Raw genomic sequence first — 72,089 nt, 5'->3', positions numbered from 1 at the left:
ATACCCTACTTCTGGTGGGCGCTGACCTAGAGGAAATGTGAAGTTAGAATGGATGTTACTCTCCTGTACAGTTCTTCTCACACATTGGCCACAAACCTCCCACCCTGGCCCAGACATACATACACACACCATCCTCACATGCTGGTCTGTCCCACACCTCCCTCTTCCATCCACAAAAGTCCACACAATCATGTGCCATCCACCATGCTCACAGTGTACTCACCTGTTTGTATGGAGGACCGTACAGTTGTGTGTACTGGGGGAGGACCCCATCCACCAGTTTCTCCAACTCCTCCGAATTGAAGGCAGGGGCCCTTTCCCCAGACGCTGTAGCCATTGTCGCTTCCAGACACAGGTCACAGAAGCACTTACTGTGTAGGTCCTCTCCTGTAAAAGGTCAGGTATCAAGTGAGGGAACTGATAGAAAATAACGGTCACGTCCACGGCGGTGCGTACCGTCATCGCTGGCGTACATCATCATTGGCTCCTGGAACCCATAGGGCCCTAATGATAACCAAGGCTGAATTGCGCTGGGTCTTCGACCGCCTACGTGACGGTGTACAATGCCAGCGCAGTTACCTCATTTCCCCTTGTCCCACCTTACAGGTCAGGCAGCCGCCATTTCAGGGGGCCACATGGCATGCCAAATAACTGCGTCACACATATTTAGGCCGGGAATACGGACAAAGGCACATACAGAAAATGTCATGTTTTTGCTAAACAGCCTTGTGATACCTAAGTGTTGTATGCCCCTCTGCTCACCGTTCTCCTCCATAGGGCACGTCCGCTGGGGCAGGTGATGAGATGGCGGCATCCTCTGGTGTACAGACCCCTGGTGGACCTGTCGACAATGGAAGAGAGACACATCATTATCACTTAGAGACTTGATCGTGCAACAATCCAGGAACTGTGTGCCCAGTTGGAGCCTGACCTGATGTCAGCTATCCGCCATCCCACAGGAATACCCCCCTAGTGCAGGTCCTGTCTGTACTCCATTTCCTGGCCAGGGGGGTCTTTTCAAACAACAGTAGCCATGGCATTAGGGATGTCTCAGCCCATATTCTCTAACATGTTGTCCTGAGTGTTGTCTGCCCTGCTGAAACACATGCGCAGCTACATCGTTTTCTCTCAAGTGGAGGATTTGCCCACAGTGAAAGGTGACTTCTATGCCCTGGGACATATCCCCAACATCATTGGTGCCATTGATGGTACACATGTGGTATTTGTCCCCCCCCCCCCCCAACAGGAATGAACAGGTGTACAGAAACCGGAAAAGCTACCATTCTATGAAGGTGCAGATGGTGTGTTTGGCAGACCAGTACATCTCCCATGTGAATGCCAACTATCCTGGCTCAGTGCATGACGCTTACACTTTGAGGAATAGCAGCATCCCTTATGTGATGGGGCAACTCCAGAGGCACCGTGTGTGGCTAATAGGTGAGCCTAAAGTCCCCACAGTTTCTTTTGCTGTCTGGGTGTGGGAGATTCCCTAATGTTTGGAGTATGTCTAACAGTTGTCCCTCGATATTTGCAGGGGACTCTGGTTACCCCAACCTGTCATGGCTACTGACCCCAGTGAGGAATCCCAGGACAAGGGCAGAGGAATGCTACAATGAGGCACATGGGCAAACTAGGCGGATAATCGAGCGCACCTTCAGCCTCCTGATGGCCAGATTACGGTGCCTCCATCTGACAGGTGGCTCCCTATACTACTCACCGAAGAAGGTGTGCTAGATCATCGTGGCCTGCTGTATGTTGCACAACCTGGCTTTCGATGGCAGGTGCCTTTTCTGCAGGAGGATAGGCCTGATGGTGGTCTTGTGGCAGCTGTGGAGCCTGTGGACAGTGAAGAAGAGGAGGCAAAAGAAGATGTAGACAACCGAAACATCATCATCATGCAATACTTCCAGTGAGACACAGGTAAGAAGATGGAACTGCTTCCCACATCTCATACTATTGTAGGACCTAGCAGAAGTCTGCCTTTTTACCTCTGTGTATGGACCTTGACCTGTCACTTTGGCTTTCCATTTCACAGATCTGGGTCCCAATTTGTGCCCTCTGCTATGTTTACTCCTGGCCTACAGCTGTGTAACATTGGTATACAAGTACATTGACATTGCTATATTCCAGAGATTTTGCAATTACACATTCGTGAAAGCACAGACTGACTCCAGATTCTTTGGTGATTCAAGGGTGTTTATTTTGTGCTCATAAGTGGAGGGGGTTGTGAAATGGGCTGGGGTGATGGTGGAGGAATGTCCATGTCAGAGTCCAGTTTCTTGGTCTCACAGGTGCATTGTCCAATGGGGCATAGGAAGTGGAGCAATGGCAGTTTAAGGTGGACAGGGTGACAAAGTGGGACAGAAGGGTGACATTCAGGAGGGTCTTATTTCCTGGCGGGGGTCTTGGCAATGTTCTCTGTCTTGTTCCTGGATCTCAGGGACCGTTTGTGGGGTGGTTCTCCTTCTGCAGGGGGTGGGGTGCTAGTGGCCTGTTGGACCTGTGGCGGTGCCTCCTGTCCACTAGCACTGGCAGAGGTGGAGGGCTGTTCATCATCCAGGCTAGTGTCAGACGCCCGTTGGTGTCCCACTGTTTCCTTCATGGTGTTGATAAGGTCTGCCAGCACCCCTGCAATCGTGACCAGGGTGGTGTTAATGGACTTCAAGTCTTCCCTGATCCCCAGGTAGTGTTCCTCCTGCAGCCACTGGGTCTCCTGAAACATGGCCAGTACAGTGCCCATGGTCTCCTGGGAATGGTGGTAAACTCCCATGTTAGAGAGTGCCTCGTGGAGTGTCGGTTCCCTGGGCCTGTCCTCCCCCTGTCGCACAGCAGCCCTCCCAGCTTCCCTGTTATCCTGTGCCTCTGTCCCCTGAACCGTGTGCCACTGCCACTGGCCCCAGGTCCCTGATTTTATTGGGTTGGTGGGTTTGCCTGGGTTCCCTGTAGTGGTGGACACACTGCTGATTGACGTGTCCTGGGGACAGAGGGGTGGGCCCGCTGGGTGGGTGCTGTGGTGCTGTTTCTTGAGGGGGGAGGTTCAGTGGTGGTTTGGGACTGTGTCAGGGGAACCGAATGTCCCCCGGTCCCTCATGGGCAGTGCTGGTCATCTTGATCCAGGCATGCAGAGCTGCTGTCATCACTGTGGGCCTCTTCTTTGGGGGGGACTGGATATGTCTGGCACCTCCTGTCCGGTGACGTTGAGTAGGGGTCCTGTTGGGGTGTAAATGCATAGTTTTAGTATCTGTGTGTGCCATCTTGTGCATTGGGTGAGGTAGTCTCTACACCTATGCTTGCATCATTGTGTTAGCCCTTTTGTGATAGTTGGTTTGGGGTCTATGTGGGTATCTGTTCTGTACATGCTTTGGTGATGGTGGTCCATGCATAGGTGTTGAATGCAGGGCCTAGGTATTGAGATGTGTGGGTTGTGACAGTGGGACATATGTGAGATGATGTAGTGATGGGAGCGAGGGTAGGGGTGGGGGTATGTGATGGCATGCAGGTGGGGTGTGGAGGATATGGTAGTAAAGATTTGACTTACTGGAGTCCAGTCGTCCTGCTACTCCTGCGAGGCCCTCAGGATGCAGTATTGCCAAGACTTGCTCCTCCCATGTTGTTAGTTGTGGGGAGGAGGTGGGGGTCCACCGCCAGTCCTCTGTACAGCAATCTGGTGTCTTGAAACCACGGAACGCACCTTCCCCCGTAGGTCGTTCCACCTCTTCCTGATTCATCCCGTGTTCTTGGATGCTGTCCCACTGCGTTGACCCTGTCGACGATTCTCCGCCATAGCTCCATCTTCCTCGCAATGGAGGTGTGCTGCACCTGTGATCCGAAAAGCTGTGGCTCTACCCTGATGATTTCCTCCACCATGACCCTGAGCTCCTCCTCTGAAAACCTGGGGTGTCTTTGAGGTGCCATGATGTGGTGTGGATGATGTGTGAGGTGCTGTCTGTTGTGATGTGTGGGGGGATGTGTTTGTGTGTGTTGTTTGAGGTGCGTGGATGTTGTATAAATTATGGTGTTGTGTGTCTGTGGATGATGGTGTTGTGTTTGCTAATCTCTCTCTCTGGCCTTCTTCCAATGTTTACATTGTAAGGGGTTGTGGGTAATGTGGGTGTGTGTTTTATAGTGGTATGTGTATGTGCATCAGGTGTGTGCATTTTGAATTGTCCAATGTAGTTGTGTTTTGTAAGTGTGTGTGTATTTTGAGCGTGGCAGTGTGTACCGCCAATGGATTACCGCGGTTGAATGACCGCCGCGTTGATTCGTGGGTCGTGATAGTGTGGGTGTATTCTTGTTGGCGTGATGGTGTGGGTTTTGGTATCGCCAGTTTATCACTGACCTTTGGTGTGGCGGACTTGTGTGGGTGTATGGTGCCTGTATTGTGGCGGATTCCGAGACGTGGGTCGTAATACCTGGAGCGGAATTCCGCCGCCACAACGATATGTTGGCAGTCTTCAGCACGGCGGAAAGCAGGATTTTCTGCCAGGGTTGTAATGAGGGCCTAAATCCTAACTATTACTAACTAGTGGTGACCTCCACTGGGTTATATATATATATATATATAATATATATATATATATATTTTTTTTTACTCCTCATACACTTACCACTCACCCAGATGTCAGTACAGGAGTCCAGGCTAGCAATAATTCGACCAAGTAAGTCTGGTAGGCATCCTAATGTTCAAGAACTTGAGAAAGGTTTGCCCTCATCTACAGATAAGGGAAATTATACGCTGCCACCAGTGCTCTATAATTATTTCTGAGACACACAATAGTCTTGTGCCAGAGGGACATGCACAGTAGTACTGTGTCCTACAAAGGCACAGTTGATGTACCCGTCCAGATCACAGTGCTGTGCTCTGGGTTTCAGTGTGTGGGTACTATTGTTGTATACACTGGGCAAAATCAGTATTCCAGTGAAAAAACACAATTGAATTTACTCAGGGTGAGGAGCACGTCTGTCACAGATGAATAAACATTCTATTCCCAACAGACACCTCTCTCAGATCTAACTACCTGCACCATATGCAGTCATTGCACAGAAAATTACATTTTTTGGAAGGAAATAGACCAATGGTTCTCAACCTTCTTTACTACCAACCACGTGAGTGCCTTGTGATCCATCTGGACCACAAAATAAGATACCCTGAAACTGACCCCAGGATGCTTGTTTCTGTCCAGGGAGGACCTGGCCTGGCATTTCAGGCTGGACTGGGTCAAACGCTGATTGGCATATGGCTAGGTCCAACCTGGTAAGGCATGGCATGCAAAAAAATGATGGCTCAATCCCAGATCTGTGACTGGTTGTGAATGTTTGATTTGTTCAACATTCTGTCCATCATCTGTTCTTTTTTATTTTGTCATCCCAAGTGGGAAGAGTATGCCCAGACGTGGGTCCTGTGCTCGCTATACTAGCGTGGCTGATGAGGGGTCATACCTAGAAAACTGGGCCCAGGGTGCTTGTTTGCTGTCCTTTGAGGACCTGGCCTGCAGTACGGGTTATACTGTTCCCATGGGGAGCAGGGTCAAGACTAATGTGCTTGTGGCTGGGTCCAAACTGGAAAGGCATGGCATGCAAAAAATGATGGATTAAATCCAGATCTGTGACTGGGGGTAAATGTTTCATTTTTTCAACTTTCCACCCATCATCTGTTATTTTTGTATTTGTCACCCTAAGTGGTTAGGGTATGCCTAGACATTGGTCCCATGCTCCCTATGCCACTGGATTCAAGGTAGCCTGGTTTATGAGGGGTGATACTCTGAAACTCGTTCCCAGGTGCTTGTTTCCAGTACAGGTAGGAGCTGGTCTGGCAGTTTAGGCTGGACGGTTACCATGGGGAGTCAGGTCAAGACTGATTTGCATATGGCTGGGTCCTAACTGGAAAGGCATGGTGTACAAAAAAATGATGGATTAAATCCAAATCTGTGACTGGGGATAAATGTTTGATTTGTTCAACATGCCGTCCCTCATCTCTTCTTTTTGCAACAGTGTTCACCAAGGCACTTGCTCCTGTTGTACCATATTTCCAAATATGTTGTATTACTATTTTCCAGTATCTTGATGAACAGTTGAGCTGCACTTCCTCTTTTCTTAAGACTCATCAGAATCTGGAGATGGCAACAACGGTTCTAGGCCAATTGGGCTTTTTATTCAATCTCTAGCAGTCCTGTCTTTACCTAATCCAAGAGAAGATCTTCATCAGGACTTTTTCCAGCCTTTCTTTTTCCTTTATTTGCCTACCCCTTTTTCTTATTCTGCCTTCCCCTCTATTTTTCCTGTTCCTCCATTTTCCTTTCCTTTCCTTTCCTTTCAGGCCCATTCTTCCTATCTCACCCTCGTCCTCTTTCTCTACTTTTGTTCCTGGCAAGCTAGCCTCAACTTCTCCCTCATTGAAAATCCCTCACATTCTCTTCTTCATCAGCCTTAGATTTTTAAAAGGCTCAATCTGATAGAGACTTCTAACTGCAGATTCCTTATTTTTGAATTCCCTGGCGTCAGCTTTGAATCCGGAATCTTTTTGCTAAGCAATACCCTGCTTGTGCCGTTGGGTGGTGTCGCTTGGTTCCACGTGCATCATCTGGCTCTACGTGGCTTTGTCGGTGTTGGGGCTGTCTATGACATCACAGTCATCTATATAGATGCCACCTCGGCGCGCATTTATCAGTTCTTTTCCTTCCACACCAGTCATGCGCAGATCCAGGATGAAGCTACCCTTTGCCTTTTTTGGCAAGCCTTTTTTTGACGTTTTGTTGAGGATTTTTGTCATCTGTGCGAGGGATATGTCCTCTAGGAAGATGGGGTTCAAGTTGTGCGGCGCCTGCCATCGTTCTATGTCGGTGATGGACCCCCATGAGGTATGTCTCTGGTGCCTCGACAGCGACCACAGCTCAAACTAGTTTTCCAACTGCCGGGCCATGACCCCAAAAGCTTTGAGGGAGTGCTCCCTAAAGCTCATGGCGGCCTGGCAGTCTACTTCGGTTGACGTGACTCCTCGGAGGTCACGCTCCCACTCGAGGAGGAGATCACGTCCCATTCGAGGTCCTCGGGCACGAGGCACAAATAGAAGAAGAAGAATTCCAAGCGGTCTTCGACATCGTCACACCCATTGGCCGACGAGACGTCTCGGGAGCCGTTGCCAGGGCGACTCCACGTCTCCGCCCCTTTCTGGAAGCCAGAGCGAACCCCACTCAATTAAAGGAATGTTACAAGGCTATGCGCCTTGTTTTTGAGCGGGCGGCCCCATCGGGTGGGTCTTCGGGCCCTGCGGGGTCAGCAGGGGCCCCATCGCATTCTACGCCAGCGGTTTCGGCCTCAGTGTCGTTGGGGATCCCAGGATCCGATAGCGGATCCAGACCTATGCCGAGTTCTCACAGTCCGCCTCCTCCGGCGCCGAGCCCGACATCGACGCTCCCTCCACCACCGGCGGCCACTGGTGGTGGTAGCCCCATCCTGACTCCTGATGAACCAGAGCCGGAACAACATCGTACGATGCTGATTCTGACTTCGACGGTGCCGATTAGGCCCAGATTATTGCCTGAGGCTTATTTCGAACAGCCAGGCACAGGTGAGGAGGGGGGAGGGGTCTGAGGACCCTTTAGGATTTAGGTTGGAGCATGAACATGACTGGTATGAGGATCTAGGGGAAGCCAGTGGACTGGATACGTCTCCAGATGCTGGCATGCTCTCACCTCCTGCTGTGGCTACGGAGTAGGGGGCATCCTATGCCATGGTGGTGCGTAGGGTAGCTGAGGTCTTGGACCTAGACGTGCCTATGGTGCCAGTCAGGACTAATCTCCTGACAGAGGTCCTTCAGCCAGGGTTTGCTACATCAGAGCAGATGTTACCCTTCAATGAAGCCCTCACAGATCTCCTTCTGGTAACCTGGTCCAAACCCAGCACAGGGGCTCCTGTAAATAGGGCAATCGGCCAACACTATCGACCAGCTCCAAGTGGCCCTAGTTTCCTCACCCAACACCCTACCACGGAGAGCTTGGTGGTCCAACCCTTCACGTCCCGTGGTGCCTTCCCTTCCGTTCCCCCAGATAGGCAATCCAAGAGGCTGGACCAACTTGGGAAGAAGATGTTTTCTTCCTCCAGCCTGGCATTGAGGTCGGTGAACACCTCTTGCCTACTGGGCCATTTTTCCCATACTTTATGAGATACAGTGGCACAAATGCTGTCCCAGGTCCCGGAGGGCGTACGGGACACTCTCCTCCAGGCTGTCAAAGATGAGAGAGATGCAGCCAAGTTTACCATCAGGTGTGGGTTGGAAACGACCGACTCGCTGGGCAGGGCTATTTTTTCGACTGTGGCCCTCCGACGCCACGCCTGGCTGCGTACTACTGGCTTTTCAGGGGATGTCCAGTTGAACTTGATGGGCATGCCTTTCAATGGCACATGCCTTTTTAGTGAAAAAGCAGACTGTGCTTGAGAAATTCAAGGATTCTCGAGCTACGGCCAGATCCTTGGGTCTCTCAGCGCCTGTTCGCCAGCAGTCTGTCTATCGCCCCTTTTGAAGCTTCAGGAGGGGTGCTGCGGTACCATGCCAACAACAGGTTAGCCACCGTCCTCCGACATCACAGCATCCAGTGCGAGGACGCAGTCGTGGTACCTTCAGACCCAGAGGGTCTAGCCAGAGGTCCGCTACCACCCAGCCCCCTTCATCCGCAACACCCAAGCTCTGCTAGTATGGTTCTGCAAGACCATGTCCGTTCAGTTGGAGGGAGGATTCAATTTCATCTCCCTCACTGGCAAACCATAACATCGGACAAATGAGTCTTGCAGATCATACAGAAGGGCTATTCCCTCCCCTTCCAGTCTTTCCCTACCTCTACCCCTCCAGTAAAAGAACGGCTGATGGAGGATCATTTGATCTTACTCGACAAGGAAGTTACGGCTCTCTTGCCCAAGGGAGCCATAGAAAGGGTCCAGATTTCAGAAGTAGGTAGTGGTGGTTATTCCCGCTACTTTCTGATTCCCAAAAGGAACAAGGGTCTTCGCCCTATTTCGGATTTAAGGGACGTCAATCTGATCCTCAAGAAGGAGAAATTCAAGATCCCCACTCTAGCTCAGGGTTTGACTGCCTAGACCAAGGAGATTTGATGGTAGCAAGACTTGCAGGATGCATATTTTCACATCCCAGTCCTGCCTGCCCACAGGCATTACTTGGGGTTTAAGGTGGGCCACAAGCACTTTCAGTTTACCATGCTCCCCTTCGGTCTCACCAGTGCCCCTTGGGTGTTCACCACAGTGATGGCAGTAGTGGCAGCTCATCTGCGCAGGTTAGGGATTTCAGTTGTCCCCTACCTCGACGACTGGCTGTTGAAGGCTCCTACACCCCAAGGCTCTCATCACCCACCTTCAGACTACGGGGGACCTCCTGCATTCGCAGGAGTTCACTATATCCGTGCCGAAGTCACTATATCCGTGCCGAAGTCACACCTGAATTCCTATCAGAAGCTCTCTTTCATAAGAGCTGTTCTGGACACAGTGCAGTTTCAGGCCTATCCTCCCGAGAAGCGAGTCCAGGATATTCAGGTTATGATACCGATGTTTCGGCCTCTTTCCTGGATTTCGGTGAGACAGACTCTGAGGCTGTTAGGACTCATGACTTCCTGCATCCTGTTAGTCAAACATGCCAGATGGTATATGAAGGCTCTGCAGTGGGACCTGAAGTTCCAGTGGGCACAGCATCAGGGAAATCTTACCGACACGGTTCAGACCTCAGAGGGAACTGCAAAAGACTTGCAGTAGTGGTTAGTAAACAGCGATTGGGTCAAAGGCAGACTTCTCTCCCTTCCCCAACCAGATCTCACAGTAGTGACAGATGCGTCACTTCCTGAATGGGGCGGCCACCTGGGAGAGGTGGAGATCAGGGGCCTCTGGTCTCCGGCAGAGTCCGGGCTTCGTATCAACTTATTGGAGCTCCGGACAATCCGGCTAGCATTGAAAGCATTTATTCCTGTTGTGAAAGGGAAGTGAGTGCAGGTGTTCATGGACAACACCACCGAAATGTGGTACTGCAACAAGGAGGGCAGTGTGGGGTCATGGGCCCTTTGTCAAGAGTCTCTGCATCTCTGGACTTGGCTGGAACAGCAGGGTATAACCCTGGTGGTTCAACACCTGGCAGGTTCTCTGAACGCCAGGGCGGACGGACTCAGCCGCCGATGCCTAGCGGATCACAAATGGTATCTCCATCCGGAGGTGGTGCAAGGTGTCAATGATTATGGTACGCTCCTACCTGGTGAGAAGAGCAACACCGAAGATGTTGTGGAGATGATAGGGACCCACCTCCTAACTCCCCACCTAGTCCTCAGGCTTATATGTGAGCTCCCGAGTGATAGGTAAGATTCAGGTAGGAGGGCCTTCCAGGAAGATGTCCTCTCAGCTCAATTCCGATCGACGACCTTTTAGAGGAAATGATAAATAGGGGATTTAGCTGTAGGTCTAGTTTAAGAACTATTCACCCTAGTACCACTCCCAGCCCTTATCACTCTAAACTCTCCCTAAAACCCTACAAAGATGTATGTACCTGCGTACGATTGAAAGGCCCCAGTGTGGATACCTTCGCGGTTAATTCTCACCGGCAAGAGGTGTGTTGGAGGTTGAGATCATGGATGACATCTAAAACAATATTAAATAAAATATTTCAATTGCCAACTCACAAATCATACATGACTTCACATGTTTTACTACTTTTTTGGTACATTAAATCATATTACGTGCTCATACATACAGCTTCCTGGGTGTCTTTTTTATAACTGCAAGAAGTTGAATTCACTTCTGTAAACTTGTTTCTTGGTTTTCTCTGAAGTTATGCAAAACTTAACTTGGATAGAAAAAGTACAGCGACATGAAACAATTCAACAAGAAATTCATAAAAGGCAAAAATTTCTATAAATTCTTCTTTTTTGCACAAGTGGTTAAGGAACTGTTCGAACTCCTCCTTGAGACTTAGGGGGTCATTCTGACCCTGGCGGTCAGTGTTAAAGCGGCGGCCAACCCGCCAACAGGCTGGCGGTCCAAAAAATGGAATTCTGACCCTGGCGGGAACCGCCAACGCAGGCCGCCACTTTAACACTCCGCCCGCCACAGCGGGACAGACAAACAGCTCGGCAGTCACCGCCAACAGCCAGGCGGCAGACAATGTACCGCCCACCCTATCACAACTCACCAATCCGCCACCTTTTCCGGGGCGGGAGCCCCGCCGATAAAAACACGGCGGAAACAGACTACGAACGGGAAAACGCTCACCTATACACACTCCACGAGGAAGGAGGACAGCATGGAGCCCGAATTACACATCCTACCGGCTATTGTCTACCTGCTCATCTACCACGAGTACGAACGCCGGCGCAGACGACAACGGTGAGTACTGCACCTACGACACAGGGGAGGGGGGAGGAGGAAAGCTTACGGGCACACACATATGCGACCCCCCCCCCAACTATCTACACACCAATGCAGAGCACCAAGTCACAGTGACACCACCCAAACCCCCCGTAATAATGCAAAGACATAATTAAAGTGAGAAACAACATTTATGTATATAAGAGGTTCTTTGAAGTCATGGTAAAATAGCAATATGAATAGTAAAAAAACAAGTAAGAAAATAACGAAACCGATAAACATAGGCAATAAGTCCTGCACAGTCACCTAAATTTCCACTGTCCGTGGGCCAAAGTGGATCAACACATGGGCAAAGCCCACACAGGAGACCTGAGTCCGTTGGAGAGAACACTGCTGGGGCATCAGATGACAAAACTACAGGCACCTCAGGGGGAAGGGAAGGGGGGGCACCTCAGCCACATGAGTCCACGACGCCAGATCCACGAAGGGTCCACCATGCCCACTGTGCCATCCTGGGGAGTGCAAAGCCACAGTCTCACAAGTCTCTACAGTGGGTGGGTTGCCCACCGTGCCATCCTGGGGAGTGCAAAGCCACAGTCTCACAAGTCTCTACAGTGGGTGGGTTGTCCACCGTGCCATCCTGGGGAGTGCAAAGCCACAGTCTCACAAGTCTCTACAGTGGGTGGGTTGCCCACCGTGCCATCCTGGGGAGTGCAAAGCCACAGTCTCACAAGTCTCTACAGTGGGTGGATTGCCCACAGTTACATCCTGGGGAGTGCAAAGCCACAGTCCATCAGGTGGATTACAGAGACCACTGGTCATGGAGGAGGCATGGTGGGCAGAGTGCGTCGTGAAGGCCTGCCCGACACAGAACCGGGACTGCCAATGGGCCAGCAGTGCTTGACAGGAAGGGCCCAGCGGAGTGGTGCTTGAGACGGCGGGGCCCAGCGGAGCGGTGCTTGACAGGAAGGGCCCAGCGGAGCGGTGCTTGAGACGGCGGGGCCCAGCGGAGCGGTGCTTGACAGGAAGGGCCCAGCGGAGCGGTGCTTGACAGGAAGGGCCCAGCGGAGCGGTGCTTGAGACGGCGGGGCCCAGCGGAGCGGTGCTTGACAGGAAGGGCCCAGCGGAGCGGTGCTTGAGACGGCGGGGCCCAGAGGAGCGGAGCGGTGCTTGACAGGAAGGGCCCAGCGGAGCGGTGCTTGAGACGGCGGGGCCCAGCGCAGCGGTGCTTGACAGGAAGGGCCCAGCAGAGCGGTGCTTGAGACGGCGGGCCCTCTTCAGCGGTTCTTTCTGCACGGCGGGGCCCTCTTCAGCGGTGTCTTTCTGCACGGCGGGGCCCTCTTCAGCGGTGTCTTTCTGCACGGCGGGGCCCTCTTCAGCGGTGTCTTTCTGCACGGCGGGGCCCTCTTCAGCGGTGTCTTTCTGCACGGCGGGGCCCTCTTCAGCAGTGTCTTTCTGCACGGCGGGGCCCTCTTCAGCGGTGCCTCTCTGCACGGCGGGGCCCTCTTCAGCGGTGCCTCTCTGCACGGCGGGGCCCTCTTCAGCGGTGTCTTTCTGCACGGCGGGGCCCTCTTCAGCGGTGTCTTTCTGCACGGCGGGGCCCTCTTCAGCGGTGCCTCTCTGCACGGCGGGGCCCTCTTCAGCGGTGTCTTTCTGCACGGTGGGGCCCTCTTCAGCGGTGTCTTTCTGCACGGCGGGGCCCTCTTCAGCGGTGTCTTTCTGCACGGCGGGGCCCTCTTCAGCGGTGCTTGTCCAGTCATTCAAGGGAGCCAGACCTGGCCAGGACTCTCTGCTTAGTCGCCCTCTGACCGTGCAGTTGCTGGACCCTTCTGTGACGGAGTCCTGGGCCCGTGGGTGTCCTCCCTCACACCCGGGATGGGGCTTGTGGGGCCCTCCTGGTCCGCGCCCCTGCTGGCTGACTTCTCCGCCCTGCTGCCCTTGCCCTCCTTCGATGAGGCTCTCTGGCCCTTGCCTCCCCTGGATGTTGTGGCAGGTGAGGGCCCAGGACTTTGCTCGTTGGGGGCAGCCGTGTCAGTCTTCTTGCGGCGGCCCCTGATATTACGGGTCCTCTTCCCAGGGGGGGGGGCTGGCTGTTCCCTTGCTGCTGGCCGATGTATCTGTGCTGGGAAAGGGTGGACTCCAAAACCCCTGCACAATGGGGACACTTGAAGCAGGGCTGGTGGTGGCTGAGGTGCTCTTGGGACTCTTAGCAGATGGAGGGGGTGGGTCAGGTGGGGCAAAGAGGTTAAGTTTGGAGAGGTAAAGTTTTTTAGGACCAATGTAAAGGGTAGGTGTAGTGGGTATGGGAGTGGGAGTGGAGGAAGAGGATGTGGTTGTAGGAGAGTCAGGTGTGCTGTCTTTGGGTGCAGGTGCTTGTGACGTAGGCTGTCGTGAGGTGGTTGGCTGTTGGGTGGGTGGCTGCCTGCGTTTGTGTGTCTTGGAAGAGGGGGTGACAGACACAGTGGGAGAGGACACAGGGGACGTGTAAATGGCAGTGGGGGTGGTGACTGCACGTGTGCGGACTGTACTGGAGGGTGTGCTGGTGATGGAAGTACTGGCTGATGGTGGTGTGCATGCAGGTGTGAGTGGAGACGTCACAGGGAGGGAGGAGGGAGACAAGGAGGTGGGGGACACAGGGGTGGTAGTGACTGTTGGCATGTATTCATCTGGGTGTTGCTTGGGTGAATGCTTGTGTGATCTGTGGTGCTTATGTCTGGATGAGCTGCCCTTGGGTGTTGAGGTGTGTGCAGGCTGGTCTGATGGTGTGGATGGGATAGGCTGAGGAACAGGAGACAGAGACAGTGTGGAGGCAGATAGAAGAGGGAGGCTGGAAACAGGGACAATGGCTGCCGTCAGTGCTGAGGCCAGAGCATTGAACGATCGTTGATGGGCAGCCTGACCCGAATGAATGCCCTCCAGGTATGCATTGCTCCGATGCACCTCCCTCTCTACCCCCTGGATGGCATTCAAAAGGGTAGACTGCCCAACAATGATGGTCTGTAGGAGGTCAATGACCTCCACACTGAGGGCAGCAGGGGTAACAGGGGCAGGGCCTGAGGTGCCTGGGGCGAAGGAGATGCCCGCCTTCTTGGGCGAGCGGGCACGGAGTGAAGGCTGAGGGGCTGCTGGGAGGGCGGAGCTGGTGTGCTGGGTGGCGGCTGTACCTGTAGAGGCGGGGGGCCCGGATGTTGCCGCCACCGCTAGGGAGCTCCCTTCTGAGGACGTGTCGGTGTCGCTGTCACCACGGGTCCCCGTTGTGGTGCTCCCCTCGCCCTCCGTATCACTGGTGACCTCGGTGTCTGTAGCATGGCCCACCGGGGCCTTGTGAGTTGCAGCTCCCTCGTGCTCCGATGCCAATTCTCCTCTGCCTGATGATGCTAATGCACACATGCACAAGAAGACAAAGAAAAAGGGTGGGGGGAGAAATAAAAACAGGTTGAGTGCATGCATTGTCAACACCGTTGGCGGAGAGGACAGACACAGGAGTCTCATGCACTACGCCGCGCAATCGGGGTACACTACTCAGTACTTGTGACTAGGCCAACAGGTCTATGGACAACATATGCGCACATGGGTGATGCAGGACCATGGATTGCTGTACTTGGCACCCTACAGAGGTGGGGGGCGGGGGCACAGGGCCATGCCTAAAGGAGGGGACTACACTACAGAAAGCGCCCTGGCCTAATGTCACCCACAGCCCTCCTCCCCCACCCAGGCACCTCCACTGCGCGTAAAGATAGCAGTATATGCTGGTACTCACCCCCTTGTGTCTGCTGTGATGCCCTCACGCGCCCATCCAATTCGGGGTAGGCCACCGCCAGGATCCGGGACATCAGGGGGGTCAAGGTACGACTGGCACCCCTCCTACGTTGGGAGGCCATCCCCAGCAGTGACTCGGCGGTCTTCCTGGTCCCGCGGCGGATGTCCTCCCACCTCTTTCGGCAGTGGGTGCCCCATCTTGTGTGGACCCCCAGGGCCCGGACTTCCTTGGCGATGGCACGCCAAATGTCGACTTTCTGATGGGCGCTGACCTATTTGACATGTACAGGGTGGGAAAGGAAATGTCAACATTTTTCTGCATGTTAGATGTGATTACCCCCCCCCCCCAACCCTGCCATGTGGCACATGCTCTCATCTGTCGTGCCTTGCACTCCTCATTCGCTCCCCACCCCACCATCTTACATCCACCATACACAACCCAGGCATAGCCCATTCAACGTGCACCCAGTGTACTTACCTGTTGGTCTGGAGGACCGTAGAGTAGCGCATACTGGGGTAGGACCCCATCCACAAGTTTCTCCAACTCTTCTGAAGTGAAGGCAGGGGCCCTTTCCCCAGTCGCAGCAGCCATTGTCTCTTCCAGACCGAGGTCACAGCAGCACTTGCAGTATAGGTCCTCTCCTGTGGATGATCAGGTCTCGAGTGATTAAGCAGATAGAAAATGGCGGTCACGCCCGCGGCGGTGCGTACTGCGGCGGTGCGTACCGCCGGCGCACATCGTCATTGGCTCCTGAGACCCATAGGGTTCAATGTTTACCAATGCTGCTTTGCGCCGCGGTCTTCGACCGCCACGGTGAGCCACGCCAGCGCAGTGACCTCACATCCCACTGTCACACTTCACAGGTCAGGCAGCCGCCATTTCAAGGGCCCACATGGCCTGATTTCTACTGCGTCACACAGGCCTAGGCCTTGCATTGCCACTCATACAAGCCATTCAATGCATAGCGAATCGTGTAATGTGCAAGCTGTGGGAACGAACCTGAGGGTTGCTTGACTCTGTGCTCCATGTTGTCCTTCCTAGGCACCGTCCGCTGGGACTTGCGAGGAGAAGGATGAATCCTCCTGTGTACCGACCGCTGGTGGACCTGTCGACAATGGAAGAACGACATATTATACTTCGATACCGACTTGACAGAGCCACTATACATGAACTGTGTGCCCAGCTGGAGCCAGACCTGATGTCCCCCATCCGCCAACCCACAGGGATTCCCCCTCTGGTGCAGGTGCTGTCAGTAATCCATTTTTTGGTAAGTGGGTCTTTTCAGACAACAGTGGCCATGTCATCAGGGATGTCTCAGCCTATGTTTTCTAAGGTTTTGTCCAGAGTGTTGTCTGCCCTGATGAAATACATGCGGAGATACATTGTTTTCCCTGAGGAGGGTGATTTGGCCACTGTGAAGGGTGATTTCTATGCCCTTGGACATATCCCCAACATCATTGGTGCCATTGATGGGACCCATGTGGCTTTAGTACCCCCAAAAGACAATGAGCAGGTGTACAGAAATAGAAAAAGTTACCATTCGATGAATGTCCAGGTGGTCTGTTTGGCTGACCAGTACATCTCCCATCTAAATGCCAAGTTCCCTGGGTCAGTGCATGACGCGTATGTCATGGGAAATAGCAGCATCCCTTATGTGATGGAACAGCTACAGAGACACCGTGTGTGGCTAATAGGTGACTCTGGTTTCCCCAACTTGCCTTGGCTATTGACCCCAGTGAGGAATCCCCGGACCAGGGCAGAGGAACGGTACAATGAGGCCCATGGGCGAACTAGGAGGATTATAGAACGGACCCTCTGGGTCCTGAAGGCCAGGTTTAGGTGCCTGCATATGACAGGGGGATCCCTCATGTACTCACCAAAGAAGGTGTGTCATATCATCGTGGCCTGCTGTATGCTTCACAACCTGGCTTTGCGACGCCAGGTGCCTTTCCTGCAGGAGGATGGTCCAGATGGTGGTGTTGTAGCAGCTGTGGAGCCTGTGGAGAGTGAAGAGGAGGAAGACGACGGGGACGACACGGACAACAGGGACACAGTTATACAACAGTATTTTCAGTAGCACCCAGGTAAGAATCACCCATGCCATTTTACATTTACTTCTGGCCTCCTGCATCTCTACTTTCTGTGTTTCCCCCCAGTTACTTTTCACTGATTTTTGACTTTCCCTTCCCTTTTCAGAGCTGTATGACCCACAGCGTGACTTCTGCTTTGTTTGCCCATGGACTAATGCTTATTGACACTGGTATGTTGTCATCACAATGTAAATGAACATTATTGCACCGTTATGTGTAATACATTTGTAAAGAATACAAGCAGACTCCTGACATTTGAAGTGCAATTGGTGATTTATTTTTAGTGCTGGGTATAGGTCCGTGATAGTAAAACGGTGATGGGTGGGGGTGGAGTAATGTCCATGGCAGAGTCCAGTTCTCAGTAGCACAGGTGCAATGTCCATATGCCTGTGGAAGGATGGAGCAGGGGCAGTTCAAGGTTGGACAGGGTGACAATGTGGGACAGTGGGATGACATCAGGGGGTATCTTAGGCTGGCGGGGGTCTTGGCATCCTACTCTGTCTTCTTGTGTGGTCTCAGGTTCCGCTTGCGGGGTGGTTGATCTTCAGCAGGAGGTGGGGTTCTGGTGGCCTGTCGGGGTGTGGGGGCCTCCTGTCCACTTTCGCCGGCGGAGGTGGTAGGCTGTTCGTCGTCCGGGCTGGTGACAGGGGCCCTTTGGGGTGCCACATGGTCCCGCAATGTGGTGACTATCTGGTTGAGGGCCAGGACGATGGTCCCCATTGCGGTCCCGATGTGCCGGAGTTCGTCTCTGAACCCCATGTACCGTTCCTCCTGCTGTGCCTGGATCTCCTGGAACCTGGCCAGTACCGTCGCCATCGTCTCCTGGGAGCGGTGGTATGCTCCCATGATGGTGGTGAGGGCCTCTTGGAGAGTGGGTTCCCTGGGCCGGTCAACCCCCTCTGGCACAGCAGCCCTCCCAGTTGCCCTGTTTCCCCGGGCCTCTGTCCCCTGGACTGTGTGCCCACTACCACTGCCCCCAGGTCCCTGTTGTTGTTGGGGTGGTGGGTCAGCCTGGGTGCCCTGTAGTGGCGGACACACCGCTGATTGACGCGTCCTGAAGACAGTGGCATGGGCCCGCTGGGTGGGAGCTGTGCTGGTATTCCCAGAGGGGGTTGGGTCTGCTGCGGCCTGTGTCTGTGTGTGGGGAACCGACTGTCCAGAGGTCCCCGATGGTCCGGGCTGGTCATCAGGTTCCAGGTCGACAGAGCTGCTGTCATCACTGGGGGCCTGTTCTGGGGGTGGGATGGCCAAATCTGGACCCTCCTGGCCGGTGTGTTGGCGTTCGGGCCCTGCAGGGGTAAAAGAGTATGATTATAGCTTCTGTGTGTGCCATGGCGTGCGATTTGTGGGTGCCCTTGTCCCCCAGTGCTGGCATTCCCTTGTGGGAGGAGTTGTGAGGGTGGTTTGGGGGGGGTTGGGTATGTGCAGTGGCCATGCTTGGGTGATGGGTGTCCATGGTTTGTGTTGGCATTCAGGGATTGGTGTTGTGTTGGGTGGGTTGTGCTGGTGAGACATTGGCAGGGTGGAAGTGTGCTGGGGAGTTGGGGGTGAGGGTGGGGGTGCGGGTTGGCATGCTGGTGGTTGGGGGGGTGAAGTATTTGGGATTAGACTTACCAGAGTCCATTCCTCCGCCTACTCCAGCGAGGCCCGCAGGATGCAGGATGTTCAAGACCTCTTGCTCCCATGATGTGAATTCGGGTGGAGTGGGTGGGGGTCCGCCGCCAGTCTTCTGCACAGCAATGTTGTGTCTTGACACCATCGACCGCACCTCCCCCCGTAGGTCGTTCCACCGCTTTCGGATGTCTTCCCGGTTTCTGGGATGCTGTCCCACAGCGTTGACCCTGTCGACGATCCTTTGTCATAGCTCCGCCTTCCTGGCTATTGTGGTGTGCTGCACCTGTGTGCCGAATAGCTGGGGCTCTACCCTGATTATTTCCTCCACCATTACCCTGAGTTCTTGGTCCGAGAACCTGGGGTGTCTTTGGGGTGCCATGGGGTGGTGTGGGGTGGTGTTTGTGGTGATGAGTGTGGTGTGTGTGGTGGTGTGTGGTGTTTTGTGCGTGGATGTGGTGTGGGTGATGATGTTGTGTTCCTCTGTGTGTTGGGGTTTGCAATAGCTGTGCTCTCTCTCTCTCTCTCTCTCTCTCTCTCTCCTTCTCTCCGAATTTCTAGTAGTGGGGGTTTGTGGGTGATGTGGGTGTGTGTTTTATAGTTGATTGGATGTGTGGGTGTGGTGTGTGTATGTGTATCAGGTGTGTGTATTTCGAATTGTCCAATGTGGCTGTGTTTTGTAAAGGTGTGTGTATTTTGACCGCGGCGGTGTGTACCGCCAATGGAATACCGCGGTTGAAAGACCGCCGCGTGGATTCGTGGGTCGTAATGGCATGGGCGTGTTCGTGTTGGCGTGACGGTGGAGGTTTGGTCATCTCCAGTTTATCACTGACCGCTGATGAGGCGGCCTTCCGTGGATGTCGGGTTTTTGGCGGTTTGGAAGTTGTGGGTCAGAATGACCGTGGTGGTTTGCCGCGGCGGTAGAATGGCGGACTTCTGACCGGCGGTAAGAGCCTTTTACCGCCGAGGTCAGAATGACCCCCTTAATCTTACTTAAGGTCTGTTATCAGCATTCGATCTCTTTTAGTTCTTGTGCCTTTGCTAATTAAATGTCTTGTCCTAGTAACGTAATGCTGCGCAGCGCTGCATCTTTTTTGTATTACCTTTTAAGCTTTTCTTCTTTCCTTTCAGGCATGTTTCTTTCCCTGGGTAAAGGTCAGCTGAAGTCTGGAAGGCTTCATCTGGTAAGTAAAGTTTTCAGCTCCGATGATTTATGATTAAATTCAAATGCTTCAATGAGGAGAGAAAACCCTTCAAGAAGGAACACAAAGCAAGATTTGTTGACTGGGGTGGGTTGGTCTCTTGCTGCAGTGTGATGAGTCATACACGTGGCTCATGAGGCAGCTGTCTTTGGAGAAAAATCATCAAGCACGTTGTTTATTGTCACGTGCTACTGCAATGAAAGTCTGTACACTGCCTTGACTTCCCTTTTAGTCAAAAAATGCACATATATCCTAATGCAAACACGGAGGCAAGTAGTGTAACCAAATGCAAATATGTAATCACCATATATTTTTCCTAAAGTGTACTGATGTCATAATATCCAACCACAATTTGATGTGAATGTTTTACAGGTTTACTTATTTGCACACAATTATGGACTAGTTTTGGCATGATCCTTTGACACAAGGACTCTTTCAGCAGTTGGGAGAGCCTTGGTTAGATCTGTTTGCCTCCGCAAAGAACGCGCAATGTCAGAACTATTGCACGTTGGAGTTTCCAAGGCGGCAATCGCACGGCAAAGCTTTTTGTTGCCAGTGGAATTCAGGCCTCCCATACGCATTTCCGCACATACCACTTCTGTGCAGAGTTCTCAAGAAGATCAAGAATGACCGGGCCCAAGTCAGCTAGGTGGCACCGGATTCGGCACGGAGAGTCTGCTATCCTAAGCTACTAAAAATGAGCATCAATCCTCCGATCAGGCTGCCCCTTCAAGACGATCTTCTGTCGCATCAGCAGGGGAGGGTTCTCCACCTGAACCTGTCAACTCTGCGCCTTCATGCGTGGAGATTGAGCGGCGGCAGTTGATGGCTTTTGACCTTCCTCACAAAGTCAGTATAGCTATTTTGGCAGCCAGGTGTCCCTCCACTAAAACGGTATACACCGGCCATTGGAAACGCTTTGTATATTATTGTAAAGAAAAGTCTATTGACCCTCTTTTTGCTTCTTTCTGACATTCTTCTTTTCATTCTGTCCCTAGCCCAGCAGGGTTCTTCCTTAGGGACTCTAAAGAGCTATCTTTCTGCCTTATTGGCATTTCTTTGGCTGCCTTCCTTGTTCAAATCTCCCATTGTTAATAGATTCCTCAAAGGACTTGTACATATGTTTTCCCTTACCCCCTCTGTTATGCCTCAATGGGACTTAAATCTTGTCCTCACATTTCTCATGTGTGCTCCCTTCGAGCCTTAACACAACTGTCCACTCCGGCTGCTCACCATCAAAACAGCCTTCTTAGTGTCAATAACAACTGCCAGGAGAGTGAGTGAGCTGCAAGCCCTGTCATCAAGACCACCATATCTCACTATCCATCCAGATAAAGTGGTTCTAAGACCTCGTGCCTCTTTCCTCCCCAAGGTGGTGACCCCATTCAATCTGGGTCAGAACATCACCCTGCCCACCTTATTTGCTCCACCGCATTCCTCTAAGGAAGAGGAGCGACTCCATCGACTGGACCCAAGGAAAGCGTTGTCGTTTTACCTTGACCCCACAAGAGAGTTCCGGGCGGATGACCAACTTTTTGTGGGGTATGTTGGAGCAGAGAAGGGTTGGGCAGTGCAGAAGTGAACCATTTCGCGCTAGCCCGTTCTCTGCATTAGGATATGCTACGCATTGCCCAGGAAGCAGCCTCCTCAGGACTTGCGGGCTCATTCTACCAGAGGCAAAGCTGCTACCACTTCGCTAGCTCGAGGCTTACCAGTCCTGGAGATCTGTCAGGTGGCAATGTGAGAGTCCTTGCACACATTTGCGAAACATTACTACCTGGACAGTCAGGTACGAAGGGACGGGTAGTTTGCCCGTTCAGTCCTGCAGGTCTTTCTAGTGTAAGGAATGGTATCCGCAGCTCGCCGCCAGGAGGTTATGGCTTGGTTATCTATTCAAAGGTAAGAAATCTTTGGTAACGCATTATCTGGTAGAGCCTCTATCTAGCTGCAGATTCCTTACACCCACACATGCCTGCGGATATGACTAGTATGGTTAGGGTTCATCCCTTCTCAGGGCCCTAGTTTTGCACAGACAAATGTTGGTTCTATCCATGACTATGCTCTTCTGACGTGGATGTTTTGTGGATAAAAGAACTAACGTACGCGCACGGAGGTGGCGTCTATATAGACGACTGTGACGTCATAGATGGCTCCAACAACACTGATGAAGCCACGCGGTGCCGGACGATGCACACGGAACCAGACAACACCACCCGACAGCAGGCGCAGGGTATTGCTCAGCAAAAAGATTCCAGATTCGAAGTGGAAGCCAGGGAATTCAAAGGTAAGAAATCTGCACCTAAATAGAGTCTCGACAAGATAATGCGTTACCGAAGGTAAGTAACTTGTTCCTCCAGAACCATGGTTCAATTAGACTTAACTCACCAAACAGGGTGACTTCAGGAGTCGGTGACAGTGGTTCCCTTGAAATCTGGGGCAAAAGGATTGTCTCAAGGAAAATCCAAAAAGTAACATTGGTGATTCACTCCTGGGAACACTATGGAAATCCTGCACTAAAAGAATAAGATAGTCTGACCCCCCCACTATTTCATTTTTTCCTGCAGTGTGTTTCATGGTATGATACCAACAGTCCATCACATCTTTTTTCCCTTTACCAAGTTTCTCTAACTGTTGCTTAACAAAACCGCAAGAATTATCTTATTCTTACTTCTAGGAGCCCTCCACCCTCTCTGCAAACACTTTGTTTTAACAGTTATAAGGACAGGGTGTCAAGATTTACTATTACAAATATTGTGTTCACGCTTCTTTGTACAGGTATTAGTATAATGGAATGGAACATATTGCTCCATGTGCAACAGCTGGAACTGGCATCTACAGATCTCACACGACTTGCAGCCATTTGTCAGAACTTGTTGGGCCAAAGGGCAAGTAGGAGCTACTAGGCTACATCCCTGGTGGTTATGGCCTTTTATCACTGCTGTCCCACGACTCGTTGTATTATGTCACCCCTAACTGAACATCAAGTACACCCTCTCAGCACATTATTCTGAGGTATCAAAAGCTTCTCAGGGTGTAGGTTGGAGTAGAGGCTCAGAACTCCCTGTTTAAGCTGGTGCATATCTTTTTAAAAAGAAGATAATTTTATTACATCAAAATAAAATACCACAAAAATGAATATGTTCTTGGGCACAGAGTTATACATCAGGTACTACAGCAAAAATAAACAAAAACTATATCCGGCTGAAAACAATTTCACAGGTGCAAGCTCACTGTGAATAGTGCTAGCAGACATCTTTGAAAGTGGCCCTTATCCTAGGTCTTTAAAGTCCCAGTCATTGGCAACCACTACCCTTTGAGTTCCAGTGACTGGTAAGCACAAGTTCAAAGGTTTGGGTGTGAATTGAGATTGGCAGCAGCCCGGTTCCTAGCATGTGCAATTGTCCTACCCTCCTCTGATGTTTTTGGTACCTTCATGTAGGCTATGACAGGTCAGCAGGTGCAGCAGAGGGCACCAGCAAATGAAAACGCCCAAACAAAATCCCCTCCCTCCCAAACAAGTTGTAGGAAAGTGAAGTATTATGTAGTGTGGGGGATAGTCCTCACCATGTAATACTCTCACAATACCCCAGAGATGGTCCTTGGATTTAAACTAGTAAGTCCTCAGCTAAATCCTAGTAGTGTGGCAAAGAGCAGTCAGGCTTTACTTAGAGGAACATGTGTTAAGCATTTCACAGCACAAACATGGACAATAAGTAATTGAGACACTCAAAAGAAATCTGACACCAATATATAAAAATAGAGCTTATTATTATGTAAATCTAGACACCAACAGGAACAGTATAAGTTTGGGAGAACCAGAGAGATGGCTTTTAGAAGCAATAGAAAATCACTGCAGAAATGGCATTTAAACGTTGCTTTGAAGTCAATGGACCTAATGGATGAGTTGAAAAACCAGAAAGGGAGTACCATGCCTCACAATCCAGCATGCAGTCAGCCCCAGTGCATCATGGTAAATGCAATACAAGTTTGTTTTTTATCCATAAAGTAAACTAAAGTTGTTCACCTGAGTAGGTGCAGCAAGTGCTATAAATCTCTGGATACGTGTTTCTGGGTAAGCCCTTCATCAGCAGAGAGCAGTTTTGTTTGTGGGGTTGCTGGAAATGCTGGCAAAAGTACTCTCAGGTTTGTGTACCACTCACTGGCAGGCAGGTGCTTCAACTAGAGCTCTTCAGCTCGTTGGCTCAAGGGAGCCTTCTTAAACAGAAAAAACAGAAAGGGAGCACCATGCCTCACAATCTAGCATGCAGTCAGCCCCAGCGCATCATGGTAAATGCAGCACAAGTTTGTTTTTTATCCATAAAGTAAACTAAAGTTTTTCACCTTAGTAGGTGCAGCAAGTGCTGTAAATCCCTGGGCACGTGTTTCTGGGTAAGCCCTTCATCAGCAGAGAGCAGTTTTGTTTGTGGGGTTGCTGGCAATGTTGCCAAAAGTACTCTCAGGTTTGTGTACCACTCACTGGCAGGCAGGTGCCTCAACCAGAGCTCGTCAGCTCATTGGCTCAAGGGAGCCTTCTTAAACAGAAAAAAACGAAAGGGAGCACCCTGCCTCACAATCTAGCATGCAGTCAGCCCCAGCGCATCATGGTAAATGCATTGCAAGTTTGTTTTTTATCCATAAAGTAAACTCAAGTTTTTCACCTCAGTAGCTGCAGCAAGTGCTGTAAATCTCTTGACATGTGTTTCTGGGTAAGCCCTTCATCAGCAGAGAGCAGCTTAGTCTGTGGGGTTGCTGGAAATGCTGCCAAAAGTCCTCTCAGGTTTGTGTACCACTCACTGGCAGGCAGATGGTTCAACCAGAGCTTGTTGGCTCAGGGGAGCCTTCTTGAACAGAAAAACCAGAAAGGGAACACCCTGCCTCACAATCCAGCATGCAGTCAGCCCCAGTACATCATGGTAAATGCAGTGCAAGTTCGTTTTTTATCCATAAAGTAAACTAACGTTTTTCACCGTGGTAGGTGCAGCAAGTGCTGTAAATCTCTGGACACATGTTTCTGGGTTAGCCCTTCATCAGCAGAGAGCAGCTTTGTTTGTGGGGTTGCTGGAAATGCTGCCAGAAGTCCTCTCAGGTTTGTGTACCACTCACTGGCAGGCAGGTGCTTAAACCAGAGCTCGTCAGCTCATTGGCTCAAGGGAGCCTTCTTAAACAGAAAAAACAGAAAGGGAGCACCCTGCCTCACAATCTAGCATGCAGTCAGCCCCAGCGCATCATGGTAAATGCATTGCAAGTTTGTTTTTTATCCATAAAGTAAACTCAAGTTTTTCACCTAAGTAGCTGCAGCAAGTGCTGTAAATCTCTTGACATGTGTTTCTGGGTAAGCCCTTCATCAGCAGAGAGCAGCTTTGTCTGTGGGGTTGCTGGAAATGCTGCCAAAAGTCCTCTCAGGTTTGTGTACCACTCACTGGCAGGCAGATGGTTCAACCAGAGCTTGTTGGCTCAGGGGAGCCTTCTTGAACAGAAAAACCAGAAAGGGAACACCCTGCCTCACAATCCAGCATGCAGTCAGCCCCAGTACATCATGGTAAATGCAGTGCAAGTTAGTTTTTTATCCATAAAGTAAACTAACGTTTTTCACCGTGGTAGGTGCAGCAAGTGCTGTAAATCTTTGGACACGTGTTTCTGGGTTAGCACTTCATCAGCAGAGAGCAGCTTTGTTTGTGGGGTTGCTGGAAATGCTGCCAGAAGTCCTCTCAGGTTTGTGTACCACTCACTGGCAGGCAGATGCTTAAACCAGAGCTCGTCAGCTCATTGGCTCAAGGGAGCCTTCTTAAACAGAAAAACCAGAAAGGGAGCACCCTGCCTCACAATCCAGCAGGCAGTCAGCCCCAGTGCATCATGGTAAATGCAGTACAAGTTTTTTTTTTTATCCATAAAGTAAACTAAAGTTTTTCACCTTGGTAGGTGCACCAAATGCTGTAAATCTCTGGACACGTGTTTCTGGGTAAGCCCTCCATCAGCAGAGAACAGCTTTGTCTGTGGGGTTGCTGGAAATGCTGCCAAATGGCCTCTCAGGGTTGTGTACCACTCACTGGCACGTAGGTGCTTCAACCAGACCTCGTCAGCTCATTGGCTCAAGGGAGCCTTCTTAAACAGGAAAACCAGCGGTGCAGGCTGTGCTTCGGATTTCGCCACAGAAGGAGTCCTTCTTGTGGAGATGAAGTCTTTTTGGTCCTGAGACTTTAGGGAACAGGAGGCAAGCTCTATCCAAGCCTTTGGAGAGCACTTCTTCACCTCAGCCAGAGAGCAGCAAGGCAGCAGGGCAACAGAAAGGCAGCAGTCCTTTACAGAAAGCAGACAGGTGAGTCCTTTGGGCAGCCAGGCAGTTCTTCTTGGCAGGATGCAGGTTCTGGTTCAAGTTTCTTGTCTGAGTTGGTAGGGGCAGAGGCCCTGTTTAAATGCCCACGTGTGCCTTTGAAGTGGGGGAGACTTCAAAGAGTGGCATAGAAGTGCACAGGGTCCCCTTTCAGTTCAATCCTGTCTGCCAGGGCCCCAGTAGGGGGTGTGGCAGTCCTTTGTGTGAGGGCAGGCTACTGTCCTTTGACATGCAAGTGTCAGGCCCCCCCACCCTCGCCACCCAGGATGGCCCATTCAAAATGCAGATGTATGCAAGTGAGGCTGAGTATCCTGTGTTTGGGCTGTGTCTGAGTGAATGCACAAGGGAGCTGTCAACTAAACCCAGCCAGACGTGGATTATAAGGCACAGAAAGATTTAAGTGCAGAGAAATGCTCACTTTCTAAAAGTGGCATGTAATGGGGTTGCACGGACGACACAAAGCTCGTGGTTAGATAGCACACGTATAGTCTTTATTTTTCAGACTACAGGACAATGTTTGTTCTCTGTTTTTTCTTTCTTTAGGTTGCGTTCTTTGGCCACTCTTCCTCTAGCGTTAACTTCTGGTCTTCTTCTTTTCCAGGTTGACTCCAAGGAGGCACATGTGGAAAGAAAAGAAATGGATAGAGACAACGGTAAGTGGCCTATTTGTGTTTTCTTTTTCTGTTTTTTCTATTTCTCCCTCTCCCTGTTCCTCTTTTCTTTCTTCCTGTTATCCTCCCTGCACTTTTCTTTTGTCTCTCTCTCTTCTTTCCTTTCTTCTCTTCTACTTGTGGTTCTTTGTTCCTCTCTTCTCTTGTCTTCTTCTGCCCCTTTCTGTCTTCCTGCTTGTACCCTTGGTTGAAGGTTATAACTGACCTTCACTGTACTTTTTATGCTTCAGAGGGAAGGGGTTATCGAAGCTACTCCTGAGGGTGTAGGCACTTTCCCTTTCCTTTTCTGGTAGCACCCCAGATCCCACAACAGAGGGAAAAACAGCAACAACAAAAAACACAAGCACTACTCAATACCAAATAAGTGAAGGGTGATTTGAAGGGAAAAATAAATAAACAGTAACCAAAGGGAACGAACCACAAAGCAAAGGGAGAAAAAGCACCCCATTGTCCCTCCCTGTGTTTTACCTTCCCTCCTTGCTCCCCTCCTCCCCCGACATTGTTTAACCCTGCCCACACACCTGCGGAGGCCGGGGTCTTGGGGTATTGCCTCCTGGTCCTCACTTCTCTCGGATCGCCACTGGTGGTCCCGATGTCTTCCTGCTCTCGCGCTGTCCGCGGGTCCGTCACTGCCTCCTTTTCCGCTCCCGATGTGTGTTCTTCTCCCTCGTCGTTGCGTTCTTCTCCAGCTCCTCCTCCTGCTTCCCCGGGTCGGAGTGAAGAGTCCCTTTTCTTCCTGCCGTCACCCGGGTTCCTCAGGATTGGTTCCTGCCCCGAGGACTTCCGGGTCAGGAAGCTCTGCACAGCCGGTGCTCCAGGGGTATCGCGGGTCCGATGATAGTGTCGGCCCGTCACATGGCATTTCTAAAATAGTAATATTAAATCCAACTACACCAGTCAGCAGGATTTTATATCACCATTCTGGTCATACTAAATATGATCGTCCTACTCCTTTCAGATCTTCAGCTACCACTCAAACAATGTATTAGGGCAGCCCCAATGTTAGCCTATGAAGGGAGCAGGCCTCACAGCAGTGCAAAAACGAATTCAGGAGTTTTACACTACCACAACATGTAAACTACACAGGTACATGTCCTGCCTTTTGCCTATACAGCACCCTGCCCTATGGGTTACCTGGGGCATACCTTAGGGGTGACATATGTAGAAAAAGGGGAGTTTTAGGCTTAGCAAATACTTTTAAATGCCAAGTCAAATTGGCAGTGAAACTGCACACACAGGCCTTGCAGTGGCAGGCCTGAGACAAGGTTAAGGGGCTTCTTAAGTTGGTGGCACAAGCAGTGCTGCAGGCCCAGTAGTAGCATTTAATCTACAGGCCCTGGGCACATATAGTGCACACTACTAGGGACTTATAAGTAAATTAAATAGTCCAGTGGGGTATGATCCAATGTTACCATCTTTAAAGGGAGAGAGCATATGCACTTTAGCACTGGTTAGCAGTGGTAAAGTGCGAAGAGTCTAAATATCAGCAAACACAGTATCTAAAAAGTAGAGGGAGGCAGGCAAAAAGTTAGGGGTGACCACCCTAAGGCTGTCAGGTCTAACAGTAGTGGTAAGCACAGTAAAATGATTTGGAGACATCTGGGGGTCTGCAGTAGTTTGGTAGCTGTCCGTAACTTTGTGAAAGGCCAGACTATGATTCCCACAATACACATCACCAACTGGATCCAGTGGATCCCTTGGTGGGCCCGATGGTGTGAGAAAGTAGCCTCTTTCTAGCATGGTTCCCCTCTTTTTTGGCCTGTTTGTCAGTGTGTTTTACTGTCTCACTGGGATCCTGCTAGTCAGGACCCCAGTGCTTATAGTTTGTGGCTTAGATGTCAGTATGTTTTACTGTTTTGTCAGTATGCTTAACTGTGTCACTGGAGTCCTGCTAACCAGAACTCCAGTGCTTATGCTCTCTCTGATTCCAAATTTGTACTTACATACTGGTAGCCCATTATTCCACTTCAAATTGGCATACTGGACCCCCCTTATAAGTACCTAGTATATAGTACCTTGGTACCCAGGGCATTGGGGGTTCCAGGAGATCCTTATGGACTGCAGCATTTATTTTGCCACCCATAAGGAGCTTATACAAACACTTCTTCAAGACTGCCATTGCAGCCTGAGTGAAATAGTGTAAGCACTATTTCACAACCATTTTCACTGCTCCGGGTCACTTATAAGCCACCTATTTATCTAACCTTCAGACCCTGAAGGCTAGGTGCATACTACCTGTGTGTGAGGGCAGCCCTGCACTAGCTGAGGTGCCCCCATGTCATCCAGGCCCATTTCCCCTGACTTTGTGAGTGCGGGGACACCATTATAAGTGTGCACTACATATAGGTCAACACATATGTGTAGCTTCACAGTGGTAACTCCAAATATGGCCATGTGAGGGGTCTAAGATTGAGAAATTGTACCCCCAATCTGATTCTGGTGTTGGGGGGCCAATTCCATGCCCCCTGGGGGGGCTCCACCTTGGAACCCCAGTACTGCCAAACCAGCTCTCTGAGGTTTCCACTGCACCCCCAGCTGCTGCCACTCACAGACAGGCTTCTGCCCTCCTGGGGCTGGAGCAGCTCAAACCCAGGAAGGCAGAACAATGCATTTCCTTTGGGAGAGGGATGTTACGCCCTCTCCCTTTGGAAATAGGTGTTATAGGCATGGGAGGGGTATCCTCCCAGAGCCTCTGGAAATGCTTTGAAGGGCACAGATGGTGCCCTCCTTGCATAATCCAGTCTGCACCGGTTCAGGGACCCCCAGACCTACTCTGGTGAAAAACTGGACAAAGGAAAGGGAAGTGACCACTCCCCTGTCCATCACCACCCCAGGGGTAGGGCCCAGAGTGTCCCTGGGGTCTGCCATCTTGTTTTCAGGATGTTCAGGGAACTCTGGGAGCATCTGAGTGGCCAGTGCCAGCAGGTGACGTCAGAGACCCCTCCTGATCGGTGCTTACCTGGTTAGGTGACCAATCCCCCTCTCAGGGCTATTTAGGGTCTCTCTTCTGGGTATTTCCTCAGATTCGGTTTTGCAAGACTCCAGCAGGGCTCCTATGCAACCTCTGCTTCACCTTCTACCGTCAAATCAACCGCAGAACAGCTCCAGGAACTCCTTAACTGCAACAAAGTATCCAAGTTGGCTACTGCAACTCTGTAACTTCAGCTCCTGCCAGCAACTGCAACAGTTTCCAGGTCGTGCATGCTCCAAGGACTGCCTGTCTTCATCCTGCACCAGAAGGGCTGAAGGAATCTCCCGTGGAGTGACAGTCACTTCCCTGCTTCAGAAGGCAACTCTCTGCAGCAGTACTCTGGGTCCCCTCTCCTGATGACGAGCCTGGATCCTGGAACACAGGTGGTGGATCAAAGTAAACCAGACTGTCCAAACGTCCAACTGTCCAAATTTGGTGGATGTAAGAGCTTGCCTCCCTGAGCCAGACAGTACCCCTGCGCACCACGTATTTTGCATCTCCTAGGGTTTCTGTGCACTTCTCCAAGGAATTCTTCATGCACAGAGTAGCCCAGGTCCCCAGCACTCTATCCTGCGATGCTCAGCTCCCTGAGTTGTTCTCCAGCGGCGTGGGATGCCTTTGTGTAGTGCTGCGATGACAGCGATTTGCAACTCCTTTGTCCCCATGTCCTGGGTCTTCTGTGGATGCTGCCTGGTCTTCTGAGGGCTCTCTGAAGTGCTGAGAGGCCCTGCTGTCTCCTCAGTCTGAGTTGAGACCCCCAGGTCCCTCCTGGGTCCAGGTAGCGCCTTCCCCTGCCATACGTGTCTTTTGGGCGAGTCAAGGCTTGTTGGCGGAATCCACTGACGAAAACCAGCATGCATTCTTCTACTCAACGTGAGACACCTCTTGCACCAAGCAGGAACCCGCAGCTGTCTTCTTTGGTGCATTTCTGACTTGAGAATCCACTTTTGCACCTTCATCTGGGTTAGCAGTGGCTCCTGTTACTCCTGGACTCTTCAGCTGTTCTTGGACTTGGTCTTCTCTCTCCACAGGTCTTCAGGTCCAGGAATCCATCATTGGTGTCGTTCAGTCTTGCTTGGTCTTTGCATAATTCTTTATCACAACTTCTAGTGTGTTCTGAGGAAACCTGCTGTACCTTACTCCTGCTTTCCTGGGCTCTGGAGTGGGGTTCTTTATTTACCTTTGGTGTTTTCTTACACTCCCAGCTCCCCTCTACACACTACTCTTGCCTAAGTGGGAAACCAACATTCGCATTCCACTATTTTAGTACACGGTTTGTGTTCCCCCTAGGCCCATTGTAACCCATGGTGATTTTCACTATTTGCACTATTCTATGACTGTTTACTTACCTGATGTTGGTACTAGTGTATATTTTGTGTATAATTCTTACCTCCTAAGGAAGTATAGCCTCTAAGATATTTTTGGCCTTGTGTCACTAAAATAAAGTACCTTTGAACAGGATTTGCTGCTGCAGGGAAAAACATTATGGGAGCTATGCAAAGTCATGCAATGTACTTTGGGTGTATTAGCAAGCAGGCAGCCCTCGGTCTCCTGTCAGTTCCCAGAGCACTTTGTGGCTGAATATTCCTAAGTTCCAAGTTTAGGGTTTTACCTTTTTAGGCACCTTTAGCACCACTTCCAAGGGTCCAGAACTGAATAAGCACCACTTGGAGGGCAGGACTCACTTCAGGCAGAGTCCAGGTGAGGATTCAGATTGTTGGAGCTGTTTCTGTCCCTTTATCTCAGAACAGGAGACCAGCCATTTAGCCCTTGGAGTCAGTCTGGTAGTCGTCAGTTCAAGCAGCAAGGCAGTCACAAGCAGTAGGGAAGTTCTCTTAGGATTAAGGGTAGGCTTCATGTAGCAGGGCAGTCCTCTGGGAGCAGCAGGGCAGTTCTCTGGAGTTCAAGGGCTAGCTTCAAGCAGCAGGGCAGTCCCCTGAAGTGCAGGGAATGCCTTCTTAATGTTCACCTCAGGTACAGGGGTGAACTGAAGAATTAGTGTTAGGGTTCTATTTCCATATCTGGTACCAGTTTTGAAGTGGAAGAAATTTTCAGAGCTCCCTCCCCTCATAGATGGTTCTAGAATTTCCTCCTCCCTGCCTAAGCTCCAAGGGGTCCGGGGTGACAAGCGACTTGTGTCAAGTTCTTTGCGAGTGTGCTGAGGCAGCTGTTTCACAATATAAGTCGGCTAGGGAGTATGGCCATGCAGTCAACATAGAGTCCCCCTTTGCCTCACTGAGAGGAATACACAAAGGGCAACTGCCATGCTAATTACAGTCATGTGCCCTACAACACAGGCTGTGGGCACCAAATGGTTAGGCCAAGAAAATTATGTGGCAGGGGTCCACTTCCTTCGCAAGCTCCCTAGGGTCAGTGAGCCTGCTACCTAGGTGATTCTGCAACTCCAAAAAACTGAACATGTTCTCTCTCACAATCAGATTGCACAGCTCTTGAAGACTACTTACATTACTGCCCTTCACCCAATCATCCAGTGCCTTCTTGGAGACATCCATAAAATCTACTCACAAACTGTGTGACTGCCCTAAACCTCAAGCGGTATCCCTCTGGGGTGAGACCAAACTTTGTAATAAGGGCTGCTTTCAAGAGAGAGTAGGACAACTCGTCATCCACCTCTAAAGCCAACAGGGTATGCTTCTCAATAGCTGGCATGTGCCTCCACAGACTAGCCCCCAAACCTCCTCTGATACCCCGTGCATTCTTAAGGCCACCTCATTTTCTGTGAACCACTTACCAATATCGTCTCCCATCTCAACTTTGGTCACCAGGTTTTTGGGAGCCTCTTATCTCCATAGCACACTATATTTTCTCAGCCACATATATCTTGGTCTTGCTTGATCTTTAGGCCCAGCTCCTTTAAATTGACTTCATGAGCCAATGGGAGTATATTTCCCCCCAGAGCTAGCTTTCTTTTCCTCCGGGTGTAGGGCTCTCTCTGCCTCAGGCCTCTCCTGGGATCTTTCTGCCTCAGCCCTTTCCATTTTTGTACCAGTTCCAGTTGGGCCACCTGCAGCTTGAATTCCCTTTCAGCCTTCCTGTCCTCAAGTTCCTCAGGAGACAGGTGGTGGGAAGGCACATTGCTTCCTGTCCTGGATCCATTAAGGCACATGATTCCTCTTGGTCTCTCCTTAAGGCACATGATTCCTCTTGGTCTCTCCTCTCCTTCCATCTCTGGATCTGTTGCAAAGTTATCCTCCTCGGCCTCTTTCATCCTCCTTCTCATACACTTCATCCTCTTCATCATCGTTCTCCTGCTTTTGTGCTGCAGCTTGCACTCTGCGGACCTTCTCTCAGGCTCAGAGGGTGATCTGTAATAAGTAAGCACCACTTTCAATAAGTAAATGTTTATTGCGACTAGGCATAGAAGGGGTACAACTGGTCTCTGCTCTTATTCCTCCAACTGTTGTTAATAGCGTTCTGTTAGACCTGACAGCCTTAGGGTGGTCACCCCTAACTTTCTGCCTGCCTCCCTCCACTTCTTGGACACGGTTTTTGCTGGTTTTAGGACTCTGCACACTTTACCGCTGCTAACAAGTGCTAAGGTACATATGTCCTCTCCCTTAAAACATGGTGACATTGGTTCATACCCAATTGGCTTATTTAATCTACTTGTAAGTCCCCAGTAATGTGCACTACATGTGCCCAGGGCCTGTAGATTAAATGCTCCTAGTGGGCCTGCAGCACTGATTGTGCCACCCACATATGTAGCCCCTTAACCATGCCTCAGGCCTGCCATTGCAAGGTCTGTGTGTGCAGATTCACTGCCACTTCGACCTGGCATTTAAAAGTGCTTGCCAAGCCTTAAACTCCCCTTTTTCTATATAAGTCACCCCCAAGGTAGGCCCTAGGTACCCCATAGGGCACGGTGCTATGTAGGTAAAAGGCAGGACATATACCTGTGTAGGTTATATGTCCTGGTAGTGTAGAACTCCTAAATTCGTTTTATACTGCTGTGAGGCATGCTCCTTTCATGGGCTAACATTAGGGCTATCCTCATATACTGTTTGAGTGGTAGATTATGATCTGAAAGGAGTAACAGGGTCGTATTTAGTATGGCCAGAATGGTAATACAAAATCCTGCTGACTGGTGAAGTTGGATTTAATATTACTATTTTAGAAATGCCACTTTTAGAAAGTAAGCATACCTTTCCACTTAAATCCTTCTGGGCCATACAATCCATGTCTGGCTAGGTTAGTGGACAGCTCCCTTGCGCATTTCACTCAGACAGCTCCAAACACAGGATGCTCAGTCACACCTGCACACATCTGCATACTGAATGAGTCTTCCTGGGAGGGTAGAGGGCCTGACACATTTGAAAGGACAGTGGACTGCCAAACCCCCTACTGGGACCCTGGCAGACAGGATGGAACTGAAAGGGGACCTTGTGCACTTCTAAGCCACTCTTTGAAGTCTCCCCCACTTCAAAGGCACATTCGGGTATTTAAACAGGGCCTCTGACCCTACCAACTCAGACACTTCTGAAGTCAGATACTTCTGGACAAGATACCACTGGTGAAGAAACCCTGAACCAGAACCTGCAACCTGCCAAGAGGAACTGCATGGCTGCCCAAAGGACTCTCCTGACTGCTTTCCTGCAAAGGACTGCTGCCCTGCTGTTGCCCTGCTGCCTTGCTGCCCTCTGGGTCTGCTAAGAAGTGCTCTCTAAGGGCTTGGATGGAGCTTGCCTCCTGTTCCTTGAAGTCTCAGGGCCAAAAAGACTTCCTCCTGTAAAGAACTCCTTGTGCCGTAAAAATTAGATGCACAGCCTGCCAGAAACAATGCACAGCCTGCATTGCGGTGAGAAAATCACCACCTGCAGAACCGGAACGACGCATCCCGGCTCTCCGAGAGGAGATCGACGCAGCGCCAGCGTTGCGACCGGAACTTCAATGCACGGCCCACTGGATCGACGTGTAGCTGGGCCGGAACAACGCAGCCCGACTTCGTGCAAGAAGAATTGATGTAGCGCCTGCCGTGTGACAGAAATTTCCCCGCATCGCCCACTGGATCGACGCAGCTCTTGTGAATTCATCCTGCATGCCCAGGATTTCTCTGCATCATCCCCAATCGTCCAAATACCCTGCAGCCCGAAGAGGATCCAAGTCAGCGTACCGGGAATCGGCGCAAAGCCTTCCATGCGTGGAAAATTATCGATGCATCATCTGTGTGTGCACAGAGAAACTGTCTACACCTCCCTGTTTTTCACGCATCTCCTCCTCTGCAGTCCCTTGCAGATAATTTGAACGTAAACCAAGTACTTTGTGCTTGCAAGAGACACTTTTTGCTTTTTAAAGACTAAAAACTATTTTTATCAATGATATCTCAATGTGTACTTTTGACCTGCATTTAATCAGATAAACATTCTTTATTTTTCTAAACACTGTGTGGTGTATTTTTGTGGTGTTATACTGTGTTATTGCATGATTTATTGCACACATACTTTACACATTGCCTTCTAAGTTAAGCCTGACTGCTCAGTGTCAATCTACCAGAGGGTGGGCACAGCATAATTTGGATTGTGTATGACTTACCCTGACTAGAGAGAGAGTCCTTGCTTGGACTGGGGGTAAGCTGACTGCCAACCAAAGACCCCATTTCTAACATGTCCCTTCTTACACAGCACATTCTACTGATGTTCCTTGTTGCATCATGACATTCCACTGGCCATGTCAGTGTGCTGACATACTTGCATTCCAACACACTAAACACCTCCTCTCTTATACAAAACAATACAACTTTAAAAAAACGTCCTAATTGTACTAACAGGTACCATGGGGAATACATTGTGATGCATGTGATAGTATCTATACATATAGATATTTGTGTGGTCATTAACATTTTAAGGGAAATAACTTGCCATACAAATACTCCTAATTGCATAAATAATTAAATAACTTGGCATACAAATACTCATATGTGCATAAATAATCATTTTAAACCTTTGGGTGTTTTACAATTCTTTGTGGTCTTTGTTCCACAGATTTACTAACATCACAATTTTCTGTCTCATTAACAGGACTATCGGGAGCTTTACTGTCCGGTACTTGACAAGACGATACTCCTTCATTATTCCTTACTTCATGTGCATTTTCTTCTTCATCATCCACAATGACCCATTTACTGATACCATTTACAGGTTCATTTGAGCACTTTGCAGAATAATAAGGGGATCAAGGTGCTACCCTTTTAAGATTCCAACATTTTTCATTTTCCAATCTCACAGAATTTTTTATTATTTTCACAATACGTTGAGGCTCAAAGAATCTTCTTTCTCAATTTGACACCTTTATGTGTTTCTTAATCCTCACCCATTGTCCTATTTTGAGACTACTGTTATTTGTCCCATATTTCTTGTCATAGAATGCTTTGTATTCCTCATGTGTTTTTTTCCTGAGATTTGCCTTAATTTCCCTGGACACCTATTCCACATTTCCCGAAGACACCAACCATCCAGGGTTCCATTTTGATGTAGACCTTCTTCCCCATATCAATTCAAAGGGAGAATATTTTGTAGCTTCCGCTTCAGTAACACAATAACACCACAATGTTTTAAATATTTGTGACACCCAAGAAAGATTGTTCCTGCACGCTAACTGTATGGCACCCTTCAATACTCAACTATACATTTCTACCATACCATTCCCACTCAGATTGTACAAAGAAGTCGTTCTAAGCATAATCCCACGTTCTTCCAAATAGTTCTTCATCTTTTCAGAAGTAAATTGCACTCCATTATCACTAACAATCACAGCAGGCGTGCCTTCATTCATAAACACTTCATTAAAAATAATTGATCATTCTATCAGTATCTAGTTTCCTTATGATTCTCAGATAAGGCCATTTTGTGAACACATTCATGAGAGTTATGACATATTTCCCTGAATCTTCCACTGGTCCCATGATATCCACTGCTACACACGCTCAGGGTGCGTTTTGACACATAAAGTCACTCATGGGGATCTTAATGTCTTAAAAGTTTTATCAGCAGACAGACAGACACCTCACTCCCACCCGAAGTCAGAAAAGGGAGTCCCACGACGCCGGAGGACAACTCAGAAGGTTGTGCACTGCAGGTTAGAGTGTCGGGACCCAGACTTGGCTGTGCACGAAGGAAATCCTGGAAGAGTGCAGAGGAGCCGGAGCAGCTGCAAATCACGCTGTACCCAGCAATGCAGTCTAGCGTGGGGAGGCAAGGACTTACCTCCACCAAACTTGGACTGAAGAGTCACTGGACTGTGGGAGTCACTTGGACAGAGTTGCTGAGTTCCAGGGACCACGCTCGTCGTGCTGAGAGGGGACCCAGAGGACCGGTGATGCAGTCTTTTTTTGCCTGCGGTTGCAGGGGGAAGATTCCGTCGACCCACGGGAGATTTCTTCAGAGCTCCTGGTGCAAGAAGGAGGCAGGCTACCCCCAGAGCATGCAGCACCAGGAAACAGGCGAGAAAGCCGGCAGGATGAAGCGATACAAGTTTGCAGTAGTCGTCTTTGCTACTTTGTTGCAGTTTTGCAGGCGTCCTGAGTAGTCAGCGGTCGATCCTTTGGCAGAAGGTGAAAAGGGAGATGCGGAGGAACTCTGGTGAGCTCTTGCATTCGGTATCTGAAGAATTCCCCAAAGCAGAGACCCTAAATAGCCAGAAAAGGAGGTTTCGCTACCTAGGAAGGAGGATAGGCTAGTAAGAAAGGTAAGAGCCTATCTGAAGGAGTCTCTGACATCACCTGCTGGCCCTGGCCACTCAGAGCAGTCCAGTGTGCAAGCACACCTCTGAATCCAAGATGGCAGAGGTCGGGGGCACGCTGGAGGAGCTCTGGGCACCTCCCCTGGGAGGTGCAGGTCAGGGGAGTGGTCACTCCCCTTTCCTTTGTCCAGTTTCGCGCCAGAGCAGGGCTGGGGGATCCCTGAACCGGTGTAGACTCGCTTATGCAGAGATGGGCACCATCTATGCCCATCAAAGCATTTCCAGAGGCTGGGGGAGGCTACTCCTCCCCAGCCCTGACACCTTTTTCCAAAGGGAGAGGGTGTAACACCCTCTCTCTGAGGAAGTCCTTTGTTCTGCCTTCCTGGGCCAGGCCTGGCTGGACCCCAGGAGGGCAGAAACCTGTCTGAGGGGTTGGCAGCAGCAGCAGCTGCAGTGAAACCCCAGGAAAGGCAGTTTGGCAGTACCCGGGTTCTGTGATAGAGACCCGGGGGATCATGGAATTGCCTCTGGCATTGGGGTGACAATTCCATGATCTTAGACATGTTACATGGCCATGTTCGGAGTTACCATTGTGACGCTATACATAGGTAGTGACCTATGTATAGTGCACACGTGAAATGGTGTACCCGCACTCACAAAGTCCGGGGAATTTGCCCTGAACGATGTGGGGGCACCTTGGCTAGTGCAAGGGTGCCCACACACTAAGTAACTATGCACCCAACCTTCACCAGGTGAAGGTTAGACATATAGGTGACTTATAAGTTACTTAAGTGCAGTGGTAAATGGCTGTGAAATAAGGTGGACGTTATTTCACTCAGGCTGCAGTGGCAGGCCTGTATAAGAATTGTCAGAGCTCCCTATGGGTGGCAAAAGAAATGCTGCAGCCCATAGGGATCTCCTGGAACCCCAATACCCTGGGTACCTCAGTACCATATACTAGGGAATTATAAGGGTGTTCCAGTATGCCAATGTGAATTGGTGAAATTGGTCACTAGCCTGTTAGTGACAATTTGGAAAGCAGAGAGAGCATAACCACTGAGGTTCTGGTTAGCAGAGCCTCAGTGAGACAGTTAGTCATCACAAAGGGAACCCATACAGGGCACACTTATGAGCACTGGGGCCCTGGCTGGCAGGGTCCCAGTGACACATACACTAAAACAACATATATACAGTGAAATATGGGGGTAACATGCCAGGCAAGATGGTACTTTCTTACAGTCACTATTCAGCCACAGACACAAGTAGGTCAGTGATAAACTGACGGTATCAAAACCCACACTGTTACGCCAACCGAACAACGCCCATCACATTATGACCCACGAATCACCATGGCGGACATTCAATGGCAGTAAACCATTGGCGGTACATATCGCCGCACTCAAAATACACACTCAAACAAAACAACACTACATTGGTCAATTTAAATAACACACATCTGACACCCATACACACACCACTATAAAACACACTCCCACAGTACCCACAACCCTTTACGAATACAAACCATTGGCACGAGACAGACACCATGACTACGTTCAAAGCCAGAGCACACACCACCTACACCTATACACCACCCACGCACCCCACATCACACACCCAAATACATCACCCTACACACCCTCACCTACACAACTCACACCACACGCATGGCACCACAAAGACACCCCAGATTCTCGCAGGAGGAGCTAAGGGTCACGGTGGAGGAAATCATCCAGGTAGAGCCTCAGCTATTTGGATCACAGGTGCAGCAGATATCCATTGCTAGGAAGATGGAGCTATGGTGGAGGATCGTGGACAGGGTCAACGCTGTGGGACAGCACCCTAGAACAAGGGACAACATCAGAAAGAGGTGGAACGACCTACGGGGGAAGGAACGTTCCATTGCAGCAAGACACCAACTCGCTGTACAGAGGACTGGCGGTGAACCCCCACCTCCTCCCCCACAACTAACAACATGGGAGGAGCAAGTCTTGGCAATCATGTATCCTGAGGGCCTGGCCGGAGTAGCAGGAGGACTGGACTATGGTAAGTCAACTCTATACTACTATCACCCCCCTACCTGCATGCCATCACATACCCCCAACCTCACCCTCACTCCCATCACTCCACCACCTCCCACACCCCCCACCATCACATCTCACTCATCCCAGTGCCAAGCCCTGCATGCCATATCAATGCATGGACACCACTCACAGACCAGCATGGACACCTATCACTAAAGCATGCACACTAGAGAGAAGCAGCTATCCCACCACATACCAACGTAGGGCAAATACAAACAAAGAGGGCAACCCACCGATGCACAATATGTCACACGTAGAAACAATAATACTGCATTTACATCCCAACAGGTATCCCAGCCAATGTCAGCGGCGAAGAGGTGGCAGCAATATCCAGTCCCCCCACAGAAGAGGCTCACAGTGATGACAGCAACTCTGGTTGCCTGGATCTGGATGACCAACCTGGCCCATCAGGGACCTCTGGACAATCGGTTACCCAGGCACAGCCCCAGACAACCACAGAGCCTCCCCCATCTGGAGACACCATCACAGCACCCACCCAGCATACCCATACCTCTGTCCCCAGGACACGTCAATCAGCAGTGTGTCTACCACTAGAGGGACCCCAGGGCACACCTCATATCCAAGACAATCAGGGACCTGGGGTCAGTAGCAGTGGGCACACTGTTCAGGGGACGGAGGTACAGGATAACAGGTAAACTGGGAGTAGTGCTGTGCGCCAGGGGGAGGACAGGCCCAGGGAACCGACTCTCCAGGAGGCACTTGCTGAGATCCTGGGAGCCTACCAACATTCCCAGGATACCCTGGGCCAGATCCTGGACAACGTGTAGGAGAACAGGCTGTTGCAGGAGTGACAGTACCAGGGGATCAGGGAGGGCTTTCAGGCCATCAACACCACCCTGGTCTCCATAGCAAGGGTGCTGGAAGACATGGCCAACATTATGAGGGAGGCAGCCTCACAACAGCTGGCCCCTGCCACTAGCCAGACATCTGAACTGCCTTCCACCTATGCTGCAGCTAGTGGACAGGAGGCCCCGCCACACGACCAACAGGCCACCAGCACCCCTCCCCCTGCAGAAGGTGAACCACCCTGCAAACGTTCCTTGCGATCCACGCAGAAGCCAGAAACTATTGCCAAGACCCCCACCAGGAAATTAAACTCCCTTGATTGTCACCCTTGTGTCCCACTCTGTCACCCTGTCCACCTTGAACTGCCATTGCTCCCCTTCCTATGTCCCCATGGACAATGCACCTGTGCTATAAATAGACAGGAACAATACCCTGGACTTACCTCCATCATCACCCCATCCCAATGCACTTGCCCCTCTACTTCTTAGCACTTAAATAAACACCCTTTGAAAAAATATGGAGTATGTCAAACTTATTTTAGTATGTAGACATTTAACCAGGTTCAAACATTGCAATCCAAATGTACAGTAATGTTCAAATAGGAAAGACCTGTAGTTGGCTGCAGTGATCACACTAGGAGCGATAGTGGGGCACCACCATCTGCAAAATGAGTTGCCAAAGGGTACAGTGAGTGGGCATAGAAGTGGGAAATAACAGCATGCCATGCCAAAGATAATCTAAATAATGACAATGAAATGTGAAGTAACACTGTATTAGCTGTGTGTCATTGGAAGTATTGTCGAATCACTGCAGTTCTGTTGCTCTCATCCTCATCCTCTGCCTCCTCATCCTCACTGTCCACAGGGTCCACTGCTGCCACACGGCCATCTCCAGCCTCCTCCTCCTGCAGAAAAGGCACATGGCGTCTTAACACAAGGTTGTGCAACATGCAGCATGCCACGATTATCTGTCAGACCTTCTTGGGCGAGTAGCACAGGGATCCCCCAGTTAGATGGAGGCACTGTAACCGGACGTCTCCCGACACCGGTTTTCAGGAAAATGCGGAAACTGATGAGGAATACCCTGGGGGCACCCGAGGAGCTCTGGACGTCATGACGTCGAATGTCCTGTACGCCAGAGGAGAAATTGAAAAAAAGGACGCCGCCCAGGAGCCGGACGACGCGAGGGAGCGAAACGCTCACGGAGCAACAACGGAGGAAGGAGAACGGCAAAACGCACACCACAACGAAGCGAGTCCCCGCGAGGCAGACGAGCGATCGGGAAGAGGAGAGATACTCAGGGAGCCTCCCGCCCCTGACCCAGTGAAGTCGGGAGACCGCCAGGAAGCCGGCTGCGTCCCTGGAGGGGCGTGGCCACCAGAGGTACGATCGTGCCGCAAATGGGAGTGGGGAGCCGGGTGGTTATTGGGATTACGGGGAACAAAGTGGAAAGGGCTGAGGTCCTATAAGGGAGGGGAGACGGTGTAAAGGGAAAACACTGTACCCTCTAACCTCACGGAAACCCAAGTCTAAATAGCTGCTACCGATATAAAAGGGGAGCTCCACGAACGCACTGGGACAGGGAGAAAGACACGGTATAAAGTAACCCCTCACCTCCCTGCACTCCTACCTATCCCCCACCACCCTACTAAACCTAAATAACTCTACATATTTACTGAATCCCCACTTACCTATTTTCTTTTTTTTCTTTATTCTGGGGAACCTGGGCCACTGACATATGGGAAGACCAGAACCTTCTTAAAGCCAGACCAGACCACACCAGGAACCTTATCCGAACCCTGAAAGAGAGAATAAAAATAAAAGGGGACTTTATTATTTTCATTGAGAGACTAAACCAACCCTGACATTGTGGGAAAATGATAAATGCATCTTAGACCCAAAAACCCGAAATAAATTAGTTAACCCCTTGAGCACGCGTCTGTCGCCTTAATCCAATATCCCTTCAACCCGGGATAAAGAACCCGTCACAGGCACCCAAACCTGGCCTGCAGGAGGCCAAAGGTCCGTTCAATTATCCTTCTTGTTCGCCCATGTCTCATTGTAACGTTCTTCTGCCCTTGTCCTAGCATTCCTCACAGGGGTCAGTAGCCATGATAGGTTGGGGTAACCTGAGTCACCTGCAAATATTGAGGGACAATATTTAGCCACACACTATCCTGTATGGCCCACACCATACCCATCACCAACATCTACTGGGTGGGAACCAGGGCTCACCTATTAGCCACACACAGTGCCTCTGTAGTTGGGCCATCACATTTGGGATGCTACTATTCCTCAGGATAAAGGCATCATGCACCGACCCTGGATACTTAGCATTGACATGAGAGATGTATTGGTCCGCCAAGCACACCATCTGGACATTAATTTAGTGAAAACTCTTGCGATTGCTGTACACCTGCTCATTTTGTCAGGGGGTAGGGGAACAAATGCAATATGTGTTCCATCAATTGCCCCAATTATGTTGGGGATATGTCCCATTGCATAGAAGTCAGCCTTAACTGTGGCCAAATCTTCCACCTGGGGGAATACAATGTAGCTGCACATGTGTTTAATCATGGCAGACAACACTCTGGTCAGCACTATTGAGAGCATTGGCTGTGACATTCCTGCTGCCAAGCCCACTGTCACTTGGAAAGAACCAGTTGTCAAGAAATGGAGCACAGATAGGACTTGCACAAGAGGGGAGATCCCAGTGGGGTGACGGATTTCAGATATCAGGTCAGGCTCCAACTGGGCACACAGCTCTGTGATTGTGGCCCTGTCAAGTCTATAGGTGAGGATAATATGCTTGTCCCCCATTGTTGCCAAGTCCACCAGGGGTCTGTGCACAGGGGTAGTCTCCATCTCCTATTCTTCAGCTGCAGTTGCAGTCTAAGGGACAAAAGAGTGAGGAGCTGGTCACAAACTGAACATCAGAGCCACAACAGTACAATGCATGATGTTAATTTGTAATGGTTAAGTGGTATTTGTCCTGTATGTCCAATTTTTTTTACTGTGATGCAGTTATTATCCAGGCCCTGCCGCCCTACCCCCGAAATGGCGTCTGCCTGTCCTGTGTGGAGGGACAGGTGGAAGTGAGGTAATTCCGCTGACGTTGTGCGCCATTGAGGTGGAAATGGGCCCAGCAGCCCTTCATCGAGTTGCCCATGCCTGCTGACCCATGAGGGTGGGCATCTCCTTCAGCCTAGGCACCTCAGGCCCTGCCCCAGCCAGCCCTGCTGCCCTGAGTGAGGAGGCTATTGACCCCCCGAGATCCATCTCTGTAGGGCAGTCAACCATTGTGAATGCCATCCAGGGGCTGGCATCCCAATTGGAACAAACTAATGCATTTCTGGAGGGCATTCACACTGGCTTGGCGGCCCAACAGAGATCGATCAAGGCTCTGGCCTCCTCTCTGATGGCAGCCATTGTCCCTGTTTCCACCCTCCCACCTCCAACTTCCTCTTCCCAATCACATTCCCCTCAACCCCAACCTATCCCAAGCACACAGGCAGACGAGCATGCACACAAGACAACACACAAAAGTGGCACAGGCAAACATAAGCACCACACTTCATCCTACAGCACTCACACAAACACCATCTAGATGCAGACATACCAACATCCACAATTTCCACTGTGTCCCCCTCCTCCTCCTCTTCCACCTCCCTCACAGTTGCATCTACACTCACACCTGCATGCACTACATCCTCATCAACTACCAGCATCACCACCACACCTAGCAGAACACACACATCACTGGCAGACACCTCCACAACAGCCATGCACACGTCCCATGTGTCCTCTATCACTGCACCTCAGCCACCCAGTCAACGGGCCCAATAGTCTCCACACCCACTTGTGGTGGGAAAGGATCTAGGGAACCAGGCAGCCTCAAGGAAGAGGTGCCAGCCCCAGCTTCTGCCAGGAAGAGCAAGGAGCCAGCCCCAGCTTCTGCCAGGAAGGGCAAGGAGCCAGCCCCAGCTGCTGCCAGGAAGGGCAAGGAGCCAGCCCCAGCTGCTGCCAGGAAGGGCAAGGAGCCAGCCCCAGCTGCTGCCAGGAAGGGTAAGGAGCCAGCCCCAGCTGCTGCCAGGAAGGGCAAGGAGCCAGCCCCAGCTGCTGCCAGGAAGGGCAAGGAGCCTGCCCCAGCTGCTTCCAGGAAGGGCAAGGTGCCTGCCCCAGCTGCTGCCAGGAAAGACAAGGAGCCTGCACCAGCAGGCAGGAAGGACAAGGGGCCTGGTGCAGGGACTCAGACGGAGCACCCACCACCAACCATGGTTGTGCAGCTGTCCGAGGCTGCAGGGGATGGGCTAGAGTTTCCTCCCACCACCACCAGCAGCAGCAGCACCACCACCAGTGGGCAGCCCTCCGACGCTGCAGGGGATGGGCTGGAGCTTCCCCCACCATCACCAGCAGCAGCGGCACCACCACCACCAGTGGGCAGCTGTCCAAGGCTGCAGGGGATGGGCTAGAGCTTCCCCCCACCACCACCAGCAGCAGCAGTACCACCACCACCAGTGGGCAGCCATCCGGGGCTAGAGGGGATGGGCTGGAGCTTCCCCCACCACCAGCAGCAGCACCACCACCACCACTGAGCAGTCGTCACCGCTGACGGGCGGCATGTAGTCCTGCCTCCATGGGCTGCTGTGCGGCCTGCCCCCTGCAAATCCTATGGGTATGACACCCAGAGGAGAGACTGTGACCTTGCACTCCCCAGGATCAAGAACACAGGGCATGTTGCCCCCTCCAGAACCAGTGGACAAGTCACCCACCAACCTCAGCCTCTCCAGGATCAGAAGCACAGAGCACGATGCCCCCTCCAGAACCAGTGGGCAAGTCATCCACCAACCCCAACCTCTCCAGGATCAGAAGCACAGGGCACGATGCCCCTTCCAGAACCAGTGGGCAAGTCACCCACCAGACAGACTGTGGCCTTGCACTCCCCAGGACCAGGCGCAGGGCATGTTGCCCCCTCCAGAACCAGTGGTGTTTTTTCATCTGCTGGCTGAGGTGCCCCCCCTTTCCCCATCCCCCTGAGGTGCCTGCCTATTTACCAACTGATGCCCCTGCAGTGTTCTCTCCGTGTTGGTGCAGGTGACAAATGGGGCCTTGGACATTAGCCTGTGGCCCTGTGGCCCACGTACAATATGGACTGGGCAGTGTCCCTTGAACTGTATATATGTATATACCATTACATTGCATTCTTGTATTTCCACTGTGTTGTTATTATTACACTTACTTTTGCATAATCCTGTAGTCCTTGCATTATTCCTCAGGAGTACGGGGTGAATATGTTTTATTACTGCAGCTGATTGTGTGGATGGTGTTGGGGGAGGGAGTGGTGTGTTATGCGTGTGTGTCACTGTCTTTTTCCTCTGTCCCCTGTGTGCTAGGCGGCTGTATTCACTGTGGTCGTCTTCGCCGTCATTCGTGGTGGAGCAGGACGTAGAAAATCATCGGGATTATATGGAGTTCAGGCTCCATGGCGGCGTGGTTGTTCCCTGTGTCTCCAATGGTGAGCCCTTTCACTTCTGTGCAGTGTTTCCGTCAGGCTTTTGATGTCGTCGGTACTGCCCCAGAAAAGGTGGCGGTTTCTAGGGTCTTAATATGGTGGGTGGAACATTGACTTCCGCCTGGCTGTAGGCGGCTACTACCATGGTGGCTGTTGTTTTCACCCTGGCGTTCGGTGTGGTAAAGTGGCTGTCTATCTGAGATCTCACTGCCAGGGTCATAATTTGGCGGTAATTACAGCCGGTCTGTTGGCGGTGTTAGCGCCACTTTATCACCGACCGCCAGGTTTGTAATGAGGGCCATAGACCTGTGCCTGGGGGTACTTCCTTAGCTGAATGTAACCTATCTGATTCTGTAGCATGGGTAGCTAAAGAGCAAACAAAACAATTTGTTATTACTTTCGGAACTTATATCTGACATGTGCTGATACCACGTTATATAATTTGGTGTGAATATTATCGGACACATTATCATATATAGAGAGTTCTCTTTGCCGGTGCACGTTTTAACTAGTAGAGCAAGAATATACAGTACTATGAAAGAACAATAGTAGAAGTGATAGAAATAAGAAACATAAAAGGAAAAAGAAAACAAAAATATATAACTTTCCTTTTGCTGGTTCAAAACATTGTCCAAAAGTGTAAAATTGCCCAAAAGTAAAGATGGAGGGGGGTATTTTTACAGTCACACTCTTCTTGTTCCATTTATTTCCCTAGTGGTTTCTGAAATGAAGGTAAGGTTCAATCAAATATCCAATAAATAAATCCAAGGCTTCCTACCACCTACGTTGAGGGCAATGAGGGTAGTGATTTTCACTGTGAAAGGTCCACGGAACTTTGGCTTTCTCCATTTTCAGACAAAACTTCTGACAAAAACGGTATTGCCTATGTGGACAACTGAGAGGTCGACCTCAGCAGTGGTGCGCTTCTCCCTTGCCTTAGTTACCTGTTTGGAAAATAACTTTGCCACTTTGGTTAATTCAGAGAGAGAAACTTGCATTTCATCATTCAAGACTTCAGCTTTACTTTCTTCCTGTACCTTACTTCTCGTGGCAGGTATTTGCATATTCACAGATCTCCTTGTCACTGATGGGGTATCAGGTGATGACCAGAACTAGGTATGTTCCTAAGGGAAAAGAGTGCCAGTGGTAAACGATACAAACACTTCTTATTCAATGTGGCACATAGCTTGCTGATCTTATTTGTCAGCAGGCCATTAAGGCACTCAATTATGCTATTTATCTGGCGATGATAAATAGAAGACAGTTTATGTTTTATCCCTAGCATTGTTGTGGGATGTATGAAGATGGCATTAACAAAGTGTGTGTCATTGTCAGATCTAGCCCTTCTGGAATTCCCCAGCGTCAAGTCACCTCACAAATCAGCTGACTTAGCATGACAATAGACACATTATCCTGCTTTAATCCAATTAGAAAAAGGACAAATGACAACTATGAGATAACGATAGTGGTTGCACCTTTCTAACATGTTCACAAAGTCAAGATGCAGAGCTTTAAAAGGACCTTGTGGTCGTAGAATGGTAGAATTCATAACCTTCAATGTGGGATTCGAAGAGAATTGTTGACAAAGTGTACAATTATGAAGGTCCGTGGTAAGCATATCATGTAAGTTGTGAATAAACCAGTCTTCTTGTACTTGCATAGACAAATGATCTCTCGAGATGTGAGCTGGTAAATGCAATAACCAAGAACTATCATAACTATAGCCTGAGGCATGTCTGAGGCATCACTGGTTTACCTGTAGATATTTGCCTATAAACTAAGTCATCCCCTGACTTGGAGCATCCTCTAGCCTCCAATAACTGTTTCTTGTGTGGTGGAACAGCTTCCTACAACTCTCGAAGAAATAACCTTTGTTTCAGCAGAATGAGCAGGACATCAGTGGTAGTGTCAGATTCATACTTAAACGGTGATGCAGTCTTGGCCACCAAAACAGGAATATGTTGTGAACCTGATGGTACAGGCATGGATGTGTGGCTAGCTGCATCTTTAGCTGCCCAATCTGCAAAGGCATTTCCTTGTGACACAAGATCCTGCCCATTTGCATGTGCTGCACACTCCACAACTACCACTGCCTGTGCAAATGCAAGTGTCTCTATTAAAGTCTCTAAAAGATTACTATGTACAACAGGACTTCCATCTGACTTGAGGAAACCGCTCCTGCTCCATCTAATAATGCTAGAATGTACAGAGGTAGTTACATAAGCTGAACCTGTCTATGTTGTGATGCCTTTTTCTGCTCCTTGCTTAAGAGCTGCCATCAAGGCTATCAATTCTGCTGCTTCGGCAGAATAATGTGCTGGTATCATTAACTGCTCTACTATGTGTAGTGTGTCTGAAGAATTATACTTTTGTGCTATGACTACTGATGAACCAGTGTGCCTCACTCATGTATTCTGATCAATAGAAGAGGAACCATCAATAAAATAGACAACACTGCCTGGAATAGTATCCTCTATTGCTTGGCTAGATTCATTAGGGATATATGTTGCACAGCCATGTGCATCATCCTTGGAGTCTAACATACAATGAGCAAAGAATGTCGCAGGGTTCCCTGTATGATACTTCACAACCTTGAAAGATGGTGACAGTATCACTTCATATCCTGATGCTCTCTGCGTAGTTAGAATAGTTTTAGCTTTCTGAATAATGCCAAACACTGCATGTTCTACAGAGTGTCAAAGGTGCCCCCAAACAAATGGGGGTGCTTTTCTGCGCTGAAAAGGCCGTAGTGGTGAGCCTGTGCTCGCAAGGGTAATGTCTTCTCAATACTGAATCCAACTCTCCACTAACATATGCAATGGGTTTGTGTCCTAAGGGATATTTATGCATAAAAATATCTGTAATCACTTGACCACTGCAATGACAAAAGAGATACAACTCCTTTGTGTAATCAGGAGCTCCCAAAATTGATGCATTTGTTATCTCATGCTTCAATTTCTGGAATGTCTCCCTCCTTAATACAAGATCGGGTTGCTCCTGTATCTACGAGGAATGCATACCTCTTGTCATTGATAGCTACCGTCACAGTGGGTTGATCATTTGACCTGTGCATTATTGACAACCCTGAACATATGGAACTATTTTGTGGGCACCCTCATTGTGTGTACCCTACATAATTTGTCTGTAAACGATTCCCTCCTCTCATAATCACATCTCTCTGTCCACTTTGAGGTGGAGTTGCCATTGGGGGTGCTTAGTAACTTTGCTGTGGTGGAATTTGTTGCGTCTGAGGTACATATATCAATTGTGGGTTTGACTCTGGCTGCACTACTGTTTCCGGGCTGATTGTAAATACCCATTCTTCCATTTTGTTTATCTCATCTCTGAGTCCTGCACTCTCTAACAGAAATGACATGTTTGATCCATCCTTTGGGGACCTATCATACCTCCTTCTGTTCCTCCTCTGCTACTTTCTTGTGCCCTTACATTATCCTGCTGTTGTGGGTACTGTTGTTGAGTAGTCCCTGGGAATGATCCTACAGACATTATAGTCATCTAAGTGGTCACTGCTACTGCAGCTCCTTCCACTACTCCTTACTTTGTCAATTTTTGCTGCACTAACTTGGCTGCTGCTTTCTCTGTCACCTCCTGCTTAGTTCTCGCTTTCTCCTGCTTCTTTTTAGACAAATGGATTATATGTGCCTGTATCTCTGTCCAGGCCTTCACTCCCAATGTCACTATATTATCAAGTTGTCTTGTACATCAGAGGGTAAACCCTTTTCACTACACTGTAGAACAACACAGCATTTCCCCTGTTACTTCCAACCCTGACTTCTTGAGTTCACCTTTCTTTCAACCTGCTAAGAAACTGAGTGGAATCCTCATTTGGCTGCATTGATTGAGCCATGAGGGACCCAAAGTTTGGCCTGTCAGCATACATTTTCCTCAACTGATCCCCAACTACGAACTAAATTGAATGAGTAACCATCATAACTAATCTCAGTGAGGGTAACCTTTCTCACTCCAGCTTTCTAAAAAACAGTATCTGTCTCATCTCCTATCTATTAAGAGAGCTAAGTAAACTCTATAGGTCACCTACTGCCAGGGTGATACCTGCAGTTTGCATTTCAAAGGACTTACTCAATTTCCCTGCTCCCTCTGTAAATGGTGGACACAACTTTTTAAGATTCTCCTTGTCCATTGGTGGCCAAAGAACATAATGAAGTGGCCCAGGTCCCTTACATATGAGGGGCATCTAATATATGGGAGTGACAGAATATTGGGGATTGTGTTGTCTGACATTTTCTTGCCACACATGCAAACATTTCTGGATGTATGAATAATCCCAGTCTGGATCTCCCTCACCATAAAGAATAAAAACTTCAGCATTTGCCATGTCATGTGGATCAAAGGACCCTTCTCTTGGCCATGGACTCATTTGTGGGGCTAAAACTTCAGTCCATCCTGCTAAATTATCCATATAAGGATCTTGTGGGTTCATTGTACACTTTGCTTGGGCACACATATTTTAGCTTAGCTTAGGCCTGCGGCCTGTGCCCTTTCACCTACATATGTGTGTTGTACCAACTATTTTATCCTTCTCCAACTATCTCACCAGGGGGAGATCATTTCTGTACAAAACTGATTGAACACTCACCAACTGTTTTGATTTATCATGTTATGTCAGTCCTTCCATAGCTTTTCAAGATCCCATCCTGCGGTCTGGTTGGTCAGTCGCTTTGGGATTTCCTAGCTCTAGAGAACATGTCCTGCTCTCTTTCTTTAGTGTCAGTGTGATTAGGCAATCTCATCATTTCATTTTAATGGTCAAGATCAATAAGGGGTCTTTCTTGAGTACCAATATCATAAGTAGAGCACCTAGCCTTTGGAAATTGAACTATTTCGCCTATGGTATCTACACGCCTATAGGTCCACTCTACTCTATTTGCCATTCTTCCAAAACTTCCTTGAATCTGCCCTGAAAGACCATCATAACACCTTTCTCTCGAGGTTTCTCTTGCATCCCTCCTGTCCTCACTTTGTAATAACCGTTCCTGAGCACTTTCTGGTGAAACTATTACATTCCCCTTCTCCTTCTGCTAGAGAATTACATTATTTTCAGTCCTCCTAAAATCCTCATCTCTTTCTTGGGATTCTGGTCATCATGCCATACTAACAGCCCTGTGTACAGAGTCATTTCATCTAAGATCATCTCCATATCTCCATTGTGGAGCAGAGATCCATTCTCTAACTACTCTTCCTGTTCCATCACTCTTCTGTAAGAAGTGTAATGTTGCTGATGAAACATGCATCTGACTGTCACTGTCTCCTGACCCTGCTCTTCGCCTCTAACCTCCTGGGGAGAAGCTGGATCTAAATACAGTGTAAACAGCACTTCTTATTGTCCTGAAAACTGAATCCCACTCACCCCTACTTGTTGTCTGGGAGTACTTGTATGTCTTGACTTTGACATCTGTGGAGCAACATTAGGGGACTGTGTAGGGGTCTCAACTTAAGGATTCTCAAATCCCACTACGACTTCCTGTAGTTGTGTCAGTGGATAAATACCAAGTACCTTAGTAGAAGTACTCATTGAGTCATTGGGAGGTGGTGGAGTGGACAGTGTAGTAGGGAATCAACATTTGAGAAGTCCTTAGACTTCTCACAAAAAACTTTCCATAAGGCTAAGATGACTTCTCAGTTCTGCAACTTAGCTCCTGCATATTTACTCTTAAGGTACGTACCAATGTGCTCTAATATTTTGCCATCAAATGTCCCTTCCTTTGGCCAGGGATATGTGTATGCTTCTGAGAAGCCTTGAACCACCCCTGACAATATTTCTGTTATTTTTACTCATCACCTGGAAAGGTCTTTTGCATGTGCTCTAATGGGGACTCCATAACCCCCCTCCCCCGAATTTCAAGTAACTTTTGCAATTTAACTTTTATCTGTCTACTCAATATGTCTCCTTTTAAATCTTTATACTAGTCCTTGCAAACAAGAAATCCTCAGTTTGTGTTTTCAGTCAAATATGAAAAATTATGCATCATAATAACACAATACAATGTCAAACAATAACCTCATTCTGTGGCCACATTTCTATTTACACGCATATACAGGCATTCATCATCAATATTTTAAAAATATGAACACTTCAACTACTTCTAAATGTTAATCACAATTGTTTTGACCCTAAACGGTAACTACTGTTAGTAGCAAATGGACACTTCCCTCCGTGCTGAAGAGAGGATAACCTTCAAACCATGCATCTCATTGACTATATAATGACCTCTGGACATAATGTCCAGGACAGTAATTTGAGTGTTCAGATTGTACTTGGATGTAAAGTTTAATGACATGGGCCTTTCAACCATCCCTCTATGTCAAAATATTGGAACACATATTAGAAACCCAACTTGCAATCACCCACATTGACCACTTCCAATTTTTACATTAGGATAAACACTATTGACAACTCAGTGGCTTAACTTAATATTGTGCAACACATGTATCCAATTTTGCATTTGATAACCTTATATCCTTATGTTTACATTACATCTGTGTTTACCATTGCCATAGAGACAAGTCACACAATATATACAAAACATGGAACAAAGTTCACATTGTCCCCACCTTAAACGATGGCAATCACTTGATCCTACCACCCCCATGAATAGGCAAAACTTTAAGGAAAACACAGTATCTGTTTACCTTATCAAAGGTGTGCAATGATCTATGCAGTGGGGGGTATGTAGTATTCCGGTAACAGCAGTCAGTTGAGGGCAAAAAGACACTTCTATCCGGCTCGACGAATGTTGAGGAGAAACTTACTAAAAAAAGACCAGACTCATCTCGGCAAGGCAACACAGCTTTTTACTGTTGCAGTAGGAAGAGTACTTATGTCCATACAGGTAAACAGCTGGTCTCAATTTGCTGTTTCACAGCCACTTATTTAGCAACATGAACAATGCTTTTTATGAAAGGTCAAATAATAAGTTACTTAGCAGTTACATGTTTGTTGCAAAACATCACATCACCATTGTCCCTAAAACTTTAATGTATCTCCTTCACATTCTTTATTGCAGTTCTAACAATGCTTTACAAATTAATTATTCACTGCTCTTGAATCCATGTGTATTGGCATGCTTGTTTTATCATTCTGCTCCCAAGACCTCTTATCAGATTTTGTGTGCCCTTGGCTAATTCAGCCTCCTGCTCCCATTCTTCAATCATGTTTTTAATTTATTGAGACAACAGAAAATGTGCCTGTGTGTTTAAGACTATACATTTCTTCAAGCTTGCAAACATGGGTTTTCCTTTAACTAAGACTTTGCTGGTCATTCATCTTATTTTCAAGTGAACTCTTCACCTCTCTGGCATCAGCACATATTTTAGGCCTATACTGCTCTTTCACCACATATAATGTTATATCATTTTCTACTGATGTCTGATGGAGCGTAATTTCTTCACATTTCATTTTGTCACTAACATTAGGAAGGAGTCACATGTGCACAAAATGAGGCAGGAATCAAATTCAGAAAAGGAAAAATGTGGCAGATAAAGGACAATTTAAAAAGAGGTTGGATCTGATGTCAGATTGTTTATAAGGGATTTTAGTGTTCAGAATCATTGAGTTGCAGTGCACAAACAGAAGCACTGGATCCCATCAATGAACATCAATGTAAGAAATTGGGTTATTGGTTGAGGGGTGAAAATCCTACTCGAGCAACAACCACTGACTTGTCAGAGTGATCCATAAAGGTTACTAAATTAACCTGTGCTTAACTCTCTGGTACCCTGTAATAAAAGCAATCAAGATTATCTTAGAAGCAATTGTAAAGTATTTATGCAGCACACAAGCAGTAATAAAGTGAAAACACAACAAAAGAAAAATCCTACACCAATTTCGGAAAGTAAAGTAACTTTATTAAATCAACTGATACCAAAATGACAAACCTCCAATCAGTAGAACTGTACATTTTCAATTTTAAAATGGTAGGTACATATAGATCTAAAAGGACAAAGTGCCACTATCAGTCATCTGTTTGTGCTAGACCAGGGGAAAGTCACAAGTTCAGGCTGACTGCAATGGAGCATGAGCCAGATACAGGGACCAGGTTAGTTCTGCTGAAGAAAATACCTTCTAAAGTCTGGTGAGAAGAGTCTAGTTCTCTGTGGAGGGGCCTGTGAGGAACAGTGAGTGTGCCACTGATGGTTATCTCAGCAGCACAAAGATCAGGCCTGCATTGCAGATGGTCATCGTTGTAGTGCAAAGATCAAGTCAGATGTCAGCAATGGTCATTGCTGGAGCTTCACATTGGCTGTTACTGCAGGCGGTCGTTGCTGTTGCGCAAAGAGCAGATCTCGTATTGCTGGTCATTACTGGTGGTCACTGTAGGACAAAGTGGTACTCAGCATGGGCTGCAGAGTCTCAGCATGAACAGATCTGTTTGTGGTTGCATTGAGGCGAAAACTTCAGGATTTCACCTTTTCTTATAGAGGCCACTATTGGGATCAGGGACTCATTCTTGTGAAGGCCAGCAGGACTCAGGCAGGTGCAGTTGCAGGTTCAGGCAGGTCCAGTTACAGCAGGTCATCTCGCCAGTTGCAGGGAGTGCTCTGGAGGTTGCTGTGTTCCTGTAGTTCAGAACAGGAGGTCAGCCAACTCACCCTTGGAGCCACTCAGGTAGCCTGAGATGAAGACAACAGGTCTAGAGATCAGACAGGCCTCAAGCAGCAAGAAGGTCCTCTGAGAAATAAGCAGTCTTTCCTCTTGTAATGTCTGCAGGTCTAGGAATGCACTGAAGAGCTGTTCTGAGGGTTCACTATATACACCTGGCACCAGCCTTTATGTGTGGTGGAACCCCCGTCCTACCCTACACCTGGTTCTGGAAAGTTCTTCCCTTCCCCTGTCAAGGTTCCAGGAAGTCTGGGGTGACAAAAGGCTGATGTCAGATTCCTTTGTGTGTGCTAGAAACAAGCCCTCTGGAGAGTAACTGGGGCAGGGCACAGCATAGCCCCAAGCAGTCCTGTCAGGATGGCCATCTCCCAGCTACAACCAGTTCTTATTGTTCTTTGTCTGGGCCTACATGCATTCTTAATGGGGTGCATTAACAGGTCCAAGCATCTGGAAAATCCTAAAAGGCCTCAAACTTTTGGGCAGAAAAATGCCAATTTTCAAAAAATTGCATTTTCAAAATTGTAATCTAAAATATGACTTTACCATTAAAGAGGACTTCAAAGTACAATTACTTTGATTGTAAGTAGTATATTGCAAAGGCCTCAGAAACGTTTGGGCAGGAAAATGCCAATTTTCTAAAAGCAGCATTTTCAAAATTGTAATCTAAAAACTGACTTTACCATTAAAGAGGACTTCAAAGTACAATTACTTTGATTGTAAGTAGTATATTTCACATTTGAAGTTAGCACCTATTAAATGTTATATGGTAAGGTAACCCAGTAATATCTAATGGGAAAGATAAGCCTTACAGTAGTAAAATATGAATTTAGTAGTTTTTCATTACAGGACTTGTAAAACATAAGAACACGTCCTATTTTTAAAAAATACAATGCACCCTGCTCTATGGGCCTTTAGGGACTTCCTTATGAGTGACTTAGGTGTAATTAAAATGGAAGGTTTGTGCCTGTCAATAGCATTTGCCAGGTCTAATTGGCAGTTTAAAACTGCACTGTAGGCTGCAGTGGCAGGCCTGAGACAAGTTTTAAAGTACTACTTCAGTGTGTGGCGCAATGAGTGCTGCAGGCCCACTAGTAACATTTAAATTAGAGGCCCTGGGTACCACGTAGTTTCATATATTAGGGACCTATAAGTACATTAAATGTACTCATCTGTTAGATATCACTTGTACTATGTTTTAGAAAGAGAGCCCAAACACTTTACCACTGGTTAGCAGGGAATAAGTGTAGAGACTCCTAATGCCAACAAAATCAGGTACAGAAACAGTAGGCCAAATATCTTTGGGAAACCCTGCAAAAGGGGCCTGAGCCAACGGGGGCTTACATTTGAGAGGTATAGTACCAGTTCCCCTGCCATATGTTTTTCCCGTCTGCACACCAGTTGGTGCCAAGAGTCATGGATAAGGGCTCCCACTTCCTCCTCTTATGGTCTGTAGGAGCTGCTGTTACCAACCTTCTATTTGGCCATCTGCCTTATTTTAATGTTAACACCACCTTTGTTCTGGTAAGATAGATGTATAGCCATGCCATGTCTCAGGGACTTTTGAATAGGGTGTTGTAAGAAAGTCCCTCTTTTTCTATGATTTTCCCCCAAGTTTTGGACTGATGCAGTTACTTTTTTTACTCTGAAGTGCACTGGGCCCTACTGACCGGGCCCCAGTGCATGTGCCCTGACCATCAGATGTGTGTGTAATTGGCTAATCCCTGTTTGGAATGCTGCTTAGAACACTGTATGGGAGGGAATCAACAGGAATAAAGCTTTGCAAACATTACTTTTCTGTAGGCCTCTTGCCATTTGGTAACAGGTTTTCTCCTTTTGAACTATTGCGAGTATGCAAATTGGGATCAGGTTGTGCTCATTAGTATATGCAATAGAAGTTTAGTTCTTTGGATGTTTTGGAGAAACAATTTACGAGAATGTGTAAAAAAAATTGGTGAGAAGAAAATGTGAATGAAGCTCTATATCTTTTGCAAAAGAGGAAGAATTTATCATTGTTTTTGTAGTGAAGGACAATTCATCCAGGTTAAGTTACAGGAAAGATATTGGGAAGACACATTTAACTTGGTCTGATTCCTGTCATGGTTGCAGAATGTCTGAACGATGTAGATAGATTCAAAGTCGGTCGTGTTTGGAATGTGCATAGGATATCTATTGTTAGGGTATCATACAGCCACGATCAAGGTTTAACTAACCATGCCGATTAAGATGATAATGCTTTTGTGGATATTGACATTCCTAAACAGTTAAAAATACTCAGGCCTAACTGTTGTTGGCTTCTGTGGCTGACCTTTCTACAAGTTGTAGAGGTGGGAGATTTATTCAGTCAGCTACCGCCTTTCAGCAACTTCTGTTCCCACTTCTGAGTGTTCTGTTCCTTCTGATGGTGATGACTCACCAGCCATCTAAAACATTTCACAGTGCTATCAACAGGACAATCCCTAGTGAATTTGCCCTACCTTATTTAAAGATTTTGTTTCATTATGGTAAACCCCAATATATTATCCTTAAAATTGTGTTTCATCCCTCACATCCTGCTGCTTTGTTTCCTTTTGTTGGGGGAAAGGTGCATGGCATTTGATCTAGCGTAAGTTTCATCTGGCTGAGTGCAGTAGAATATGAGGTATCATGGAGGAACATTGGAAGATATGTGTGCAAAAATGTCCCTTTTTGAATGTTCATCTCCATTTTTGCTGAATTTTAATGCCAGTTTTCGTTTTCTGCACACTTGGTCTCCAGTGTGCATTGTTTGAGCACTGTCCCCTAAAATCTGTAAAATGTGGCGAATTCATGGTTGGTACACTTAACTCTCCTGTAAAGCCATAGAATATGGGGTAGGAACTATATCCGTGGCATGAAGAATTACCTGTCAACTGTGGACAGCAGCACTTATTGTGCCAACCAAAAGTGTGAAAGGGAAAACATGGTTTCAGACCTACCAGTGTAGCCAGGGCAGCCTAGCCTGTCAAAATAACCCTTTTTTGCAGGGAAAATCCTTCCTTTTAAGTATGACTAAATCACCCCTATGTTGTAATTTAGCTTACAAGGTGGGATGCATGATATTTAAAAGTGGGACATGTAAAGATGTAATGTGACAATGTCCCTGAAATGACAAGACCCCAAAAGCTATTTTCACTGTGAAAGGCTTTCGCTACCCTGTGAGTAAACTAGAGTACAGTTTAAAATATTAATTCTGCTATCTCGTGTTTGGAACCAGGTAGAAAAGTAGTTCAAGCTTTATTTTTAATATTTATTAAAAGCCCAATTCAATGGTAAATTTGGGTTTTGATAAATATTTAGGAAAAACAACTTTCAAAAAGTTACCTTTTCCCTGCCGGAAGCTCTTGGAGGCTAATTTGAATTAGATTTTCAGCAAGTGCCCAGCCAGTGCTTGATTTTAATGAGATGAAACAGCTCCCCGAGCAGAGACAATGGCCTGGATGTGAGGTGGTGTTTTTCTTTCCCTTGCAGGAGGACAAGTTAAGGTGGACCCTGTATAGGGACCTCTCCTTTCACTAACAGATGTAAGGTAAGACCATACGATGGCAAATCTTTGTCCCCCCTGCCAGGCTTGCTCCAGACCCAGTGGGAGAGAAGCTACCTCCCAGAACTTGTTTTTAGTGACCACAGAGGAGGGGACTGCTCATTACCCTGGGCACACCTCTGGGAGGGCACATAGGCTTTCCACAAGGGGGAAGCTGTTTCCCCATCTTGGGTTTTAAAAGTAAGGTGCACTATGGGATTGTTTACAGTGGGGCAAACAGGAACTGCTGAAAAAGCTGTTAGGATTGCACCTGGAAACCTTTACCCCATTGGTTAGGGAGGAGCTAGGAGTCAACAACACCCATAACGGTGACACCCAAAACATCTTCCTCTGAATACTTTCTGGAGGCCCCAGGATCCTTGGCTTTATCTGACTGTTCTTCTATCCCTGAAAAGCTGTGGCACCTAGGAAAATTCTGGTGTCCAGCTGCCGGGGGACTAAACACCCGAGTCCATTTGGCCAAAGTGCAACGTCTCTGGGCTGTAAAACTGGTTTCTCCTGTTTGGAGCTTCTCTGCAGCAACAAATACATTTCAGTGGGCTCTCTGCAAGAAGGTATCTGGCCTCAGGTGACTCATCCTCAGCTACAGCCTGCAACCTTGCTCAGCTGGGGGATTTTGACCTCCATTTCAGAGACTAAGGGCCTGATTTAGAGTTTGGCAGATGGGGTTTCTCCATCACAAACATGACGGAAATCCCATCCGCTATATTACAATTCCATCAAATCCTATGGAAATCGGAATATAGCGGGCAGGATACCTGTCACATTTGTGACGGTGTAACCCGTACGCCAAACTCTAAATCCTAAGACAAAATCTTTCACTGGGATGAACCTGGTTGGCATCTCCGACCTACGCTCCGTCGTGGTTGGTTGAAATTTGCATAGGTGGGGGTCACCTGCGAACAGTGACTACTGATTGAAGCTTTAATTTTTCTTAGCACTTTTTCTCTTAAAGTTTTGAAAATTCATGTCTCCGGTTCCAATAAAATTTTTCCCCAAGATTGGATTAGTCGCTTTCAAGCTTTCTGTAGTGAAGACACCACTGGTTCCGTTCCTTATGATACCCCAGATTCTGAAGAGCTGCCCATAGAAGTAGACACCGTTCTATCTGGTATAAGCTTTATGCTCATGACGGTGCAAGTGACGAAACAATTTTTTTCTCTCTGGTTGCTTGAAGCCGTGCTACTTGTACACAGAAAGTGGGCAAGTCCCCTGGGCTGGATAAGATCCCTACGGACCTATTTAAATCAGAGCACGATATTTGGGCACCTTATTTAAATTGTATTGCTAATGCCATTATGGCTGGTGCCCAAATTCCTGCCACCTGGAGAGAAGCAGAGACTGCTCCTATTTTTAAGTGCTCAAAATCTGACCCAGCAAATTATCGACCCATAAGCCTGATTGATGCAGCCCAAGAATTTCTGCAACCCCATTTTGGATTGTTTACAGACCTAAATCGAAGACAACAAGATTATTTCCTTTTTTCAAGCAGGGTTCTACTCTAGTACCAGCACGGTAGATGAAGTCTTTAGCTCTTAGGATGGAAAGTGGTGGATTTAAATGGGGGCAATCTTTATGTAGTGTTCATCAACTTAAAAGCTACAATTGATATGGTCCTAAGAGACAGACTCTGGAATATCTTAAGAGAAGCAGGGTTAGCATCTCCCTTATTGGATAGCACAGGTTGTCTTCAAACTGACAGTTACGCTCAAGTTAGGTGGGGAACTAATGGGGATATAACAGACCGGATAAAGGTTGTCAAAGGAGTTTGACAAGCATGCATTCGTCCCAACCCTATTCCTACTATTTATAAATGACTGCATTGATTTCCTGTTTGCCTATGAAAATGACTACCCAGTTTTGGGGGACATAAAAACGCCAGCTTTATTGTTTGTTGATGACAGTGTACAAAACTCCCAAAGGAATTTAGACCTTACTTGCCTGGTTCAATCATTTCTGTATTAATCGAGGCCTGGCTGTTAACAGTAGCAAAACGTTTATGGCAATTTATCTGCACAGGCTCTTTAGAGGGGTTTTAAGTTTGGAGGGAGTAAATCTCTCTCTCTCTCTCTCTCAGAGATAGATTTTGATTATTTGGGAATCCGCCTATCTAGTGGTAACTCTTGCGCTAGCCAGATTATCAAGAGTACACTCCTCCTTAACAATAGGGTGGCAGCCACCTTGAACTTTGCAAAAAACACCTCTTTTCACACTGTATCACCTCTTTTAGAAATCTGGAGAGCACGAGCTTTGGCTGCCGCAGTTTATGGATCAGAACTTTGAGGTCATTGTAATGACGACCTATTGGGGGTTGTAGAAAATAAATTTCTTAGGGCAGTACTAACATTTTCCCAAAGTACTACATTCATTTAGAAAATGGATCTGGGTATGCAATCCATAACAACCAAAGTGAGGCTTAAAGCAATTGTGTATTGGCTGAGGATCTGGCCGATTTATGGACTGGAACCATACAGGGTAGGACTCGGAGATATTTTGGGTACACAAAAAGGAGAAGTCACATTACTATGGCTGAAATATATTAAACAGACATTATCTAACCTGGATATGATTGATCTTTGGAACCACCCAGCATATATTACTCCCTCTTCTGTTACTTTTGGGATAATGAAGGGGGGGGGGGGGGGGAGGGGATTACCCAAGCACTTAATCCTGGCCCAAAACCAATAACAAAGTTTGAGCCTTTCCTTGACGAGATTGATCCCCCCATTCATGAAATTCTCTATATAAGATTTAGGTTGGGAATCCTACAACTTCGCCCTGTGTCAGGGAAACAGAAGAGACAGATGAACATTTATGTTCTTTTGTCCATTGTGCTTCAGGCAACTTACTCTGGGTTGTGCCTCTTTGCCGCACCTTGGAAATTCGCCAAAACAGTGTGGCATTGAGACTTTGCAGGTTGGACACCACACTAGGGAGAACCTTGGCTCAATCTTTTTACCACTGCCAAGACCATGAGATGTCAGCACTTATGAATGTTGGTGTTTCCAAGACGTTTCTTGCTCAGAGACGGATTCCGTCTTGAGTGGAACTCAGGACTTCCATTTGCCTTCTTTCTGATGGCAGTCCTGCCCCAAGTTCTAAAGAATAACAGGACTGACTGCGCCAAAGCCTAGTGGCTCCGGACTGGGCATAGCGTATGGTATCCTGCACTCCTGAGCTTCAGCCTATATCCTCCGATCAGGCTGTCCCTCCATGGGGACCTGCTCTTGCAGCAACAGGGTAAGGTTCTGCACCCAAATCTAGGAATCTGCACGCTGAATACCAATTTGGTTTTGAAGCTCCATGTCTGGGGACCTGGACAATCTCAAAACCAACCACCAGCACGTGGGAATGGCACCTAAATAGGCTCTGCACATCATTTGCAGAGCAAAACTGCATCAGTGTGAAACTGCACAGCACCAACTTCCAGCGCTCAGAAATACTGCTGAAAAGTTTCCATTTTCAAGTCGACACCTGGGGAAAATTCAAAAGATGAGAAGATTTACCAATGGTGTGTAACTTGTTCTTTATAGTAAGTAACATTGTAAATCAGGCAGGACGTGGAGGCTACTATATTAAAGACATAGTCAAGACTGTCATGAACTACAAACGACTTGTAACACTTCAAAAAGCAAAACAAAAGGAATGTTTTCTGGGATTTATTTATTTCAGGAACTTGTAGCAGCCTAGATTTAAATTATTTTCAATTGAATATTCAGCCTTCTGCAAAGAAACGTGAATTATTCCAAAGCTGTCTTTTCCAGCAGCATATCTCCCAGTTATTAAGGAGCATGCCACAAGCCATGCCCCCTGCGCCAGATACCTCAGCTAGTGGTCTCACCACTGACTCTAGTGCCTGTTCCTCACCAGGAACCTACGTCGCAGAGCAAGGCCATACTGATGTGCTCTACATGTCAGGCACAATGGATTGCGGAGGAGGCCTGGTACAAGGATGAAACCCAACCTGAGCCCATGCCATGGCAAGAATACTGACAGACATTGTGTGACTTTTTCATGTCGGACTCAGACCACATACAAATGCTTCATGTCATCCCTCACGACCACAAAAGCAGTGAAGCTGGATTCCTAGAGTACACATTCTTTCCAACTTGAAACATGTGGAACATAAATTATTTTCTACTTAAATCATGTTGAGAAAAGCACTATAATTTGTGAGGTGCTTCACTATCTGAGCCTGATAGTAAAAAGGTTTTTACTCATGAAAATACTGTCATGTTAAGTCTGCAATACTGAGAATGTTCTAGAAACTCTTAAGATGATCGCATGAGAATTGGAAATCGTGGCATACATCTTGGATAAAAATACCCTGTACAACTCAAGTCAATCAATCTTTATTCGATCAAATTTCGACCATAAAAGCACATTAATAGAGCCATCTACACCTTAAAAAATTAAAAATAAAAGCATTCATTAAATAATTTTAAGATACAGAAAAATACCTGCTATACAACCATTAGTTTTAAGGCATAAATTGTTCTCAATCTAATAGCTGCAATTATGTAACTTACTACGGAGGCACACATTTCTGGCATACCTAAAGACTGGAGATAACTAAGACCAACTTTAAATGCTGTAAAGTGCTTATGCAATAGGATGGGGAGCAAAATCAGGGCTCTGAGTGGGTAATACAGTTTACAAAATAAGATAAAATGCTCTGTTGATTGAAAAGAAGTGGCATTGCATTGGCAGCAAAAGGAAAGGTCAACCATGTAGCCAGCAATGGGAACAGTGACTAAGTGGTGGACTAAGATTAATCTAAACCTTGTCAGATAAAACCTATGTTAGGGATTGGAAACCCAAGTTAGGTAAGAATTCATTACAGACACATTACAAACTTTGATATAACTTACAACAGAGTGCATATTGAGAGACCTTACAATTCGGCCCTCTTCCCTATATGAGGCAAAGGCCTTTTTTACTGTATCTTTTGCATTACAGTTCATCTCTTCTGTGGAGTCAAACAGTGTGTTCAGGCCCGAGCTGTAGAAGGTATTCTTGATATAAGCCAGCCATGGAATAGATTGCATATTGTCTAAAATCAAACAATCTCTCAAAACTTGTCGAGAAAAAACAGCCACCGGGGAACTCCCTATTTTCAAGTATATCAGGCAGGTAATGCTTGCAAAGTCCTACAAATGCTTTATTCCACATTAAAGGTGTAGGATATGACTTGCCGTGATGCAAGAGACCGCAAGTAATTGGCATATGAATTTATTTTCTGCTGCCTGTAATTTCGCTGGCACGGCACATCCCCACACTCCCGCCCCATAAACCCCAATGGTTAAACATTTACTCCTATAAAGCTGGATAAACTCCCTAATTGGCTTAAAACCAATCCTTGCTGCAAACCTAACTATCATATCACACGCTGCCTCCCTCTTTTGTGCACTCTGTTTAATTAGCCTCTTCCATGATCCACTTGCATCGAACGAAATACGTAAATAATTCAAATGTGGGACTTTCTCAATCAAGGTCCCCCCAGTGCTAAAACGATTTGATTTAGAGGCCCTCAAGTCATTTCAAATGACTTTAGTTGGTTGATCTTAAGTTTTAGTTTTATCATTAAATCATTAAAACCATTTAAAAGACTCTGGAGACCATTTGCTATCAAAGCTGAAAGGACAGCATCATCCACAAATAAAAGTACAGGAACTGCCTTCAACCCAATTCGAGGAACATCTTTACTGTATGTCTGTAAAACAACAAAAAAGTCCTAGAGAATTAATATACAATAAAAATAAAAAGGGGGATAGAATGCAGCCCTGTATTACACCTTTGGTGACTCTAGTTGGTTTAGTACAATCCCCATCATAGGTGTAGAGTACTGCGGTGGTTGTGTCCTGGTGCATATGCTTAATTAGGTCCAATAAATACTGATCAATATCCAGGAGCTTCCAAAGAATTTCCCTATCCACTAAGTCAAAGGCACAGGAGAGGTCCATAAATACCATGTGGAGAACACCTCTCGTGGCCTTGACATACTCCCCCCCCCACCTATGTGTTAGGTTAAGGGCTTGTTCCAATGTCCCTAAGCTGGGTCTCAAGCATATTGAAATGGTGAGGAAAAAGGAAGTGGCTTCCGCCCAATCCTCCAATTTAGTGAGGATTACTCACCTGAAGATCCTTACAGTAGAATCGAATAACGAAATTGGGTGGTAACGTGGGCAGATTCCGGACACCCTTTTTAAATATGGGCACTATAATGTCTCCTCTCCAAGAATCCAATAGGCTGCATTTAACTGATGCCCTTAAGACATTAGTGAGAAGAGGGGCCCAGAAGTCAACAGTGTTTTTAAATAAATCTACTGGGACTCTATCTGTCCCTGGGGCTTTACCAAGGGCTGCACACTGAATTGCCGTGGCAGTGATTGAGGTACATCTGTGCAGTTTGGGTATCTCAGTATTTCCGTTCCTGAACAATTGGATACCCAAGGCGGGCTCTCTGTAGCTGGTGTCTGAACACGTGCAAACCACAGCATCTCTGATGTTTGAACTTGGGTGTTTTCATTAATATCTCAAAGTCACACTTGGAGTTCTCACAGTGCCTTCTCTTCATAGGGGCAGTACTGGACACAACATCTCTCTTAGCTTTCCCTTCTCCCCAGATAATCCATGGCATGGAGTCTAATATTTCAGGAGTGAGCTCAAGTCCCAGTCCTGTACGTTCTCTGCCAGCTTCCTGCATCCTTCTGGGCCACGCTGCTCGCTGGCAAGTAAGGGGGCTCCGATGGTGTCTGTTTGCAATGATTCCCGCATGGGGGTGGTCTGACGGACATTATCAGGATCCTCCTGAAAGCATGAATGTAGGAGGCTGGCCTGGCTTGTAGTGGGTACCAGAGGTACTTACACCTTGTGCCAGGTCCAGTTATCCCTTATTAGTGTAGAAGAGGTGTTTCTAGCAGCTAAGGCTGATAGAAGGTACCCATGGCAAAGCAGCTTAGGCTGAACTAGGAGACATGTAAAGCTCCTACTATACCACTGGTGTCATATGCACAATATCATAAGAAAACACAAAACACAGATATACTAAAAATAAAGGTACTTTATTTTTATGACAATATGCCAAAAGTATCTCAGTGAGTGCCCTCAGTATGAGGATAAGTTATATACACAAGATATATGTACACAAACCAAAATTATGCAGGTTATAGCAAGAAAAGTAATGCAAACAGTGTAAAGTTACAATAGATTGCAATAGGAGCACATAGGTATAAGGGCAACACAAACCATATACTCCAAAAGTGGAATGCGAACCACGAAAGGACCCCAAACCTATATGAGCTTGTAGAGGGTCGCTGGGACTGTAAGAAAACAGTGAGGGTTAGAAAAATAGCCCACCCCAAGACCCTGAAAGGTAGGTGTAAAGTGCACCTACAACCCCCAGAGAGCACCGAAGTCGTGATAGGGGGATTCTGCAAGGAAAACGAACACCAGCAATGCAACAACAGTGGATTTCCGGACCTGAGTACCTGTAAGACAAGGGGACCAAGTCCAAGAGTCGCAACAGTGTCGAGAGTGGGCAGGAGCCCAGGAAATGCCAGCTGAGGGTGCAAGGAAGCTGCCACCGGATGGAAGAAGCTTGGTGTTTTGCAAGAACGAAGAGGACTAGGAACTTCCCCTTTGGAGGATGGATGTCCCACGTCATGAAGAAGCTTGCAGAGGTGTTCCCGCGCAGAAAGACCGCAAACAAGCCATGCTAGCTGCAAGGGTCGCAGTTAGGGTTTTTGGATGCTGCTGTGGCCCAGGAGGGACCAGGATGTCGCCACTTGGATGAGGAGACAGAGGGGGCACCCAGCAAGTCAGAGAGCCCTCACAGAAGCAGGCAGCACCCGCAGAAGTACCTGAACAGGCACTTAAAAGAAAAGTGAACCGGAGTCCATCCGAAGTCACAAAAGGGAGTCCCACGACGCCGGAGGACAACTCAGAAGGTTGTGCACTGCAGGTTAGAGTGTAGGGGATCCAGGCTTGGCTGTGCAGGAAGGAAATCCTGGAAGAGTGCACAGGAGCCGGAGCAGCTGCAAATCACACAGTACCCAGCAATGCAGTCTAGCGTGGTGAGGCAAGGACTTACCTCCACCAAACTTGGACTGAAGAGTCACTGGACTGTGGGAGTCACTTGGACAGAGTTGCTGAGTTTCAGGGACCACGCTCGTCGTGCTGAGAGGGGATCCAGAGGACCGGTGATGCAGTCTTTTGTCGCCTGCGGTTGCAGGGGGAAGATTCAGTCGACCCATGGGAGACTTCTTCAGAGCTCCTGGTGCAGAAAGGAGGCAGGATACCCCCAGAGCATGCACCACCTGGAAACAGTCGAGAAAGCCGGCAGGATGAATCGATACAAGGTTGCTAGTAGTCGTCTTACTACTTTGTTGCGGTTTTGCAGGCGTCCTGAGCAGTCAGCGGTTGATCCTTTGGCAGAAGGTGAAGAGGGAGATACAGAGGAACTCTGGTGAGCTCTTGCATTCGTTATCTAAAGAATTCCCCAAAGCAGAGACCCTAAATAGCCAGAAAAGGAGATTTGGCTACCTAGGAAGGAGGACTGGCTACCAAGAGAGGTAAGAGCCTATCAGAAGGAGCCTCTGACGTCACCTGCTGGCACTGGCCACTCAGAGCAGTCCAGTGTGCCACAAACACCTTTGTTTCCAAGATGGCAGAGGTTTGGGACACACTGGAGGAGCTCTGGGCACCTCCCCTGGGAGGTGCAGGTCAGGGGAGTGGTCACTCCCCTTTCCTTTGTCCAGTTTCGCGCCAGAACAGGGCTGGGGGATCCCTGAACCGGTGTAGACTGGCTTATGCAGAGATGGGCACCATCTGTGCCCATCAAAGCATTTCCAGAGGCTGGGGGAGGCTACTCCTCCCCAGCCTTCACACCCATTTCCAAAGGGAGAGGGTGTTACACCCTCTCTCAGAGGAAGTCCTTTGTTCTGCCTTCCTGGGCCAGGGCTGCTTGGACCCCAGGAGGGCAGAAACCTGTCTGAGGGGTTGGCAGCAGCAGCAGCTGCAGTGGAGACCCCGGAATGGCAGTTTGGCAGTACCCGGGTTCTGTGCTAGAGACCCGGGGGATCATGGAATTGTCCCCCCAATACAATTCCATGATTTTAGACATGTTACATGGCCATGTTCGGAGTTACCATTGTGACGCACGCATTATGTACAGTGCACGCGTGTAATGGTGTCCCCGCACTCACAAAGTCCGGGGAATTTGCCCTGAACGGTGTGGGGGCACCTTGGCTAGTGCCAGGGTGCCCTCACACTAAGTAACTTTGCACCCAACCTTCACCAGGTGAAGGTTAGACATATAGGTGACTTACAAGTTACTTAAGTGCAGTGGTAAATGGCTGTGAAATAACGTGGACGGTATTTCACTCAGGCTGCACTGGCAGGCCTGTGTAAGAATTGTCAGAGCTCCCTATGGGTGGCAAAAGAAATGCTGCAGCCCATAGGGATCTCCTGGAATCCCAATACCCTGGGTACCTCAGTACCATATACTAGGGAATTATATGGGTGTACCAGTATGCCAATATGAATTGGTGAAATTGGTCACTAGCCTGTTTGTGACAAATTTGGAAAGCAGAGAGAGCATAACCACTGAGGTTCTGGTTAGCAGAGCCTCAGTGAGACAGTTAGTCATCACACAGGGAACACATACAGGGCACATACTTATGAGCACTGGGGCCCTGCCTGGCAGGGCCCCAGTGACACATAGACTAAAACAACATATATACAGTGAAATATGGGGGTAACATGCCAGGCAAGATGGTACTTTCCTACACAACCCGCCCCCCCCAAAACGAAGGACAATAAGACTAGCCATGACCTGATGAGTCTTCATTGTCTAAGTGGAAATATCTGGACAGTCCATCTGCATTGGAGTGGGTACTCCCGGGTCTATGTTCCACAGTATAGTTCATTCCCTGTAGAGATATGGACCACCTCAACAATTTAGGATTTTCACCTTTCATTTGTTTTAGCCAAAGTAGAGGTTTGTGGTCTGTGTGAACAATGAAGTGAGTGCCAAACAGGTATGGCCTCAACTTCTTCAGTGCCCAGACCACAGCAAAGGCCTCCCTCTCTATGGCAGACCAACGCTTTTCTCTAGGGGTCAACCTTCTGCTGATAAAAGCAACTGGTTGATCCTGGGTCTCAGAATTAAGTTGTGATAATACTGCCCCTACCCCTAATTAAGATGCATCAGTTTGAACAATGAATTTCTTGGAGTAACATGGGCTTTTTAGGACAGGTGCAGTGCACATGGCCTGTTTGAGCTCCTCAAAAGCTTTCTGACAGCTAGGTGTCCACAATCCCTTTTTAGACATCTTCTTGCTAGTGAGATCATTAAGTGGGGCTGCAATGGACCCTTAGGTTTGAATGAATCTCCTGTAATACCCAGTAAGGCCTAGGAAGGCTCTCACCTGGGTCTGAGTTGTAGGGGGAACCCAATCCATGATTGTCTGGATTTTCCCCTGCAGTGGTGCAATCTGTTCTCCACCAACCAGGTGTCCCAGATAAACCACCTTTCCCTGCCCTATCTGGCACTTTGAGGCCTTGATAGTGAGGCCTGCCTTTTGCAGGGCCTCCAAAACTTTCCAAAGGTGGACCAGGTGCTCATCCCAGGTGGAGCTAAAGACAGCTATATCATCTAGATATGCTGCACTAAAAGCCTCCAACCCTTGCAGGACTGTGTTCACCAACCTCTGAAAAGTGGCAGGTACATTTTTCAACCCAAAGGGCATCACTGTAAATTGGTAGTGCCCTCCTATAGTTGAAAATGTAGTTTTAGGTTCAGCATCCTCAGCCAATTTGATCTGCCAATACCCTGCAGTCAAATCAAAGGTGCTTAGATACTTGGCAGATGCCAGTGTATCTATGAGCTCATCTGCCCTGGGTATAGGGTGAGCATCAGTTTTTGTTACCTGGTTGACACCTCTGTAATCAACACAAAACCTCATCTCCCTTTTTCCATCTTTTGAGTGAGGCTTTGGTACAAGCACCACAGGACTCGCCCATGGGCTTTCAGAAGGTTCAACCACTCCTAGATCAAGCATTTTCTGAACTTCTTGCTTTATGCAGTCCCTGACATGGTCAGGCTGCCTATAGATATTACTTTTGACAGGCATGCTGTCTCCAGTATCAATTGTGTGTTCACACCAAGATGTAGTGCCAGGCACAGTTGAAAAGAGTTCAGGAAACTGTCCAAGGAGATTTATGCAGTTGTCTTTCTGTTCTGCAGTCAGACAATCTGCTAAAACTACTCCCTCCACTAGAGCATCATCTTCAGTGGAGGAGAAGAGATCAGGGAGAGGGTCACTCTCTTCTTCCTGTCCTTCATCTGTTGCCATGAGCAGGGTGAGATCAGCCCTGTCATAGTAGGGTTTTAGGCGGTTGACATGAATCACCCTAAGGGGACTCCTGGCAGTGCCCAGGTCAACCAAGTAGGTGACCTCGCCCTTCTTTTCAACAATTAGATGGGGTCCACTCCATTTGTCTTGGAGTGCTCTTGGGGCCACAGGCTCCAATACCCACACCTTCTGTCCTGGTTGGTACTGAATCAGAACAGCCTTCTGGTCATGCCATTGCTTCTGGAGCTCTTGGCTGGCCTGAAGGTTTTTACTGGCCTTTTTCATGTACTCAGCCATTCTGGATCTTAGGCCAAGTACATAGTCCACTATGTCCTGTTTGGGAGCTTTTAAAGGTTGTTCCCAACCCTCTTTCACAAGTGTTAGTGGACCTCTTACAGGGTACCCAAAGAGGAGTTCAAAGGGGCTGAAGCCCACTCCTTTCTGGGGTACCTCCCTGTAAGCGAAAAGGAGGCAAGGTAACAGGACCTCCCATCTCCTCCTGAGTTTTTCAGGGAGTCCCATTATCATTCCTTTGAGAGTTTTATTAAACCTCTCTACCAGTCCATTAGTCTGTGGATGATAAGGTGTGGTGAATTTGTATGTTATACCACATTCCTTCCACATAGCTTTCAAGTATGCAGACATAAAGTTGCTACCCCTGTTTGATACAACCTCTTTTGGGAAACCCACCCTGGAAAAGATTCCCAGGAGGGCTTTAGCCACTTCAGGTGCTGTAGTGGTCCTTAGAGGAATTTCTTCAGGATATCTTGTGGCATGGTCCACAACCACCAAGATAAACCTATTGCCTGAAGGAGGGTCAAGGGGGCCAACTATGTCAATCCCTACCCTTTCAAAGGGAACCCCAACCACAGGTAGTGGAATAAGGGGAGCCTTTGGTGTGCCACTAGTCTTGCCACTGGCTTGGCAGGTCACACAAGACTTACAGAAATCTTTTGTGTCCTCTGACATCCTAGGCCAGTGAAACAGGGGAACAAGCCTTTCCCATGTTTTGATCTGGCCCAAATGCCCGGCCAAAGGAATGTCATGTGCCAGAGTTAGGAGGAACTCTCTGTACTGCAGGGGAATGACCAATCTCCTGGCTGCTCCAGGTTTTGGGTCCCTTGCCTCTGTGTACAAGAGGTTGTCCTCCCAGTAAACTCTATGAGAGTCACTGACATCCCCATTTTGCTGCTTGACAGCTTGCTGTCTGAGACCCTCTAATGTGGGACAGGATTGCTGTGCCACACTCAACTCTTCAATGGCAGGCCCCCCTCCACCCAAAAGCTCAACAGTGTCTGCTGCCAGCTCCTCTGGTGAAGGTTCTGCACAGGGAGGAAATTCTTCATCCTCAAAAGGAGAATCATGTGTAGAGGGAGGGATAGTGGGTAGGGATTTACCCTTGCTACTCCTAGCTTTAGGGAGCACTTGGTCCATTGTTCCAGGATCCAAGTCACCCTGTCCTTTTTGCTTTTTGGCCTGAGCCCTTGTCAAAACAAAAATATGCCCAGGAATGCCCAGCATTGCTGCATGAGCCTCCAACTCCACTTCTGCCCAAGCTGATGTCTCTAAATCATTTCCTAGTAGACAGTCTACAGGTAAATCTGAAGCAACCACAACATTCTTTGGACCTTTAACCCCCCCCCCCCAGTTGAGATTCACAACAGCCATGGGGTGGCTAAGAGTGTTGTTATGAGCGTCCGTCACTTGGTACTGGTGACCAAGTAGGTGTTGTTCAGGGTGTACCAGTTTCTCTATTACCATGGAAACACTGGCACCTGTGTCCCTGTAGGCCTGAACCTCAGCACCATTTATTAGGGGAAGTTGCTTGTACTTATCCATATTAAGGGGACAAGCAACCAAGGTGGCCAAATCAATGGCACCTTCAGAGACTAACATAGCCTCTGTGGTCTCCCTAACAAGACCAACCCCAACTAAATTACCAAAAGTGAGCCCAGCTACTCCCTTGGATTGGCCATTAGTAGGTTTGCTCCCACCACCACTGCTATTACTAGGGGCACTAGAGTTTGCAGTAGGGGTTGTGGTAGGCGGAGGTTTGGTGTTTTTCTTTGGACAACTGGCATCAGTTGTCCAATGGCCTTTGACTTTACACAAATAACACCAAGGCTTTTTAACTTGATTTGAAGAGGATTTGGACCCACCACCCCCACCAGAGGATTTTTGTGGGCCTGATAAAGACTCTTTTTTATTTTTGTCCCCACCCTTGTCAGAAGACTTACCATCCTTCTTCTTGCCATCCTTGTCACCCCCTGTATGAACTTTTCTGTTCACTCTTGTTCTGACCCATTTGTCTGCCTTCTTTCCCAATTCTTGGGCAGAGGTCAGATCTGAGTCCACTAGATATTGGTGTAACAAGTCAGACACACAGTTATTCAGAATATGCTCTCTCAGAATAAGATTATACAGGCTTTTATAGTCAGAAACTTTAC

Source organism: Pleurodeles waltl, chromosome 1_2 (assembly GCF_031143425.1).
Source record: "Pleurodeles waltl isolate 20211129_DDA chromosome 1_2, aPleWal1.hap1.20221129, whole genome shotgun sequence".
Lineage (NCBI taxonomy): Eukaryota > Metazoa > Chordata > Amphibia > Caudata > Salamandridae > Pleurodeles > Pleurodeles waltl.
Note: the sequence above shows the minus strand (reverse complement) of the source record.